Genomic DNA, 72,089 nt, shown 5'->3' with positions numbered 1-72,089 from the left:
TCTTTTCTGATTCCACACAAATCTTAATATAATTTTGCCCACCGTCTGAAGAGAGTCCATGGTATTGTGATAGGGATTGCATTAAATGTGTAAATTGCCCTGGGTAGCATTGACATTTTCACACTATTAATTCTTCCAACCCATAAGCAGGGAATATTTTTCCATCTCTTTGTGTCTTCCTCAATTTCTTTCAGAAGTGTTCTGTAGTTTTTAGGGTATAGATACTTTACAACCTTGGTTAGGTTTATTCCTAAGTATCTTATAGTTTTGGGTGCAATTGCAAATGGGATTGACTCCTTAATTTCTCTTTTTTCAGTCATGTTGTTAGTGTTTAGAAATGCCAATAATTTCTGGGCATTGATTTTGTATCCTGCCACATTGGTGAATTGCTGTATGATTTCTACCAATCTTGGGGTGGAGTCTCTTGGGTTTTCTACGTACATTATCATGTCATCTGCAAAGAGGAAGAGTTTGACTTTTTCTTTCCCAATTTGGGAGCCCTTTATTCTTTTTTTTTTTCTTTTTTTGGTCATCTGATTTCTGAGTCCAGGACTTCTACTACTATGTTGAATAACAATCTTGAAAATTGACACCACTCTCTTTTTTATCTAAGGAGAGAGGCTCTCAGTTTCTCCCCATTGGTATACTATTTGCTGTGGGCTTTTCATAGATGGCTTTTAGGATCCTGAGGAATGCTCACTCTAATCCTACACAGAAGACTTTCGATCACAAATCGATGCTGTACTTTCTCAACTCCTTTCTCTGCATCTATTGAGAAGGTCGTGTTTCTTGTTTTTTTCTTTTGTTGATATGATCTATCACATTGATTGTTTCATGAATGTTGAAACATCCTTGCACACGAGGATATTCCCACTTTGTCCTGGTGAATAATGGATGTACTGTTAGATTCCATTTGCTAAAATTTTGGGGAGAATTTTTGCATCCATGTTCATCAGGCATATCGGTCTATATATCTCCTTTTTGGGGGGTGGACTTTGTTTCATTTGGGGACACTGATAATGCTGGTCTCATAGAGTTTGGAAGTACTCACTCCCTTGCCATCCTTTCAATCAGATTTATTAGAAGAGGAAATGTGTTTTCTTTAAAAGTTTGGTAGAATTCACCATCTGGCCTTCCAATTTCTTTGGAATTTTTGTTAACTGTTTCAGTCTCCTAACTGGTTATTGGTTTGTTCAGGTATTCTATTTTTTTCCTCTTTCAGATTTGGGAATTCGTCTCAGAGAACCCCCCCCCCAGGCTTCATCAGGTCTCCCCCAGACTCCACCAGCTGCACCTCACCCTGGACACCTGGAGACACTAAACTTCCTGGTCAGGAAACTGTCCCATCCTGCTTTTCTCACTCACCCCCATGCATATTCTCCATGTCTACTCTACATGAATTTCATTTTAAGATAGCAACAAGGAAAACCCAGCTGAGCACAGACTCCGGTGAATTGTCTGTGTTCTGTTCTGATCCATGAATGGGGTCACCTGGGCATCCTGGGGCTGTGGCTTCTCTCCCAGCTGCAGGTTTGGGCTGGGCTGTCTTAATCATTTGATGTAGGGCCCTATTTGTATGTCCTCTGAGTTTTTAGTTTAAGCCTTAGGTTATGATCTTTACAGGTTATAAACTAGGATTGAATATCCTTTGCACACAGCTTGTGTAGATGACATTGTGACAACAAGAAGTGTTCTAACTTCTGAACAAAATTACCATTAAATTTTCTGTGGCTTTTTGTAATTCTTTCATCAATATACTGGAGTTTGATATACCTATTTTATTTCCTTGGGAAGTTTATTTTAAAGATTCTTTAAAAGATTTTATTTCATTTTTTCATGACAGACACACACAGAGAGAGAGAGAGAGAGAGAGAGAGGCAGAGACACAGGCAGAGGGAGAATCAGGCTCCACGCAGGGAGCCTGACATGGGATTCGATCCTGTGTCTCCAGGATCATACCCGAGGCCGAAGGCGGTGACAAACCGCTGGGCCATCAGGGCTGCCCATGTCCTTGAGAAGTTTAATCCTAAATATTTTATTTCTGCCCCAGTGGAAATGTAGTAATTTTTGTTAATTCCTTTTTACATCTGTTGCTATTTTGTTATATTTGAAATAGAGCTTTATTTCATCTGTTGATTTTCGTACTATAGTTTCTCTGAAATCATAGATTAGTTCTGTGACTATGCTGTGGAGATTGTAGTGTTTACTACATATGAGATCATGTCATATGGAAAAAAGAAGCTTTCTTCCTCTATGCTGAACTAAATAACTTTTGTTTCATTGTCGCAATTTCTAGATAAGTCTTCCAGTTATCAGGGCAGGAAGATTTACCTTCTATTTTTCTCAGGTATTTGGTCTAATAACTTCCTAGACATAAGGTAGATCTAAGGTAAATATATTTCATGTTGTATGTTGATGAGCTACCTAGAATACAACACCCAGACAATGACCAAATTAGACAGCCCTTGTGTGTCTCAGACCACAAAATATTGAGATTGTGGATATTAAGGCCAGGATTTGGTTTTGGGTCAGTGAATTACTGAGGAACTGACAAGGGTAGTTTGCACAGCCGTTTGGCCCCTACGTTCTCTATTCTGGTCCTGAAGATGGTTCCCTCCTCCTGGTCCAGGGAAGGGAACGTTCCCAAGGGAGACTTATTTCCTGCCAACAGGGGAACATAGATGGCTCAGCATATCTGTCTTCTGGCTGTTTCTCATGTAGCTTTAGTCTGTAATAACCCAGGTGACCCGCTGACATATTTGGGGTGTCACAGTTCATTCTCCTTCATGATACCACGTTGTATACTCATGGTGGGAATGAGCATCCTTGTGTGGCTCCAGACTTGACAGTAAGGCTTCAAATTTTCACTGCTGAATATGGGTTTGTGTGTGGACTTTGAATAAATTGCCATGATTACTTGGAGGTAATTTCTTTAAGTTCCTTGATTAATAAGAGTTTTGATAAAAACCATGTGTTGCATTTTCATTTTTAAAGATTTTATTTATTTATTTATTTATTTATTTATTTATTTATTTATTTATTCATGAGAAACAGATAGAGAGAGAGAGAGAGGTAGAGACTCAGGCAGAGGGAGAGGCAGGCCTCCAGAAAGGACCCGGATACCAGACTCAATCCAGGATCCTGGGATCGCTCCCTGAGCTGTAGGCAGATGCTCAACCACTGAGACACCCAGGCATCCCTGTGTCTAAATTTCTTAAATGATCTTAGGTATCAAAGGGAGGATCATATGGATCATTCCTACACTTTGTTAATACAGTGGGTGCCTTTTATGATCTGGGTATATTGAAGAATCCCTGCACCCCAGGACTGACTTCCTCTACATCATTCTGTGTGATCCTTTCCATGTGCCGTTGGATTCAGGATGCCAGGAGTTTTACATGTATGTGCATCTCAGAAATTGTCCTTGAGTCCCTTCTTGTGAGCTCCTTGCTGTGGGTTTGTTGTCAGAGTCATCCTGGCCTCCTTAAATGAATTTTGGCATATCCTATTCTCATTAGATTTTGGAAGAGACTGAGATGTTTGGGCCCCAATTCTTTTTAAAATATTTGATAAAATTCATAAATAAAGCCATCTGATCTTGGACACCTTTTTGCTTTGTTCTTTTTAAATTTTTCTTTGTGTTTTTAGATAATGGATTCAGCCTTTGTATTAGTTCTGTTTTCTTCATTTTTAATTTCTTTATGAGAACTGTTTTAGTGTATGGATTATTTTAGTAATTCTCTAATTTGCCTTGGTTATCAAATTTTTGCTCAACCATATATTGAGGAGATAGTATCCAAAATACAGAAGGGACACTTACTCCATAATGGAACATTTGATAAACACATAATATTTGTAAACAAATCCTCTGATTAAAAATTGGTGCAAGGGAACTCCGGGGTGGTATAGCAGTTTAGTGTCTGCCTTCAGCTCAGACCGGGATCATAGTCCAGGGATAGACTCCCCTAATGGGGTCCCAGTGAGGAGGCTGCTTTTCCCTCTGTTTATGTCTCTGTCTCTCTCTGTTTGTCTCTCATGGAGGAAAAAAATCTTTGTTTAAAAAATTGGGGCGGTACACCTGGGTACCTCAGTTGTTGAGTGTCTGCCTTTGGCTCAGGGCATGATATCTGAGTACTGGGGACAAGTCCAGAATCAGGCACACTCATGGAGTCTGCTTCTCCTCCCTCTGCCTATGTCTCTGTCTCTGTGTGTCGCTCAGGTATAAATAGATGCGTTCCTTAAAAAATTGGCCTAAGGATGATGCCCATGGGGAAACATCCAGTTAAACATTGATTCTTCATTTCTGCTGCGATGATGATGCAAGTTCCTGGGATCAAGCCCCTGGTCAGCTTTGTGCTCTTTAAAATATCTTCTTTGAATCCCTGGGCCCTGCCTTTGGCCCAGGGCGGGATCCTGGAGACCTGGGATCGAATCCCACGTCGGGCTCCCAGTGCATGGAGCCTGCTTCTCCCTCTGTCTATGTCTCTGCCTCTCTCTCTCTCTCTCTCTCTCTGTGACTATCATAAATAAAAGAAAATTTTTAAAAAAGAAGAATCTTCTTGAGATTTTGTATCTGTTACCCTCAAACTCTTTTGCACTTTGTCTGAAAATAAATAAATATAAATAATAAATAAATAAATAAATAAATAAATAAATAATATATTGGTGGCAAGATCATGGAGGAGTACAGCTCCTCAGCTCACCTTGTACCAGCAAGTAACCTAGATAACTTTTTTTCTAGATATTGGATATTAGCCCTTTATCTGATAGGTGATAGCTTTTAATCTTGATGAAGTCCCAATATCTCACAACCAATAGGAAGGAAATACAAATGATTTTAAAAACATATTAGGACCACTTATTTGCCAATAAATCAGGCAATCCAGAAGAAATATATGCTTTTCTGGAAAACCACAAATAAGCAAAACTAGAATGAGAAGAAATAGAAAACCCGAACAGGCAAATAACCAAGGAGGAAATTGAAGCAGTCATCAAAAACCTCCCAAGGCACAAAAGTCCAGGGCCAGATGGCTTCCCAGGGAAGTCTATCAAACATTTAAAGAAGAAGCCATACCTATTTACTAAAGCTGTTCTGAAAGATAGAAAGGGACAGAATACTTCCAAACTCTTTTTATGAGGCCAGAATCACCTTAAATCCAAAACGAGATAAAGACTCCACCAAAATGGAGAATTATAGCCCAATAACCCTGATGAACGCAGATGCAAAAATTCTCAACAAGGCACTGGCCAATAGGACACAACAGAATATTAACAAAATAATTCACCATGACCAATGGGATTTATACCTGGGATGCAAGCCTGGTTCAACACTCGTAAAGCAATCAATATGATAGATGATATCAACAAGAGAAAAAAGACAAGAACCATAGGATCTTCTCAATACAAACAGAGAAAGCATTTGACAAAATACAGCATCCATTCCTGATCAAAACTCTTCAGAGTGTAGGGATAGAGGGAACATTCCTCAGCATCTTAACAGTCATCTACGAAAAGCCCACAGCAAATATCATTCTCAATGGGGAAACACTGGGAGGCTTTCCCCTAAGATCAGGAACAAAACAGGGATGTCCACTCTCACCACTGCTATTCAACATAGTACTGGAAGTCCTGGCCTCAACAATAAGGCAACAAAAAGAAACAAAAGGCATTCATATTGGCAAACAAGAAGTCAAAACCAAAAAAGAAAAAAAAAAGAAGTCAAAACCTCTGTCTTCGCAGATGACATGACACTGTATCTAGAAAACTCAAAAGACTCCACCCCAAGGTTGATTGAACTCATACAGCAATTCAGCAGTGTGGCAGGATACAAAATAAATGCCCAGAAATCACTTCCATTACTGTACACTAGCAATGAGATTTACAAAGAAATGTTAAGGCATCAAAAAAAATCTTAAATTGCACCCAAAAGCATAAGATACCTAGGATTAACCCTAACCAAAGAGGTAAAGTTTCTATACCCTAAAAACTATGGAACACTTCTGAAAGAAATTGAGGAAGAAACAAAAATATTGATGAATATTCCATGCTCATGGATTGGAAGAATTAATTTTGTGAAAATGTCAAAGCTACCCAGGCCAATTTACACGTCCAATGCAATTCCTATCAAAATACCTCGGACTTTCTTCAGAGGGTTGGAACAAATCAACTTAAGGTTTGTGTGGAATCAGAAAAACCTCCAAATAGCCATGGTAATACTGAAAGGAAACCCAGAACTGGGGCATCAGAAGGCTGGATTCCAAGTTCTACTACAAAGCTGTGATCATCAAGACATTCTGGTAGTGGCACAAAAACAGACACATTGATCAATTGCACAGAATGGAGAACCAGAAGTGGACACTGAACTCTATGGTCAACTAATATTCGACAAAGCAGGGAAGACTATCCACTGGAAAAAACAAGAGTCTCTTCAATAAACGGTGCTGGGAAAATTGGACTGCCATGTACAGAAGAATGAAACTAGATCATTCTCTTACACAAAACACAAGATAAACTAAAAAATGGATGAAAGATCAAAATGTGAGACAAGATTCCATCAAAATACTAGAGAACACAGGCAACACCCTTTTTGAACTTGGCCACAGTAACTTCTTGCAAGATTCATCCATGAAGGCAAGAGAAACAAAAGCAAAAATGAACCATTGGGACTTCATCAAGATAAGAAGCTTTTGCACAGCAAAAGATACTGTCAACAAAACTCAAAGACAACCTAGAGAATGGGAGAAAATATTTGCAAATGACTAGATAATGGACTAGTATAGGACAAATAAGAGGTGAGACCCTGTTTAAGTGTTTCTGGGCGATGTCACCACATTCCCAGATTCAGTGCACTAAACAACAGATGCTCATTCTCACAGCTCTGGAGTCTGGAAGTCTAAGGTCCAGGTGCAGGCAGATGTGGTGTCTGGAGCGCCCACATCCTAGCATGTCCTTTCCCCCCCTTTCACATGGGGCCAGGGGCATGGAGCTTTCCATATACTGATGTATAAGGTTCCTCATCGCATCATGAGGCTCCATCTCCTGACCTAATTGCTCCCCTAAGGCCCCAACTCCTTCTTCCATCACATAGATGTGAGGTTCCAACCTGAGGATGGTAGAGGTGACACACAGTTAGCTATATCAGCACCCGAAGGATCCCTGAGTTATTCCCTGCAGGTGGAAGGTCCTCCTCCACTTTTGTTCCCTCATAATTGTTAAGTGGAATTTGTCATCACACAGTATTCATGAGTGTTACCTGCTCGCTCCTTGATCTCCAACACCCAATCTTCTCTTCCTGCCCCACCCATGGGAAATCCAGCAGGAACACTTGACTTGACATCAGGGAAATACAAATGAAAACCACACTAAGATCCCACTTATACAACTCAGAAAGGATAAAGTAACAAGGCCAGAAGCAATAAATATAAGCGAGGACATCGAGAAAGTGGAACTTTCTCTTCTTTAGGTGGGAATGCAGGCTTGTTCAGCCACTCCAGAAAACAGAATGGAATGTCCTGAAAAAGTGAGAATAGAGCCACCCTATCCTAGGACACAGCCATTGCACTACATGGTATTTACCCCTAAGTTGCAAATTTAATGTAATTAAGGGACGTCTGCACCCCAATGTTCACAGCAACAATGTCCAGAATAGCCAAACTGTGGGAGGGATCATGATGCCCTTCTACAGAAGAGTGATAAAGACGATGTGGAAGGAGCCTCGGTGTCCATCAAGAGATGAATGCATAGAGAAGATGTGGTTTATATATACAATGGGACATTACTCAGCCACTAGAAACAACAAATACCCACCATTTGCTTCAATGTGGATGGAACTGGAGGGTATTATGCTGAGTGAAGTAAGTGATTCAGAGAAGGACAAACATTATATGGTTTCACACATACAAAGTACATAAAAATAGTGCAAGGGTATAAAGGGGAAAGGAGATAGAATGAGTGGGAATTATCAGAGACAGTAACAGTACATGAGAAACTGCTACCTATGGGGGAAAAAAAGTAGTGGAAGGGGAGATGGTCAGGGGGTTGGGGTACCTGGATGACAGGAGCTGAGGGGGGCAATTGACGGAATGAGTACTGGCTGTTATATGTAGGCAAATCGAACTCTAATAAAAATATACAAAATATGTGGTTTATATATACAATGGGATATTACACAGCTGTCAGAAATGATGAATAACACGAAATAACATTTCCTTCAACATGGATGGAACTGGAGCTATTATAGCGAGAGAAATTAATCACAGAAATGCAATGATATGGTCTCACCCATATGTGGAGTATAGGAAATATTGAAAGAGACCATAAGGGAAGGAGTGAAACTTAGTGGGGTAATATTACAGAGGAAGACAAACCATGAGAGACACTCATCTCTGGGGGAAAAAAAACTGAGGGTCACTGGAAGAGAGGGGGTGGGGGATGGAAAACTGGGTGATGGGAGTTAAGGAGGGGACATGATCTGATGAGCACTGAGTGTGTAGTAAATATTGGTAAATTCAATTTAAACAAAGAAAAAATGGACTTTAGCCTGTCCACATCCCTGGAACATCATACATGGACTGGGAGGATCAAACAACAGACACTCATTCTCACAGATCTGGAATCTGGGACTTCTGAGGTCCAGGTGCAGGCAGATGTGGTCTCTGGAGAGCACCCACGTCCTACCCCGTCCTTTCCCCATCACCTCACATGGGGCCAGGGTGCAGGGAGCTTTCCCAGTCCTGGTTTATAAGGGCCCTGATCCCATCATGAGGCTGCACCTCCTTACCTAAGTGTTCCCCTAAGGCTCCACCTCCTTCCCCATCTCATGGACGTTAGGTTCCAACATGGGCATGGTAGAGGTCACACACAGTGATCTGACGTCAGCACCAGAAGGATCCATGAGTTATTCCCTGCAGGTGGAAGGTCCTCCAATCCACCTCCTCATACTGAGGTTCCTCGTTGATCCAGTAGAAGCTTCTGGTCTCTGAGCACATGGTGTATACATGACCTTCAGAACCAGATTGTGACCTTGGGGAGAGGACAGCTTCCATCTGAGACCTGGGTAGGATCTTGGCCTATTTGTATTATTATTTAAAGTTTCGTGCTGCTTCCATATATTATTCATCTCCTTTCCCATGATTCTGACATCTGTCTACTGAGAATGACCATGTTTCTCTTTTCTCCTTCCAGTTTGATGCTTCTTTAGTGAAATGATTACTCACACTATGTCCAGTCTTTACTGCCTGTTACCTCCCTGACATTCCTTGCTCATTCTTCTCCTCCACCCAAAGAATAAGTAATCAAATAACCCAGGGGTTCCCTCTTTTGATGCAGTTGGGACACTAACTCCACACAAGCCCCTCCTGGAGCAGGACGCCGTCCCCACCACTGACCCACAACACATACCCAGAGCCAGTGTCCTTCCCTGACACCATTCAGGCATTTATGACCTGATGAGAGGCCTGCCTGGCTCTTATCAGACTTGAAGGTGAAGGTGATGAATGGTTATACTCTCGTGATTGTGTGTGTGTGTGTGTGTGTGTGTGTGTGTGTGTGAATGACCTCTGAGTCCACATCCCTACCATGTCATGATGTCGTGTTGGGAATCTCTCTCACTCCCAGGCTGTTATTAACATTTTTGTGGAATGTCTCTTTTCTCTTGTGTTGATTGGGGATTCTGCTATACCGAGATGTGCAAGCCAGCATGTTAGCTTCGGGTCCTGTGGTCCACAGCGATCGCCACTAGGACTCATGAAAAGGTTCAGATGATGTGAATTGAGTTATTTGTAATTGATTAATATTTCGGTTCAGGAATATTTAAGTACAAGTAAGTGCAATTGCTATAGTTGAATTCTAGGTCTCTAAGAAAGAGAATGAAGAGGTAAACACATAATCAAGAGTTCAGAGGGGCTCCCGGGTGAAAACTGCTCCATGGAGAGGAAGCCCAGACCCCCACAGGAAACCTGCCCAGAACCTCCATCTGCACCTGCTCCTGGGCCTTCAAGACAGAAGTGGTGAGGAGTGTGCACCCCCTGGTGGTCCCGATCCCCTTCCACAGGGAGGTTTGTGTCTGGGCTCACACTGAGGTCCCCTCACTGTGTCCCTCGCACAGTAATACACGGCCGTGTCCTCGGCTCTCAGGCTGTTCATCTGCAGATACAGCGTGTTCTTGGCGTTGTCTCTGGAGATGGTGAATCGGCCCTTCACAGCGTCTGCGTAGCTTGTGCTACTTCCATCACTGTAAATCCGTGCGACCCACTGCAGCCCCTTCCCTGGAGCCTGGCGGACCCAGTCCATGTTGTAGCTACTGAAGGTGAATCCAGAGGCCACACAGGAGAGTCTCAGGGACCCCCCAGGCTTCACCAGGTCTCCCCCAGACTCCACCAGCTTCACCTCACCCTGGACACCTGCAGACACAAGACATCCTGGTCAGGAAACTGTCCCACATCCCCAGTTTCTCTCACTCACCTCCACTCACAGACTCAAGGTCCCTTGTTCTCCATGAATTACCTTTTAAAATAGCGACAAGGAAAACCCAGCCGAGCACAGACTCCATGGTGGTTTGTCTGTGTTGTGTCCTGATCCCTGAATCGGGTCACCTGGGGATTCTGGGGCTGGGCCTCCTCTCCCAGCTGCAGGGTCGGGACTGGGCTGGTTTAATCAGTGGAGGGAGGTCCCTATTTGCATGTCCTCTGACTATATAACCAGCTCCAGACTTACATTCGTGTATTTAAAGCCCCACAAGTGGGTCACCACAATCTATAGCAATTTGTGTAGATGGCCCTCTGACTATATGAAGTTCTAAGGACAGTTATTTTTTAATTTCTGGGTTCATTTCAAAAGACACATCAGTATATGTCATTTTCTGGAGATATTTCATCTTGTTAGTAAATTTTAATCCTATATATTTATTTTTGGTGCTAGTGGAAATCGGATTATTTTGTTAATTTTGCACATGTAATTTGTTGTTATTTTGTAGGAATATATCTTTATTTTATTTGCTGATTTTATATACTGATATTTTCGCTGAGCTCATGAGTTATTTCTTCCAGTTTTTATGTGAAGTTTTTACTCGTTGACTCTATTAAGACATTGTCATAGAAAACTAATTATTTTCTTTGCAGGTTACCACGTTTTCTTTTTTTTTATGTAGTTTTCTTGCTACATTTTCTGGTAGGTCCTTCAGGCTGGGGCAGAAGCATTTTCCTCTTGTCTTCAGGATGCATTGTCTGTTCTATTTTTTTTACGTGCATCCTATGTTTATTGCAGCATTTTTTAAATAATAATTTTATTTTTATTGGTGTTCAATTTGCCAACATACAGAATAACACCCAGTGCTCATCCCGTCAAGTGCCCCCCTCAGTGCCCATCACACATTCACCCCCACCCCCACCATCATCCCTTCCACCACCCCTAGTTCGTTTCCCAGAGTCAGGAGTCTTCCGTGTTCTGTCTCCCTTTCTGATATTTCCCACACATTTCTTCTCTCTTCCCTTCTATTCCCTTTCACTATTATTTATATTCCCCAAATGAATGAGAACATATATTCTTTGTCCTTCTCTGACTAACTTATTTCACTCAGCCATAATATGCTCCAGTTCCATCTTCGTTGAAGCAAATGGTGGTTATTTGTCATTTCTAATGGCTGAGGAATATTCCATTGTATACATAGACCACATCTTCTTTATCCATTCATCTTTCGATGGACACTGAGGTTCTTTCCACAGTTTGGCTACTGTGGACATTGCTGCTAGAAACTTTGGGGTGCAGGTGTCCCGGTGTTTCATTGCATGTGCATCTGTCGGATAAGCAGTTGATATAAGGTAGACCTAGAGGAGACAATAAATTTCATTTTGTATGTGGATGACCTACCTAATATAAAGTGACAGTCTACAACTCAAATCAGGACAAGGTGAATCATCATGTCCTCTGCCCATTTATGACTGTAGTTTTCACTTTGTGGTTGTTTAGTTTGGTAATTTATTTTTCGATTTTGGAAACCAGCCTTAATCTGGAGATAGATTTGCAAATCTCTTCTCCCCTTGTTTTTATTCTTTTGGAAGATGTTATTTATTTATTCATCAGAGACGGAGAGAGAGATTCAGAGATGGGTGGAGGGAGAAGTGGGCTCCCCACATGGAGCCTAATGCTGGTCTCATTCCTAGAGCTCTAGGACTCCCTGAGGCAAAGACAGATGCTCAAGCTACACAGGAATCTGTATCTTTTCCAATTTGTTAGGTTGCCTTTTAATTATGTTGAGTGTTTCCACAGCTGTACGACAGCTCCTTCCTTGGTGTAGTCCATAGAGTTCACTCTTCCTTTTGTTTCCCTTCCCTTTGGAGATTCGAGTACCAAGAACCTGTTGTGGCTGAGGTCACAAAATCTCCTTGATTTTGATGGTTTCTTGCCTCACATTTAGGTTTTTCATCTACTCTGAGTTTATCTTTGTGTGGAGTGTAAGAATGTGGCCCAGGTTCATTCTATTTGCAGTGTCCAATGTTCCCAACACCACTTGTTCAAGAGATTGTCCTTTTTCCAGTTGATAGTCTTTTGTACTTTGTGGAGGATAAGTTGGCCATTGAGCTTTGTTTCCCTTTATGGGTTCATTTTCTATTCCATTGACCATGTGCATGTTTTACTGTCACTATTATACTGATTATATATTTGATGATCACAACTTTGAAATCTGAAACTCTGATGGCTTTTGCTTTTTTAAAAAAGTTTTTATTTACTCATGAGAGACACAGAGAGACAGAGAGAATGGCAGAGACACAGGCAGAGGGAGCAGCAGGCACCATGTGGGAAGCCTGATATGGGACTCATTCCCAGGTCTGCAGGATCACGCCCTGGACAAAAAGGCAGTGCGAAAACGTTGGGCCACCCGGGATGCACTGATTTGTTTTTTGTTTCAAAATTCTTTTGCTTACTCAGAATCTTTCTGTTTATTTACAAATTGTAGGCTTTTTCCATTCCCTAGAAAAAGTTGGTGGTGTTTTGATAGGGTTCATATTGAATGTTAGATTGTTGTTGGTGGCTTATACAATATATGAATATTTATTTTTCCAATCCATTGCTGCTATAAACATCGGGGTGCAGGTGTCCTGCTGTTTCACTGCATCTGTATCTTTGGGGTAAATCCCCAGTATTGCAATTACTGTGTTGTAAGGTAGCTATATTTTTACCTATTTGGGAACCTGCACACAGTTTTCCAGAGTGGCTCCACCAGTTCAGATGCCTTTGAAACCTAATCCATTACAGAGACAGAATCACATCTGTAATTGGAGAGGAGGTAAAATCAGATCATTTGTCTTATTCATCATAGTCCAGGTTCTGAATTGATGAGGGCCCAGGAGTCCCTGGCCATTTCCCCAGAGGGTGAGGTTCTCAGAGACATTGACACCCAGAGGCAGATAAATATCCAGAGAGGTTCTAAGCGTGGATCTATTCCCAGCTTCAGAAACTCCAGAGCCCAACAGGAGAGACCTCTATTCCCAGACTCACTCTGTACCTGCCCCTGGGGCTGGGATCTGTGGTCAGAGGGTCCTGAGGGGCCCAAGGGACCACATTCCTCTTCCTCTTCCTCACCAGGGCTTGATGCTCCCCTACCTGGTGGTCCGGTGTCTCAGTTCCCAGGTTCCTGAGCATTGGGGTGTGCACAGATCTACTGTATCCAAAGTGGAGCACCAGGTGCATCTTCACCAATGGTGCAAGAGGGGTCAACTTTTCCACAGCCTTGCCAACATCCGCTTTTTCCTGCCTTGTTAATTTTAGCCATTCTGAGCAGTGCGAGGTGATATCGCCTTGTGGTTTTGAATTGAATTTTCCTGAACCTGATTGATGTGGTGCATTTTTCATGTTTGTTGGCCATTTATGTATCTCTTGGGAGAAATATATGTTTGTGTTTTCAGCTCATTTCTTGAGTGGAATTTTTAAACTTTGAGTGCTGTGTTTGCTAAGTTCTTTATAGATTTTGGATACTAGCCTTTTTCTGATGCGTCATTTGCAAATATCTTCTCCCATTCTGTAGGTTGTCTTTTAGTTTTGTTGACTGTATCCTTTGCTCTGCAAAAGCTTCTTATCTTTTTTTTAAAGTACTTTTTTTATTTACTTATGATAGTCACAGAGAGAGAGAGAGAGGCAGAGACACAGGCAGAGGGAGAAGCAGGCTCCATGCACCGGGAGCCCGACGTGGGATTCGATCCCGGGCCTCCAGGATCGCGCCCTGGGCGGAAGGCAGGTGCCAAACTGCTGTGCCACCCAAGGATCCCCAAAAAAGCTTCTTATCTTGATGAAGTCCCAATAGTTCATTATTGCTTTTGTTACTTTTGCCTTCGTGGATGTATCTTGCAAGAAGTTACTGTGGCTGAGTTCAAAAAGGGTGTTGCCTGTGTTCTCCTCTAGGATTTTGATGGAATCTTGTCTCACATTTAGGTCTTTCATCCATTTTGAGTTTATCTTGGTGTCTGGTGCAAGAGAGTGGTCTAGTTTCATTCTTCTGCATGTGGATGTCCAATATCCTAGCACCATTTATTGAAGAGACTGTCTTTCTCCAGTGGATAGTCTTTCCTCCTTTGTTGAATATCAGTTGACCATAAAGTTGAGGGTCCACTTCTGGGTTCTCTATTCTGTTCCATTGATCTATGTGTCTGTTTTTGTGCCAGTACCACACTGTCTTGATGACCACAGCTTTGTAGTACAACCTGAAATCTGGCCTTGTGATGCCCCCAGATATGGTTTTCTTTTTTAAAATTCCCCTGGCTATTCGGGGTCTTTTCTGATTCCACACAAATCTTAACATAATTTGTTCTAACACTCTGAAGAAAGTCCATGGTATTTTGATAGGGATTGCATTAAACGTGTAAATTGCCCTGGGGAACATTGACATTTTCACAATATTAATTCTGCCATTCCATGAGCATGGAATATTTTTCCATCTTTTTGTGTCTTCCTCAATTTCTTTCAGAAGTGAATGGTTTTTATTCATTTTAGGGGGGGATCTCTCTATTTCCTGGATCTGAATGCCTGTTTCCCTTCCCAGATTAGGAAAGTTTTCAGCTAGGATTTGTTGAAATACATATTCTGGACCTCTGTCCCTTTCGGCGCCCTCGGGAACCCAAATTGAATGTAAGTTTTTCTTCCTCAGGCTGTCGCTTATTTCCCTTAATCTATCCTTATGGTCTTTTTTAAAAAAAATTATTTATTTATGATAGTCACAGAAAGAGAGAGAGAGAGAGATGGGCAGAAACATAGGCAGAGGGAGAAGGAGGATCCATGCCCCGGGAGCCCGACGTGGGATTCGATCCCGGGTCTCCAGGATTGTGCCCTGGGCCAAAGGCAGGCGCCAAACCGCTGCGCCACCCAGGGATCCCCTATCCTCATGGTATTTTAATGTTTGTCTCTTTTTTCCTCAGTTTCCCTCTTTGCCATCAACTTGTCTTCTATGTCACTCACTCATTCTTCCACTTCGTTAACCATCGTCGTTAGGACATCTAGATTGGATTGCATCTCATTCAATTGATTTTTAATTTCTGTCTTATTAGATCTAAATTCTGCAGTCATGAAGTCTCTCAAGTCCTTTATGCTTTTTTCTAGAGTGACAAGTAGCTTTATAATAGTGCTTCTGAATTGTCTTTCTGACATTGAATTGTAATCCAGATTTTGTAACTCTGTGGGAGAGAGGACTATTTCTGATTCTTTCTTTTGAGGTGAGGTTTTCCTTCTAGTCATTTTGCTCAGTGCAGAGTGGCCAAAAACAAGTTGTATTGGGAAAAGGAGAAAAGAGAGGAGAGAAAGAAGGAAAGGAAAGAGAAATAGAAAAAAGAAAAAAGAAGAAAAAGAGAAAGAAAAAGAAAGTCAGGGGAAAAAAGGGTGGGGGAAGCAAACAGAAATCAAAAAGAAAAAAAAAACCACAGGGGAGTATATTCTGACTCTGTGTACTTTAAGTCCCTTGACTTCTCCTGGAACTGGTCCGTCCAGCTGGTCTTCTGGAGGAGGGGCCTGCTGTGCTGATTTTCAGGTGTTAGCACTTTGGGGAGCTGCTCAGCACCCCCGCCTGGTGGAGGGCTCAGTGGGGGTTGTTTACCCCGTGAGGCCCCAGGAGGAACAGCCACAGTGGCGGGGCCAGCTCTGCAGCCCTGGAGTCAGCTCCCGCAGTAACTACTGAGCTGTCTGTCTGCAGGGCGTGGAGGCTCCGGGCGGGGCCGCTGATCTGCTCAGCTCGGGGCAGGAGCGTCCTTGCTGTCCTGGGCCCTCCCGGCTCTGCCTGTCCCAGGGGGAGGCCAGATCTTGGGCTGTGTCCCCGGCGCAGTTGGGGACTCTACTCTTCCGCCCTCTTGCTCCCTCTTCCTGCCTCTCATAATGTTATGGTCACTATCATTTGACTTTCTTTTCCATATGAATATGGAATTTTCTATTATGTAAGAAAACAATTGGTATTTTTGTGAATTTAATCAAACAATTGGTATTTTGGTTAATTTAATCGACATTGAAATTCTTAGAAGAAAAATAGAATCTATACAAATAAAAATATTCCTGGAGATTTAAATAAGTATGAAAAATAAAAATGAAATTTAAAAGTCATAGGCACTCTAGGAAAATAGATAGGCCTTAAAAAATATAATCAGATTTCAAAGAGAAAAAATGACCAACACCAATGACTCTCGGTGTACATTGAAAGATGAATGGATAAAGAAGATGTTGTCTCTGTATACAGTGGAATATTCCTCAGCCATTAGAAACGACAAATATCCACCATTTGCTTCGATGTGGAGGGACCTGGAGGGTATCATGCTGAGTGAAAAACTTCAATCGTAAAAGGATAAACATTATATGGTCTTATTCATTTGGGGAATATAAAAATTAGTGAAATGGAACAAAGGGATAGGAGAGAGAATGAGTGAAAGTATCAGTGAGGGTGACAAAATATGAGAGACACCGAACTCTGGGAAGTGAACAAGGGGTAGTGGAAGGGAGTCAGGCAGAGGGTAGGGGTGATTGGGTGATGGGCACTGAGGAGGGCACTTGGCAGGAGAGCACTGGGTGCTACAGTATATGTTGGCAAATTGAACTCCAATAAAAAAGTAAAAACAAAACAAAATAAAAAGGAACATAAATAAAATGCAAAGATTCTAAAAGAGAAAGTATTGGAACATAGGCAAATTACAACATTCCTAGTATTATGAATACACTAAAATTGTTTCATGAGGAAATAAAAAATGAACAATACAGATCAAATACAAAGACTAAAATCATTATCTACAAACTTCTGCCTACAAAAGGACAATGAAAGATTTAAGAAGAATAAAGCAAAAAAAAAAAAGAGTCCAAAATCAGATGGCTTTATCTATGAATTTTACCAAGTATTTTAAGAATTAAGGTAAAACGGAGGAGGGGCAAGATGGCGGAGGAGTAGGGTCCCCAAATCACCTGTCCCCAACAAATTACCTAGATAACCTTCAAACCATCCTGAAAATCTACGAATTCGGCCTGAGATTTAAAGAGAGACCAGCTGGAATGCTACAGTGAGAGGAGTTCACGCTTCTATCAAGGTAGGAAGACGGGGAAAAGAAATAAAGAAACAAAAGGCCTCCGAGGGGGAGGGGCCCCGCGAGGAGCCGGGCTGAGGCCGGGGCGAGTGTCCCCAGGACAGGAGAGCCCCGTCCCGGAGGAGCAGGAGCTGCACCAACCTTCCCGGGCGGGCGGAAAGGGGCTCGCAGGGAGTTGGAGCAGGACCCAGGAGGGCGGGGATGCCCTCGGGCTCCCGGGGACACTAACAGACACCTGCAGCCCAGGAGAGTGCGCCGAGCTCCCTAAGGGCTGCAGCACGCACCGGAGCAGTTCGGAGGGGCTCGGGAGCGGCTCCAGGGAGGGAGCTGCGGGGCGGGAGCGCAAATCCAACAACACAGGCCCGGGAGCACAGGGCGCCGGGACACAGCCCAGGATCCGGCCTCCCCCGGGACAGGCAGAGGCCGGGAGGGCCCAGGACAGCAAGGACGCTCCTGCCCCGAGCTGAGCAGATCAGCGGCCCCGCCCCGGAGCCTCCAGGCCCTGCGGACGGAGAGCCGAGAGCCCCGAGCCCCATAGTTCCTGCGGAGGCTGAATCCAGGCTTCCAGAGTTGCCATAGCAACTGCCGCTGATCCTCCTGAGACCTCACGGGGTAAACAACCCCCGCTGAGCCCTGCAGCAGGCAGGGGCAGAGCAGCTCCCCCAAGTGCTAACACCTGAAAATCAGCGCAACAGGCCCCTCCCCCAGAAGACCAGCTGGACGGACCAGTTCCAGGGGAAGTCAAGGGACTTAAACTCTACAGAAATACTCCCCCGTGTTTTTTTTTTCTTTTCTTTTTTCTTTTCTTTTTGATTTCTGATTGCTTCCCCCACCCCCTTTTTTTTTCACCTTTCTTTCTTTTTCTTTCCCTTTTTCTTCTCTTCTTTCCTTTTTCTTTTCTTTTTCTTTTTTCTTTTTCTCTTTTCTTTCCTTCTCTCTCTTTCTCTCATTTTCCCAATACAACTTGTTTTTGGCCACTCCGCACTGAGCAAAATGACTAGAAGGAAAACCTCACCTCAAAAGAAAGAATCAGAAACAGCCCTCTCTCCCACAGAGCTACAAAATCTGGATTACAATTCAATGTCAGAAAGCCAATTCAGAAGCACTATTATACAGCTACTGGTGGCTCTAGAAAAAAGCATTAAGGACTCACGAGACTTCATGACTGCAGAATTTAGATCCAATCAGGCAGAAATTAAAAATCAACTGAATGAGATGCAATCCAAACTAGAAGTCCTAACGACGAGGGTTAACGAGGTGGAAGAACGAGTGAGTGACATAGAAGACAAGTTAATGGCAAAGAGGGAAACTGAGGAAAAAAGAGATAAACAATTAAAGAACCATGAAGACAGATTAAGGGAAATAAATGACACTCTAAGGAAGAAAAATCTACGTTTAATTGGGGTTCCCGAGGGCGCCGAAAGGGACAGAGGGCCAGAATATGTATTTGAACAAATCCTAGCTGAAAACTTTCCCAATCTGGGAAGGGAAACAGGCATTCAGATCCAGGAAATAGAGAGATCCCCCCCTAAAATCAATAAAAACCGTTCAACACCTCGACATCTAATAGTGAAGCTTGCAAATTCCAAAGATAAAGAGAAGATCCTTAAAGCAGCAAGAGACAAGAAGTCCCTGACTTTCATGGGGAGGAATATTAGGGTAACAGCAGACCTCTCCACAGAGACCTGGCAGGCCAGAAAGGGCTGGCAGGATATATTCAGGGTCCTAAATGAGAAGAACATGCAACCAAGAATACTTTATCCAGCAAGGCTCTCATTCAAAATGGAAGGAGAGATAAAGAGCTTCCAAGACAGGCAGGAACTGAAAGAATATGTGACCTCCAAACCAGCTCTGCAAGAAATTTTAAGGGGGACTCTTAAAATTCCCCTTTAAGAAGAAGTTCAGTGGAACAATCCACAAAAACAAGGACTAAATAGATATCATGATGACACTAAACTCATATCTGTCAATAGTAACTCTGAACGTGAACGGGCTTAATGACCCCATCAAAAGGCGCAGGGTTTCAGACTGGATAAAAAAGCAGGACCCATCTATTTGCTGTCTACAAGAGACTCATTTTAGACAGAAGGACACCTACAACCTGAAAATAAAAGGTTGGAGAACCATTTACCATTCAAATGGTTCTCAAAAGAAAGCAGGGGTAGCCATCCTTATATCAGATAAACTAAAATTCACTCCGAAGACAGTAGTGAGAGACGAAGAGGGACACTATATCATACTTAAAGGATCTATCCAACAAGAGGACTTAACAATCCTCAATATATATGCCCCGAATGTGGGAGCTGCCAAATACTTAAACGAATTATTAACCAAAGTAAAGAAATACTTAGATAATAATACACTTATACTTGGTGACTTCAATCTAGCTCTCTCTACCCTTGATAGGTCTTCTAAACACAACATCTCCAAAGAAACGAGAGCTTTAAATGATACACTGGACCAGATAGATTTCACAGATATCTACAGAACTTTACATCCAAACTCAACTGAATACACATTCTTCTCAAGTGCACATGGAACTTTTTCCAGAATAGACCACATACTGGGTCACAAATCGGGTCTGAACCGATACCAAAAGATTGGGATCGTCCCCTGCATATTCTCAGACCATAACGCCTTGAAATTAGAACTCAATCACAAGAAGAAGTTTGGAAGGACCTCAAACACGTGGAGGTTAAGGACCATCCTGCTAAAAGATAAAAGGGTCAACCAGGAAATTAAGGAAGAATTAAAAAGATTCATGGAAACTAATGAGAATGAAGATACAACTGTTCAAAATCTTTGGGATGCAGCAAAAGCAGTCCTGAGGGGGAAATACATCGCAATACAAGCATCCATTCAAAAACTGGAAAGAACTCAAATACAAAAGCTAACCTTACACATAAAGGAGCTAGAGAAGAAGCAGCAAATCGACCCGACGCCCAGCAGAAGAAGAGAGTTAATTAAAATTCGAGCAGAACTCAACGAAATTGAGACCAGAAGAACTGTGGAACAGATCAATAGAACCAGGAGTTGGTTCTTTGAAAGAATTAATAAGATAGATAAACCATTAGCCAACCTTATTAAAAAGAAGAGAGAGAAGACTCAAATTAATAAAATCATGAATGAGAAAGGAGAGATCACTACCAACACCAAGGAAATACAAACGATTTTAAAAACATATTATGAACAGCTCTACGCCAATAAATTAGGCAATCTAGAAGAAATGGACGCATTCCTGGAAAGCCACAAACTACCAAAACTGGAGCAGGAAGAAATAGAAAACCTGAACAGGCCAATAACCAGGGAGGAAATTGAAGCAGTCATCAAAAACCTCCCAAGACACAAGAGTCCAGGGCCAGATGGCTTCCCAGGGGAATTCTATCAAACGTTTAAAGAAGAAATCATACCTATTCTACTAAAGCTGTTTGGAAAGATAGAAAGAGATGGAGTACTTCCAAACTCATTCTATGAGGCCAGCATCACCTTAATTCCAAAACCAGACAAAGACCCCACCAAAAAGGAGAATTACAGACCAATATCCCTGATGAACATGGATGCAAAAATTCTCAACAAGATACTAGCCAATAGGATCCAACAACACATTAAGAAAATTATTCACCATGACCAAGTAGGATTTATCCCCGGGATGCAAGGCTGGTTCAACACTCGTAAAACAATCAATGTGATTCATCATATCAGCAAGAGAAAAACCAAGAACCATATGATCCTCTCATTAGATGCAGAGAAAGCATTTGACAAAATACAGCATCCATTCCTGATCAAAACTCTTCAGAGTGTAGGGATAGAGGGAACTTTCCTCGATATCTTAAAAGCCATCTACGAAAAGCCCACAGCAAATATCATTCTCAATGGGGAAGCACTGGGAGCCTTTCCCCTAAGATCAGGAACCAGACAGGGATGTCCACTCTCACCACTGCTATTCAACATAGTATTGGAAGTCCTAGCCTCAGCAATCAGACAACAAAAAGACATTAAAGGCATTCAAATTGGCAAAGAAGAAGTCAAACTCTCCCTCTTCGCCGATGACATGATACTCTACATAGAAAACCCAAAAGCCTCCACCCCAAGATTGCTAGAACTCATACAGCAATTTGGTAGCGTGGCAGGATACAAAATCAATGCCCAGAAATCAATGGCATTCCTATACACTAACAATGAGACTGAAGAAAGAGAAATTAAGGAGTCAATCCCATTTACAATTGCACCCAAAAGCATAAGATACCTAGGAATAAACCTAACCAAAGAGGTAAAGGATCTATACCCTAAAAACTATAGAACACTTCTGAAAGAAATTGAGGAAGACACAAAGAGATGGAAAAATATTCCATGCTCATGGATTGGCAGAATTAATATTGTGAAAATGTCAATGCTACCCAGGGCAATTTACACGTTCAATGCAATCCCTATCAAAATACCATGGACTTTTTTCAGAGACTTAGAACAAATTATTTTAAGATTTGTGTGGAATCAGAAAAGACCCCGAATAGCCAGGGGAATTTTAAAAAAGAAAACCATAGCTGGGGGCATCACAATGCCAGATTTCAGGTTGTACTACAAAGCTGTGGTCATCAAGACAGTGTGGTACTGGCACAAAAACAGACACATAGACCAATGGAACAGAATAGAGAATCCAGAAATGGACCCTGAACTTTATGGTCAACTAATATTCGACAAAGGAGGAAAGACGATCCACTGGAAGAAAGACAGTCTCTTCAATAAATGGTGCTGGGAAAATTGGTCATCCACATGCAGAAGAATGAAACTAGACCACTCTCTTGCACCATACACAAAGATAAACTCAAAATGGATGAAAGATTTAAATGTGAGACAAGACTCCATCAAAATCCTAGAGGAGAACACAGGCAACACCCTTTTTGAACTTGGCCACAGTAACTTCTTGCAAGATACATCCACGAAAACAAAAGAAACAAAAGCAAAAATGAACTATTGGGACTTCATCAAGATAAGAAGCTTTTGCACAGCAAAGGATACAGTCAACAAAACTCAAAGACAACCTACAGAATGGGAGAAGATATTTGCAAATAACATATCAGATAAAGGGCTAGTTTCCAAAATCTATAAAGAACTTATTAAACTCAACACCAAAGAAACAAACAATCCAATCATGAAATGGGCAAAAGACATGAAGAGAAATCTCACAGAGGAAGACATAGACATGGCCAACATGCACATGAGAAAATGCTCTGCATCACTTGCCATCAGGGAAATACAAATCAAAACCACAATGAGATACCACCTCACACCAGTGAGAATGGGGAAAATTAACAAGGCAGGAAACAACAAATGTTGGAGAGGATGCGGAGAAAAGGGAACCCTCTTACACTGTTGGTGGGAATGTGAACTGGTGCAGCCACTCTGGAAAACTGTGTGGAGGTTCCTCAAAGAATTAAAAATAGACCTGCCCTATGACCCAGCAATTGCACTGTTAGGGATTTACCCCGAAGATTCAGATGCAATGAAACGCCGGGGCACCTGCACCCCGATGTTTCTAGCAGCCATGTCCACAATAGCCAAACTGTGGAAGGAGCCTCGGTGCCCATCGAAAGATGAATGGATAAAGAAGATGTGGTTTATGTATACAATGGAATATTACTCAGCCATTAGAAACAACAAATACCCACCATTTGCTTCAACGTGGATGGAACTGGAGGGTATTATGCTGAGTGAAGTGAGTCAATCGGAGAAGGACAAACAGTGTATGTTCTCACTCATTTGGGGAATATGAATAATAGTGAAGGGGAATATAAGGGAAGGGAGAAGAAATGTGTGGGAGATATCAGAAAGGGACACAGAACATAAAGACTTCTAACTCTGGGAAATGAACTAGGGGTGGTGGAAGAGGAGGAGGGCGGGGGGTGGGGGTGAATGGGTGACGGGCACGGAGGGGGACACTTGACGGGATGAGCACTGGGTGTTATTCTGTATGTTGGTAATTTGAACACCAATAAAAATTAATTTATAAAAAAAAATAAAAAAAAAAAGAATTAAGGTAAAACTTTTCAATCTCTTCCAATACATAATGAGAATGGAAATTGCCCAAATTGATTTAAGGAGGGCAGAACGACTCTGATAGCAAACTCGTGCAATGGAAACCACAAGAAGGGACACATGGACAATATCTCAGATACACATAAATGCAAAAATGCTGGCATCCTGAATCCAAAAGGACATGGACGGATCGCACAGGACGACCTAGAGTAAATCATCCCTGGGATGCAAGGATTCTTGAACACGCCCAGATCATAAATGGGGCCCCTGTATTAACAGAGTGAAGGATTGGATGTACATGATTCTTTCCTATGATTCCTAAAACCACTTGAAAACGTCTAACACGCTTTGATCTTCAAAATATCTTAAGAGTCGAGCCACAAGAGCTTCCCTCCGTGAATTAGTCACATTTTATGAAAAACCCACAACCAACACTGCATTCAAAAGTGAAAACCTGAAGCCCTGCTGTCAAGTCAGGACCCACACAGGGGTCATTCCCACCATGAGTATTCAACATGTTATACTGAAGGAGAATAAACTGTGCCACCCCATATGTCAGCTGGTTCCCTGGATTATTGTGAATAAAATCACACGAGAATCATCCAGTGGACAGAGACTCTGAACCTCCTGTGTCACCCTAATGGAAGGAAATAAATCTCCTGTGGGAAAATCTCCCACTCCCTACTGGGTGGGATGAAACATTCTCTTCACTAGAACCATCTGTGGGACCCAGAAGGCTGTGGAATCCTCACTAATTCAATGACCCAAACCCAATTTCCTGGCCTTATATCTCAACAAACCTAACGTCCTGTTGTGTAAGAAGCACAAGGGCTGCCTACTTTGGTCATTGCGTTTTGTGTTCTAGGGAGCTCATGCACATGCAACAAGAAATACATCTCCGCTTAGGTCTGTCATACATCTACACCATAATTAGTCCAGACAAATAATCATATAGAAGAGAAGGAAACCCTTACTGGGGCAATGACTGGAATTCCAATCCAGGAAATGTAGGAAACATAGAAAAAACAGATAATTAAATCAATAGAATCAGAAAAAAAAACTTTGTATCCATATGATATGATCTATTGCAAGGTCAAACCCAACAAGCTACAAAACCAAATCCTTAAAGGACAATTTCAGGAAATCTATAGGATGCAAAATAAACATGCAAAATATATCTAGGTTTCCACACACTAACAAAAAATATTTATATTTTAAAGGTAACAAACTAGGGGTGGTGGAAGGGGAGGAGGGCGGGGGGTGGGGGTGAGTGGGTGATGGGCACTGAGGGGAACACTTGACGGGATGAGCACTGGGTGTTATTCTGTATGTTGGTAAATTGAACACCAATAAAAATTAATTTATTAAAAAATAAAGGTTTTATTTAACTATTAATGAAAGACACACAGACAGAGAGAGGCAGAGACACAGGCAGAGAGAGAAGCAAGATCCATGCAGGGAGTCCAATGTGGAACTGGATCTCTGGACTCCAGGATCCCTCCCACAGCAGAAGGCAGACCTCAACCGCTGAGCTACCCCAGCATCCCTAACAATAAAGTATTTAAAAGGTAATTAATAAACCTTATTACATTGACACCGGTGTTAAGAATATAATATGTAGGATTAAGTATTCTGATAAAGGTAAAATACTGTCCACTAAAAGAACCTACATTGATGAGAGATTTTTAAAAACTCAAAAAGAAATGCAAAGGTAATTTTTCATAGATTTGAACACTTCATAATGTCAGAAGTCATTACACACAGTGGTCTAGAGATGCAAAGCAATCCTTGTTAATAGTTGTGAAGAGTCAAATCTAGGTCTGGTGCTGGTTATATATCCAAAGGACGTGCAAATAGGACCGTCCCTTCACTGACTAAACCAGCGGAACACGACCCTGCAGCTGGGAGAGGAGCCCCACCCCAGGATCCACAGGTGACCCCTGGTCACGTGGTAGGTCATCCATCTTTAATTTCAGGAGGAACAGAACAATGATTTCCCAGGGCTTCTGTTTCATTTTTCATTCCTACTTGCAGGGTTGACGCCCAGGTGTCCTATATGCTCCACAGGGTGGTCTGGTCAGTGCTCCTTTCATACCTGAGCCCTTGTGATGAGTGTATAGGGCATCTCCTTGTGGTGGATGTGAATTTCCCTGACAGACCCTGGTGGGAGGTGCTCTCCCCTGTGCTTACTTCATGTGTCTGTACCCTCCTGCGTAACATGTCCACACAAGGCTCTGCCTGCTTTATAGATGAATGTTGGCTTATCCTGTCAAGTGCCCCCCGCAGTGCTTTTATATTTGGTTTTATATATACTAATAGTGAGTCTTTATTTCAATGGTCCTGTTTTCCTTTGAATATTCTTTTATTTTTTTAAATTTTCATTTGTTTTATTTTTTTCATGAGAGACATACACACAGAGAGAGGCAGAGACATTGGCAGAGGGAGAAGCAGGCTAAATGTAGGAAACCCGAGGTAGGACTTGACCCCTATAGTCTGGGATTATGCCCTGAGCCAAAGGCAGGCACACGACTAAGCCACCCAATTATCTCAGGATTCTTTTCCTTTTACTGATTTTATTTATTTATTCATGGGAGATGCAAAGACGCTGTGACAAAGAGCGAGAAGCAGGCTCCTTCCAGGAGTCTGATATGAGACACGATCACCAGATTGGGAACAGGACCCGAGTTGAAGGCACGCGCTCAACTGCTGAGCCACCCAGGCATCCCAGTACTTTTGTATTCTTAGAGTAAATGCCCAGTAGTGCAGTTGCTGGATCACAGGGTAGGTTTACTATTACCTATCTGATGTCACACCATATGTTTTCCAAGAGCAGCTGCTCCCTTGCCCACCCACATCTCCTGACCAGAGAATTCTGCAGGGCCTCAGTTCTAGTGGAGGTGGTATCAGGGCTCATTTAACAAGCAGAGCAAAGCACACCCAGTTAAAACTCACATTCTGGCCACGGATCACATACAGCCCCCTGAAGGCAAGGAGTGCCTGTGTGGACGCCTGGCCTGAAGGAAATAGCAGCCAAAACAGGACAGCACAGTGGCCGCAGCCCACACCACAGACACTCTGAAGACCCAGAACCAGCATCCTATGTGACGTCTTCGTCATAAAGCTGTTATTCTGGAGCAGAAGCTAGAACGGGCATTTGTACACACAGAGGAAGATACAGACCTAGAGAAAATGTCAAGGTTAAGGAATTCAGTTCCACTTTTCTGCTCCGATCCACCTCAAATTTGGTTTCTCGTGTCAGTCCCTTTGACCCTGCCGAATGAGACAGGACTTCTCTTCTGCCTCCAGATCCAGCAGCTTCCATCCCTGAGGGGATCACATGCATCAGGGGGACTTCCAGCTGCCCACACCATCCAACGTGCAACTACAGCAATGGCATGAAGACACAGAGTTGTGATAATAATATTCCCGCAATCCTTGTCCTTGTGGAGGATGCCCAACCTCCTGCCCGAAGCCCGTGTCACATGTTGAGAGGTGCTTTCCTCTCTACGTCACTCATTAGGGAGAATATGTGCATGGACCACATATGTCACCATTATTTACTGCAAAATAAAATAAAAATTGTACAACATACATTCAAACACAAAATGAATCCACAGGACTGAGGTAAGAGATGGGAGGGAAATAAATTTAGGTGATTTTGACATAAAATTCCAGAGTCCCCTCTTGATCTTCAGCATATAAAGCAGAGGGAATTCCACACACGGTCTTTGCTATAACAGCACTGGGAGGGAGGAGATCTTAACTCCTGGATCAGGAGTCTCTGAGCTTGTCTCGTTCCTGGAACATGAGAGATAGTTAGTGACTCATTGTGATCACCCATGAAATCACTCAGAGGTCTGAGAGAACAAAAACTGCAAGTCCACAGGTGGAAAATCAACCTCCTTTTGAATGTAGGAGGTGTGGATGTTGTCATGGGGAGATATAGCTGTGGCGATGAGGACAAGAAGGAGGCTGATCCAGAATATTCTGTAAAGTATGATGAGCAGCAGACAGGAAAATCTGAAATTTAGATGTCTGCTTCCATGGGGCATGTGCTGGCTTAAAGCTCCTCAGGTGGTAAAGAGGGAGGAATCCCAGGATACTAACGGTTCTCAAAACCCCAGCGTTGTAGGAAGAATGTGTGGCACCAACACGATGCACAGCTACTAAGCACAGGAGCGTGGAAGGTGGCTGAGGACAGTGAGTCCAGGTGTGGGTTTCCTACTCTGTTTTGTCATAACCGGAGTCTTTTCGTGGTACCAGGCTGTAAAGGACGAATCAGAGGAGAGACCCTGTTTTCGTGTGTCTGGGTGATGTCACCGCAATCCCAGGCTGGGTGGATTAAAAAGGCGACACTCGTTATCCCTGCTCTGGAGTCTGGGACGTCTGAGGTCCAGGTGCAGGCAGATGTGGTGTCTGGAGAGCGCCCCCGTCCTAGCCGGTACTTTCCCTTTCACCTCACATGGGGCCTGGAGGCAAAGAGCTTCCCAAGACCTGGTGTTTAAGTTTCGTGATCCCATCATGAGGATGGATCTCCTGACCTAAGTGCTGCCCTCAGGCCCACTCCCCCCCCCCCATCACACGGATGTTGTTTTTCAACATGGGGATGGTAGAGGTCACACACAGTGAGCTGATATCAGCATTGATGCAGGGGGGACACTGACTCCACACAAGCCCCTCCTCAAGCAGTATCCCATCTTCACCACAGACCCACAACACAAACCCTGAGCCCGTGTCCTTCCCTGGTTCCATCCAAGCATTTGTGACTTGCCAGGAGGCTGTGCTGCTCTCAACAGACACGATTGTGAAGGTGATGAAGTTTAATACTCTTGTCTGTGTATGTGTGTGTGTGTGTTTATGATCCTGAGACAGCACAAATACACAACATCCTGCTGGGCACCCCCGTTCCTTCTCAGGTTGTTACTAACGTCGCTGCAGGGAGGCTTGTTCAAGACAGTTACCGCAACAGGGATCTGTCTTCTCTTGCTTTAGATGGTTGATGCTTCTGTGGCCTCTTATCCTGCATGCACTTTATGCTGCTTCCACCAAGCTTGCTCCTTGAGGTGAGTGGACCCGCGATGCACAAATGCAGGTGTGGCTCCAGTAAATGCTTAGCTGATGTAACTGCAGAGATTGTCATTTTTTTTTTGCATGTAGGGATAGTAATAAACAAGTGCCAGCAACTTTGTCCTTTGTACATGTTATAAGTGTTTTTCATATAAAAATAATATTTCTAATTCAGAGACTCAATAGATAAGACCAGGATAATGTGTCCATATGACTCCTTGGGGAATACTGCTCCAAGGAGAGGAAGCCCAGACCCTGACAGGGACCAGCCCGTAAGCTCCATCTGCACCTGCTCCTGGGCCTTCAAGTGACAACTAGTCAGGAGTGTGCACCTCCTAGCGGTCCCCATCCCCTTCTACAGGGAGGTTTGTGTCTGGGCTCACACTGAGGTCCCCTCACTGTGTCCTCGCACAGTAATACACGGCCGTGTCCTCGGCTCTCAGGCTGTTCATCTGCAGATACAGCGTGTTCTTGGCGTTGTCTCTGGAGATGGTGAATCGGCCCTTCACAGCGTCTGCGTGGTATGTGCTGCTTCCATCCTTGTTAATTACTGAGACCCACTGCAGCCCCTTCCCTGGAGCCTGGCGGACCCAGCTTATCCAGTAACTACTGAAGGTGAATCCAGAAGCCACACAGGAGAGTCTCAGGGACCCCCAGGCTTCACCAGGTCTCCCCCAGACTCCACCAGCTGCACCTCACCCTGGACACCTGCAGACACAAGACATCCTGGTCAGGAAATGGTCCCACATCCCCTGTTTCTCTCACTCACCTCCACTCACAGACTCAAGGTCCCGTGTTCCCCATGAATTACCTTTTAAAATAGCAACAAGGAAAACCCAATGGAGCACAGACTCCATGGTGAGTTGTGTGTGTTCTGTCCTGATCCCTGAATGGGGTCCCCTGGGGATTCTGGGGTCTGGGCTCCTCTCCCAGCTGCACGTTCAGGGATGGGCTGGTTTAATCAGTGGAGGAGGGCCCTATTTGCATGTCCTCTGACTATATAGTCAGCTCCAGACTTAGATTAGATTCTTTATAAGTTTCATAAACATGATTGCATTACATTTGAGGTCAAATTTCTGTAATGTCATGTAACGATATGAAGTGTTTTAACATGTGAACAGAATTAGCTTTGCATCGCTCAATGTCTTATTAAAACCCAATCGCCAATTTAGGTAATTTTTAGTATATAGCATGTTACTGCCTATGGATATTTAATACTAATTGTTTTATTTTTTTGCCAGTGTGAAAGGAATATTTTGTTAATTTCTTTTTTTCTTTTTTATTATAAATTTATTTTTTATTGGTCTTCAATTTGCCAACTAGGGGTGGTGGAAGGGGAGGAGGGCGGGGGGTGGGGTTGAGTGGGTTGCGGACACTGAGGGGGGCACTTGACGGGATGCGCACTGGGTGTTATTCTGTATGTTGCTAAATTGAACACCAATAAAAAATTAATTTATTTTTAAAAAATAAAATAAAATAAAATGGGAGTCAGTGTGTTCAACTATATACTGAAAAGGGGTTAGTATCCAAAATACAAAAGGGACTCTTAACCACAATAGAAAATGTGTCATCAAAAACAATAAGAGTAAACACATTCAGATGGACTTCTATATTATTTATTAGGGGTATTTCTCTTTTCTTGGATAAATCTAGATAGAGGATTCTTTTTCTGTATACTTTTTAGTGGGGTTTGATTTACAAATATATAGTGTAACTCCCAGTGCTTATTCGGTCAAGTGTCCCCCTCAGTGCCCATCACCCAGTCACCCCCACCCCCTGCCCAACTCCCCTTCCACCACCTCCAGTTCATTTCCCAGAGTTAGGAGTATTTCATGTTCTGGCTCCCTTTCTGATATTTCCCACTATTTTTTTCTCCTTTCCCCTTTATTCCCTTTCAATATTTTTATATTCCCCAAATGAATGAGACCATATAATGTTTGTCCTTCTCCGATTGACTTATTTCACTCAGCATAATACCCTCCAGTTCCATCCACGTCAAAGCAAATGGCGGGTATTTGTCATTTCTAATGGCTGAGGAATATTCCATTGTATACATAGACCACATCTTCTTTATCCATTCATCTTTCGATGGCACCGAGGCTCCCTCCACAGTTTGGCTATTGTGGACATGGCTGCTAGAAACATCGGGATGCAGGTGCCCTGGCGTTTCACTGCATCTGTAACTTTGGGGTAAATCCCCAACAGTGCAATTGCTGGGTCGTAGGGCAGGTCTATTTAACTCTTGGAGGAACCTCCACACAGTTTTCCAGAGGTGCACATTCCCACCAACAGTGCAAGAGGGTTCCCCTTTATCCACATCTTCTCCAACATTTGTTGTTTCCTGCCTTGTTAATTTTCCCCATTCTCACTGGTGTGAAGTGGGATCTCATTGTGGTTTTGATTTGTATTTCCCTGATGGCAAGTGATGCAGAGCATTTTCTCATGTGCTTGTTGGCCATGTCTATGTCTTCCTCTGTGAGATTTCTCTTCATGTCTTTTGCCCATTTCATGATTGGATTGTTTGTTTCTTTGCTGTTGAGTTTAATAAGTTCTTCATAGATCTTGGAAACTAGCCCTTTATCTGATATGTTATTTGCAAATATCTTCTCCCATTCTGTAGGTTGTCTTTGAGTTTTGTTGACTGTATCCTTTGCTGTGCAAAAGCTTCTTATCTTGATGAAGTCCCAATAGTTCATTTTTGCTTTTGTTTCTTTTGCTTTCATGGATGTATCTTGCAAGAAGTTACTGTGGCCAAGTTCAAAAAGGGTGTTGCCTGTGTTCTCCTCTAGGATTTTGATGGAATCTTGTCTCACATTTAGATCTTTCATCCATTTTGAGTTTATCTTTGTGTCTGGTGCACGAAGTGGTCTATTTTCATTCTTCTGCATGTGCATGTCCAATTTTCCCAGCACCATTTATTGAAGAGACTGTCTTTCTTCCAGTGGATATTTTTTCCTCCTTTGTCAAATATTTGTTGACCATAAAGTTCAGGGTCCACTTCTGGGTTCTCTATTCTGTTCCATTGATCTATGTGTCTGTTTTTGTGCCAGGACCAAACTGTCTTGATGACCACAGCTTTGCAGTACAACCTGAAATCTGGCATTGTGATTCCCCCAGCTATGGTTTTCTTTTTTAAAATTCCCCTGGCTATTCGGGACTATGGCCATACCACCCTGAACGCGCCCAATGTCGTCTGTTCTAATGATTTTTAGTTAAGTTATTCAAAATATCAATCATTTTCTTACATAATAGAAAAACTCCATATTCATATAGAAAAAAAATCTTGATACTGACCATAAAATTATAAAAAATAAGAGTAGTCAGACATTACACATCCCTCTACAGAAATGTATTTTGTTTTATTATTTTTATTTTTTGAAAATATTTTATTTATTTTTTTTATTAATGAGAGACACGCAGAGAGGCAGAATCACAGGCAGAGGGAGAAGCAGTCTCCACGCAGGGAGCCCAATGTGGGACTCGATCCCGGGACCCCAGGATCAGGCTCTGGGCCGAAGGTGGTGCTAAACCGCTGAGCCACCCAGGCTGCCCCAGAAATGTATTTTAGTCCCCAAAGCATCATTTTATATTTTTGTATTCTTCCACGCATCATTCATATCATTTTCTAAGGATTTGGACTTTTTCTATGTAGAATGACATTTTCTCTGTTTGTTCTCCAACTTTTCATACTTCTTTAGTGGACTTATTCCTTAAAGCATACCTTTGAATTTATCTGCTAGATCCTTGATCTCCAAACCTCCCTCCTCTCTTCCTCGCCCAACGTGGGGATTCAAACAAGAACCCACAGGTTCACCCTCATTTGACGAAAGTGGGAGACTGACTCCACACCACCCGAACCCGGAGCAGGACCCTATCCCAACCACTGACTCTCAACACAGACTCTGAGCCAGTGTCCTTCCCTGGCTCTATATAAGCCTTGTGACTTGCTGAGAGGCCGGCCCTGCTCTCAACAGACAGGATGGTGAAGGTGATAAACCTTTGTACTCCCGTGTGTGTGTGTGTGTGTGTGTGTGTGTGTGACCTTTAAATGCACATACTTACCAGTCATGCCGGGAATCTCTCTGACACTACACATTTGCTACAATATTTTTGAACATTTTCTCAGATACTGATCCCAACTACGTGTCTTTTTTCTCTTGAATGGATTGTAGATTCCTCTGTACCGTCATGTGTAGCATTCACTTTACGGTGCTTCTACCAAGTCCTCATGTTAGCATGGGGTCCTTGGTGTACAGTGTGTGCTGCTGTGATTCAGGAAGATGTTCAGATGATGTGTATGGAAGTATTTGTAACTGATTTATATTCTGGGTCAGGAAAATTTAAGTTCAAATAAGTACAAGTAGTACAGTTATTTTCAAAAGTCAGTGCAGGTGCTAGAGTTGATTTCCTAAGTTTCTAAGACAGGACTGAATATGTTAACACAAAATCCTATGTCCAGAGAGACTCCCTGGGGGAAACTGCTCCTTGGAGAGGAAGCACAGACCCTGACAGGAAACCTGCCCAGAACCTCCCTCTGCACCTGCTCCTGGGCCTTCAAGACAGAAGTGGTGAGGAGTGTGCACCCCCTGGTGGTCCCGATCCCCTTCCACAGGGAGGTTTGTGTCTGGGCTCACACTGAGGTCCCCTCACTGTGTCCCTCGCACAGTAATACACGGCCGTGTCCTCGGCTCTCAGGCTGTTCATCTGCAGATACAGCGTGTTCTTGGCGTTGTCTCTGGAGATGGTGAATCGGCCCTTCACAGCGTCTGCGTAGTATGTGCTACTTCCATCATACCTAATGTATGCGACCCACTGCAGCCCCTTCCCTGGAGCCTGGCGGACCCAGTCCATGCTGTAGCTACTGAAGGTGAATCCAGAGGCCACACAGGAGAGTCTCAGGGACCCCCCAGGCTTCACCAGGTCTCCCCCAGACTCCACCAGCTGCACCTCACCCTGGACACCTGCAGACACAAGACATCCTGGTCAGGAAACGGTCCCACGTCCCCTGTTTCTCTCACTCACCTGCACTCACATACTCAAGGTCCCTTGTTCTCCATGAATTACCTTTTAAAATAGCGACAAGGAAAACCCAGCCGAGCACAGACTCCATGGTGGTTTGTCTGTGTTGTGTCCTGATCCCTGAATCGGGTCACCTTGGGATCCTGGGGCTGGGGCTCCTCTCCCAGCTGCAGGGTCGGGACTGGGCTGGTTTAATCAGCGGAGGGAGGGCCCTATTTGCATGTCCTCTGACTATATAACCAGCTCCAGACTTAAGTTCGCCTATTTAAAGCCACACAAGTGTTGCACCACAATTCTATAGCAATTTGTGTAGATGGCCCTCTGACTATATGAAGTTCTAAGCACAGTTATTTTTGAATTTCTGGGTGCATTTCAAAAGACACATCAGTATATGTCATTTTCTGGAGATATTTCATCTTGTTAGTAAATTTTAATCCTATATATTTATTTTTGGTGCTAGTGGAAATCGGATTATTTTGTTAATTTTGCACATGTAATTTGTTGTTATTTTGTAGGAATATATCTTTATTTATTTGCTGATTTTATATACTGATTTTTTTGCTGAGCTCATGATTTATTATTATTTTTTTATTTATTTACGATAGTCATACAGAGAGAGAGAGAGAGGCAGAGACACAGGCAGAGGGAGAAGCAGGCTCCATGCACCGGGAGCCCGATGTGGGATTCGATCCCGGGACTCCAGGATCGCGCCCTGGGCCAAAGGCAGGCGCCAAACCGCTGTGCCACCCAGGGATCCCGAGCTAATGTGTTATTTCTTCCAGTTTTTATGTGACGTTTTTACTCTTTGACTCTATTGATATTGTCATAGGAAAACTAATTATTTTCTTTCCAGGTTACCACGTTTTATTTTTTTTAATGTAGTTTTCTTGGTACGTTTACTGGTAGGTCCTCCAGTCTGGGGCAGAAAGCATTTTCCTCTTGTCTTCAGGATGCATTGTCTGTTCTATTTTTTTTTACGTGCATCCTATGTTTATTGCAGCATTTTTTAAATAATAATTTTATTTTTATTGGTGTTCAATTTGCCAACATACAGAATAACACCCAGTGCTCATCCCGTCAAGTGACCCCCTCAGTGCCCATCACACATTCACCCCCACCCACCGCCATCATCCCTTCCACCACCCCTAGTTCGTTTCCCAGAGTTAGGAGCCTTCCGTGTTCTGTCTCCCTTTCTGATATTTGCCACACATTTCTTCTCCCTTCCCTTCAATTTCCTTTCACTATTATTTATATTCCCCAAATGAATGAGAACATATAATGTTTGTCCTTCTCCGATTGACTTTTTTCACTCAGCCATAATATGCTCCAGTTCCATCTTCATTGAAGCGAATGGTGGTTATTTGTCATTTCTAATGGCGGAGGAATATTCCATTGTATACATAGACCACATCTTCTTTATCCATCATCTGTCAATGGGCACCAAGGCTCCTTCCACAGTTTGGCTATTGTGGACATTGCTGCTAGAAACTTCGGGGTGCAGGTGTCCCGGCATTTCATTGCATGTGTATCTTTCAGGTAAGCATTCGATATAAGGTAGACCTAGAGGAGATAATAAATTTCATTTTGTATGTGGATGACCTACCTAATATAAAGTGACATTCTACAACTCAAATCAGGACAAGGTGAATCATCATGTCCTCTGTCCATTTCTGATTGTAGTTTTCACTTTGTGGTTGTTTAGTTTGGTAATTTATTTTTCGATTTTGGAAACCTGCCGTAATCTGGAGATAGACTTGCAAATCTCTTCTCCCATTGCTTTTATTCTTTTGGAAGATGTTATTTATTTATTCTTCAGAGATGGAGAGAGAGATTCAGAGATGGGCGGAGGGAGAAGTGGGCTCCCCACAGGGAGCCTGATGCTGGTCTCAATCCTAGAGCTCTAGGACTCCCTGAGCCAAAGACAGATGCTCCAGCTACACAGGCGTCCGTATCTTTTCTAATTTGTTAGGTTGCCTTTTAATTATGTTGAGTGTTTCCACAGCTGTACGACAGCTCCTTCCTTGGTGTAGTCCATAGAGTTCACTCTCACTTTTGTTTCCCTTCCCTTTGGAGATTCGAGTACCAAGAACCTGTTGTGGCTGAGGTCACAAAATCTCCTTGATTTTGATGGTTTCTTGCCTCACATTTAGGTCTTTCTCTACTCTGAGTTTATCTTTGTGTGGAGTGTAAGAATGTGGCCCAGGTTCATTCTACTTGCAGCTGTCCAATGTTCCCAACACCACTTGTGGAAATGATTGTCCTTTGTCCAGTTGACAGTCTTTTGTACTTAGTCTAGGATAAGTTGGACATAGAGCTGTGTGTCCATTTATGGGTTCTTTTTCTATTCCATTGATCATGTGTGTGTTTTACTGCCACTATTAATCTGTTTTGATGATTACTGTTTTGATGATCACAACTTTGAAATCTGGAATTCTGATGGCTTTTGCATTTTTTTTTTAAGTTTTTATTTATTTAGTCATGAAAGACGCAGAGAGACTGAGAGAATGGCAGAGACACAGGCAGAGGGAGCAGGAGGCACCATGTAGCGAGCCTGATATAGGACTTGTTCCCAGGTCTGTAGGATCATGCCCTGGACAAAAAGGCAGTGGTAAAATGCTGAGCCACCCAGGCTGCCTTGATTTGTTTTTTGTTTCAACATTCTTTTGCTAACTCAGAATCTTTTCTGTTTATTTACAAATTTTAGTCTTGTTCCATTCCCTAGAAAAATGTTGGTGGTGTTTTGGATAGGGTTCATATTGAGTGCATAAATTGCTGTTGGTGGCATACACATTATATGAATATTTATTTTTCCATTCCATGAGAATAGACTGTTTTCCGTATATTTCTGTCTTCTTTAATGTCTTTCATACGTATTTTAGAAGTCTTAGACTATAGGTCCTTTCCTCTTTGGTTAGGATTATTCCTCATCATCTGAAGTTTCATTTGTTTTTTAATTTTATTTCTTAATTATTTTTTATTGGAGTTCGCTTTGCCAACATATAGTATAACTCCCAGTGCTCATCCCATCATGTGACGCCTCATTGCCCGTCACCCAGTCACCCCTACCCCCGTGGACCTCCCTTACAACTACCCCTTCCCAGAGTTCCTTCCCAGAGTTAGGAGTCTCTCATGTTCTGTCGACCTCTCTGATATTTCCCACTCATTTTATCTCCTTTCCCCTTTATTCCCTTTCACTACTTTTTATACTCCCTGAATGAATGAGACCATATGTTTGTTCTTTTGCGACCGACTTACTTCACTCAGCATAATACCCTCCAGTTCTAATCACGTCGAAGCAAATGGTGGGTGTTCTTCATTTCTAATGTCTCAGTAATATTCCATTGTATATATAGACCACATCTTCTTTATCCATTCATCTTTCGATGGACACCGAGGGTCCTTCCACAGTTTGGCTACTCTGGACATTGCTGCTATAAACTTCGGGGTGTAGGTGTCCTGGTCTTTCACTGTATCTTTATCTTTGTAGTAAATCCCAGTAGTACAATTGTTGGGTCATAGGAAAGCTCCAGGGGAAGTTGAGAGATTCATAGTATATAGAACTAGACATTATATTAAAAATATTGAATTAGAAAAAGGAATCCACTTTTTGTGTCAGGTGTTGAAAGTCCGGGGAACAGCACAGGGTAAACATGAATCGTCGAGCTCCGACCTATTCCTGTCGAGGAATAGTAGCTTCAGATGAATGCCAGTAGACACTTGTTCATGCTTTCTGAGAATCCAGCTGCACCCCGTATTAACAGGCCTTTCCCATTAGTGCAGGAAGTCCACAAACAGGGATGCCATGAGATGATGGGTGTCTGGAGAGGCTGAAAGTGAGGTGCAGGCATGGTTGAATTAGGAACGGCAGCTGTAGTTTCAATTTCAACCCATGTGTTACCACAGTGGAGTCATGATGGTTTTGGTTAATTAATATGTGCTCCCAGTTGGGGATAAAATGTGTAAATCAAACATATTCAATCTCATTACCCCATATCCCAATGTTTATTAACTTTTGAGGTATAATTTCTCTTTCTAACAAAATTAGATGAAAATAGCAAAATCATAGAGACATTTTTAAAATGATTTAACATTATTATGGTAGATTTTCTGTCAGTTCTTGACAATGTCCATTCTTCTGTTGATGTGATGAGCACTGGGTTTATTCTGTATGTTGGCGAATTGAACACCAATACAAAATAAATTAATAATAAAAAAAGAAAAGGAAAGAAAAAAAAGAAAAGAAATAAAAATATATTTAAAAATAGTGTCAAGGAAAACCCAGCTGAGCATAGACTCCATGGTGAGTTGTGTTTTGTCCTGATCACTGAATGGGTCACCTATTGTTCCTGGGACTGGGGCTCCTCTCTCAGATGCAGGATCAGGTCTGGGATGTTTTATTCAATAGAGAGAGGCCCCTATATACATGTCCTCTCAGTATATACTCAGCTTGGGATTATTTCTGTGAAACTGTTGTGACCAGAGATGTGACTGCCTTTGTATGTTCATATTTACTTCTTTGAAAAACTATGGTTTTTTATTATGTAATATTCCATTAATTTTATTTGTTTATTTTTTAGTTATTTATCATAGTCACACACAGAGAGAGAGAGAGAGAGAGAGAGAGAGAGAGAGAGAGAGGGCAGAGACACAGGCAGAGGGAGAAGCAGGCTCCATGCACCGGGAGCCCAACGTGGGATTTGATCCGGGTCTCCAGGATCGCACCCTGGGCCAAAGGCAGGCGGCAAACCGCTGCACCACCCAGGGATCCCATTATGTAATATTCCATACTTCAGACTTTGTGTCCACGTGGTACTTTGTAATTGTATTTGCATATAACTCTTGGTTTGGAGGTGTCATGTTTCTCCATACAGTGAAGTGAACTTGCCCCTTAAACTGTAGAGGGTTTCTAATATGTCCTTGTGCACATTTCAAGTGAGTCTAACCCCATATTCTTGGCCTGTGCTCCTCTACACAGGATTTACTGCCCTTCTGAAACCCCTGAAGGACAGAGTGGCTGGGTTCCTTAGAATAGTGGATCCCGCATGTATTGGGGATCGCATGATTTTGCTAAATTTAGAATTTAGCTGAATTTCAGAGGGTTTCAGGTAATGCAGTTCTATTTGTAAGTCCCTAAAAACTCAGTCACTGTGTTCCACTGCAGTTAAATCTGTGATCTTCTGTAATCGCTTTGATGAGCTTACCTGATGCAGAATGAGCTCACTCAGGTAGAGTTTGGGATACAATAAACTGGTGTCAGAATGAACATTTTCCATTGTATAGCCTATATTTGTATTTTTCTTATCCTTCCTGAACTAACAGTGTAGTGCTGCCTTTCCACTGTAAGTTTTCATGACTTCCTTTTACATTCAAATACTATATTTCATCTAAGAGAAGAAAAACATCTACCATGAACCTCTTCTATGGATTTATCAGGTATTTTTGATAACAAATGCGGCAGGAAATTTCAGTTTCAATTTAATTTCAATGTGTACCTCTGATCAACCGTTATTTTGCTTTTCCTAGACCAGTCCCCCTGACCCTGTGGGCTGCATACAGGACTTCTGTTCTATCTCCAAATCTAGCCCATTCCACCTTTGTTTTTTAATATTTTATTTATTTATTCTTGAGAGACACACACAGGGAGAGAGTTGCAGAGACTGAGGCAGAGGAGAAGCAGGCTCGATGCAGGGAGCTTGATGTGGGACTTGATCCCTGATCTCTAGGATCAGGTGCTGGGAGGAATGCGATGCTGAACTGCTGATCCTCCTGAGTACCCCCCTTTCCATCCTTGAATGGATAATATGCATCAAGAAGACTGCAAGCAGAGCCCACCACCCAATTGGCACCTGTGTCACCTGCAGAGAGACACAGAGTCCTGCCAATACTATTCCTGTAATTCTAGTCCTTTGGGAGCATCTGTGCCTTCCTGGAAGCCCCAAAGTGACAGCTAGGAGGTGCATTGCTCCTTTTTGTCACTTGTTGAATGACCTTATGTGTATGGACCACATATGTCTGTAATTACTCCCTGAAACTTAATATAATATATTAGTACAATACTCAATAGGTTTTTACAAACACAAATGAGTCCATAGGATCCAGAATCAGAATAGGGGCAAAAGTAAGTTTACAATATTCTGAAACAAAACCCCAGGGTTCAAGGTTAACCTCCAACATATAAATCAGAGAGAATTCTCCACACTGTCTTTAGTATAAGTAAATATGGGAGGGAGAAGTTAGCATATCAGAAGATTAGGGGGACTCAGGGCTTGTCACGTCCCTGGAATCATTTCAAACATCCATGAAATAGATCAGAGTTGGAAAAACATCAACAGAAAGTTCCTAATAGAATAATGAGCAGGTATTGGAGTGTTGGAGCTGTGTGCTGTTGACATTGGGGAGATACAACTGTAGGGATGACAGCAGGAGGGAGGTTGCTTGCAGAAGCTATTGTCAAGGATTTTAAGGACAAGAGAGGAATATATGAACTCACAGAATTCCACTCCTGCAGGGGACGAACCTGGCATGATGGTACTCAAATGGAAATGATACTGTTGTATCATTGTAATCCTTCTCTGAGTCCCCTGTGACTTTTTGACAGATACCTATGGTTTGCAACAGGTTAGTCCTAGTTCCAGGTGAGAAATGCACACTTCACTGGATGAGGGCAGTTACCTGATACTTCTCACAACAAATACAGCAGGGCCATGCCAGAGCATCAATGTGTCCCTAATATCTCTGTGTGTGCCATAAAAATCTTAGGATTATATGTTCATACATTGTGAAAAATGTCCAGGATGCTTTCACAAGGATTGCTTTGAATATGTAGAAGGTTCTGGGCAGCATAGAGATTTTCACAGTATTTATTTTTGTTTTTGTTTTAAAGATTAATTTATTTATTCAGGAGAGTCACAGAGACAGAGGCAGAGACATAGGCAGAGGGAGAAGCAGGCTCCCCTTCGAAAGCCTGATGCAGGACACCATCCCAGGACCCCAGGATCACAACCTGAGCCAATTGCAGACACTCAACCTTTGAGCAACACAGGTGCCCTGACAATATTCATTGTTCTAATCCATAAGCATGGAATGTTTTTCATCTCTTTGTGTCTTCTTCCATTTCTTTCCTAAGTCGCCAAACAGGTAGAAACATTTTGGGAAAAAAACAAACAGAAACAAAACTACAGCTCAAGGGCATCACAATGTTTGCAGACAAGCTCTATTATAAAGTCTTTATCATCAAGATAGCCTGGTACTGGCAAAAACAACACTATAGGTCAATGGAACAGAGCAGAGAACACAGAAATGGACCCTCAGCTCTATGGACAACTACTCCTCAAGAAGCAAGAAAAAAATATCTAATGAAGAAAGTCTCATCAATAAATGGTTCTGAAAAAACTGGACATCCACCTGTATAAGGATGAAAGTGGAGCATTCAGCTACACCAAACACAAAGATAATCTCAAAATGGATGAGATACCAAAATCTGAGACAGTAATTCATCCAAATCCTAGAGACGAATTCAGGTAGCAAATTTTTGTCCTCAGTTTTAGGGATGGCTACCAAGGCACCTCTCAAAAGACACAGGAAACAAAGCGAAAAATAAACTATCAGGACTTCATCAACATAGAATCTGCACAACAATGCAGCAGGCCACAAAATGAAAGGCAACCTACAGAATAGGACAAGATATTTCCTTAACAAAGTCAGCACCCAACAGTACAACCAATCCAGTGAAGAAATGGAGTGAAGGCACAAACAGCCAATTCTCCAAAGAAGACCTACACATGGCCAACAGGCAGATAAGAAAAATGATCCACATGACTTGTCATCAGGGAAATACAAATGAAAACCACAATAAGATCCCATGTATACAACTCAGAATGGATAAAGTAACAAGGCCGGAAACAATAAATATAAGGGAGGATATTGAGAAAGTGGAACTTTCTCTTTCATTTTTGGTGCAAAGGCAGGCTTGTTCAGCCACTCCAGAAAACAGAAAGGAATGTCCTGAAAAAGGGAGAATAGAGCCATGCTTGGATGCAGACATTGCCCTACAGGGTATTTACCCCAAACACACAAATTTAATGAAATGAAATGACCCCTGTACACCAATGTTCACTGCAGCAATGTCCACAATGGCCAAACTCTGGGAGGAATCAGGATGCCCTTCTACAGAAGAGTGATAAAGAAGATGTGGAAAGAACCTCTGTGTCCATTGACAGATGAATGGATAGATGTGATCTATATATAAAGTGGGGTATTACAGCCAACAGATATTACATGCTCTCATTCAGATGGGGAATATAAAAATGGTGAAAAGGAATAAAGCGGAAAGGAGAGAAAATGAGTGGGGAATATCAGAGACAATGACAGAACATGAGAGACTCCTAACTCTGGAAAAAAACAAGGGGTAGTGGAAGGGTGGGCAGGGGGTGGGGGTGACTGGGTGATGGGCACTGACTGGGGCACATGGTGGGATGAGCACTGGGTGTTATGCTATATGTTGCCAAATGGAACTCAAATAAAAAATACAAAAAAGGATGTGGTTTATCCATATTTTGGGATATTACACGTATGTCAGAAATGATGAATATCACAAAATAACATTTCCTTCAAAATGAATGGAACTGGAGGTATTATATTGAGAGAAATAAATCAATCACACAAAGGCAATGATATGGCCGCACTCATATGTGGAATATAGGAAATATTGAAAGAGACCATAAGGGAAGGAGGGAAACTTAGTGGAGTGATACTACAGAGGAAGACAAATCATTAAAGGCACTGAACTCAGGGGAAAAAACCTGAGTGTTGCTGGAAGGGAGGGAGTGGGGATGGGGCAACTGGGTGATGGGTGTTAAGGGGGGCACATGATGTGATAGGCCCTGAGTGTGTAGTAAATATTGGTAAATTCAATTTAAACAAAGAAAAAAATGACTTATCCTGTCCCCACTCCTGGAACATCGTACATGGACTGGGTGGATCAAACAACAGACACTCATTCTCACACATCTGGAATCTGGGACATCTGAGGTCCAGGTTCAGCCTGATGTGTCTGGAGAGGACACAAGTCCTACCCCGTCCTTTCCCCATCACCTCACATGGGGCCAGTGTGCAGGGAGGTTTCCCAGTCCTGGTGTATAAGGGTCCTGATCCCATCATGAGGCTGCACCTCCTGACCTAAGTGCTCCCCTAGTGCCCCACCTCCTCCCCAAATCCCATAGAGCAAGACCCTGTCCCCACCAATGACCCATAATGCACACCCTGAGCCCGTGTCTTTCCTTGGCACCACCCAGGGATTTATGATGTGATGAGAGGCCTGCCTTGTTCTCATCAGACATGAAGGTGAAGGTGATGAATGGTTATACTCTCGTGATTGTGTGTGTGTGTGTGTGTGTGTGTGTGTGTGTGTGTGAGTTACCTCTGAGTCCACCCCCCTACCATGTCATACTGGGAATGACACTCCCCGGACATTATTAACATTTTTGTATAATGTCTCTTTTCTATTGTGTTGATTGGAGATTCCTCTGTACCGTGATGTACAAGACAGCATGTTAGCTTGGGGTCCTGTGACCTACAGGGAGTGTCACTGGGACTCATGAAAATGTTCAGATGATGTCAATGGAGTTATTTGTCATTGATTAGTATTTCAGGTCAGGAAAAGTTAAGTACAAGTAAGTGCAAGTGCTATATTAAATTTCTAAGTCTCTAAGAAAGAGACTGAAGAGGTAAACACATAATCAAGTGTTCAGAGGGGCTCCCTGGGGAAACTGCTCCTTGGAGAGGAAGCCCGATCCCTGACAGGAAACCTGCCCAGAACCTCCATCTGCACCTGCTCCTGGGCCTTCAAGACAGAAGTGGTGAGGAGTGTGCACCCCCTGGTGGTCCCGATCCCCTTCCACAGGGAGGTTTGTGTCTGGGCTCACACTGAGGTCCCCTCACTGTGTCTCGCACAGTAATACACGGCCGTGTCCTCGGCTCTCAGGCTGTTCATCTGCAGATACAGCGTGTTCTTGGCGTTGTCTCTGGAGATGGTGAATCGGCCCTTCACAGCGTCTGCGTAGCTTGTGCTACTTCCACACTGTTAATCCCTGCGACCCACTGCAGCCCCTTCCCTGGAGCCTGGCGGACCCAGCTCATGCTATAGCTACTGAAGGTGAATCCAGAGGCCACACAGGAGAGTCTCAGGGACCCCCCAGGCTTCACCAGGTCTCCCCCAGACTCCACCAGCTGCACCTCACCCTGGACACCTGCAGACACAAGACATCCTGGTCAGGAAACTGTCCCACATCCCCTGTTTCTGTCACTCATCTCCACTCACATACTCGAGGTCTCTTGTTCTCCATGAATTACCTTTTAAAATAGCGACAAGGAAAACCCAGCTGAGCACAGACTCCATGGTGGTTTGTCTGTGTTCTGTCCTGATCCCTGAAGGTGGTCACCTGGGGATGCTGGGGCTGGGCCTCCTCTCCCAGCTGCAGGGTCGGGGTGGGCTGGTTTAATCTCTAGAGGGTGGGCCCTATTTGCATGTCCCCTGACTATATAGTTTGCTCCAGCTTAGATAAATTCTTTACAAGTTATATACAAGCATTACTTCACAACTGTAGATCACGTTCTTTTGGTGTCACTGTGGATTTATGATGTTCTAATCCATCAACTATTTATCTGTGCTTTTCTCTGTGCCTTTTAAAAGTTTTTCATAAATATATTCATTTCAAGAGTATTTTCTATCCTAATGAATTTTAATGATAACTATTTATTTTTGATAGCAGTATAAAAGTGATTGTTTTGTAAATTTATACAGAAAATTTGTTGTTAGTGTGTAGGATTTAACTTGATTGTCTCTGTTGATTTGAAATCCTGAATTTTCCCTGAAATTGTTACTTATTTCTAAGTGTTTTTTGCAATGGTTTTCCTCATTGACTAGGTATATGCAAACAAAATATTTCCTTCTAGACTGATTTTAATATGTTTTATTTTGTTATTGCCTAATATCTGTGGTAATCTTCGACTCTGGGTCATAGCCCTTTCCCCTGTTTTCTGTCTAATTCTTTGTTCTAATATTTTGTTTGATATATAGCAGAACTAGGAGGTAAAATGAATTTTGTTTTACATATGGATGAGCTCCCTAATATACGGTGTGATGTGGGATCTCAGGACAGGACAGGGAGTCTATTCACAACTTCTGCCAAATTCTGATGGGAGATTATATATATATATATATATATATATATATATATGATATATATATCTTTGGTGAGTGTTGAGACTGATAAGTTTATTTTAGATTTGAATTCGAGCCTTTAATCTGATAAGACATTTCCAGGTATCCTCTCCCATTCTGTTGGTTTCTTTTCAATTACTTTGAGTGTTTCCTTTGCTGTAAAAATGCTCTTTCCTGGATGTTGTCCCCATACTTCATTTTCCTTTTCTTTCCCTTGCCTCTGGAGACACGTCCAGAAGTGGTTCCAGCTGAGGTAGAAAAGGTCCTGCCTGAGTTCTCCTGAGGATTCTGATGGTTTCCTGACTCACATTTAGGTCCTTCATCAACTTTGAGTCCATTGTTGTGAATGATGTAAGAAAAGTGTCCCCTTTGGTTCTTCTGCATGTGGGTCTCCAGTATTCCCAACACCATTTGTTGAAGAGACTTTCATCTTTCCCATTGGATATTCTTTCCTGCTTTGTCAAGATTTTTTGACCTTAAAGTTCAGGGTCCATTTCTGGGTTTTCCATCTTTTGTATATATCTATACGTCTGTATTGGTGTCAGTGCCATACTGTCCTGATGATATCAGCATTTTAATTTACCTTGACAACCAGAATCAGGATACTCCAGCTTTGCTTTACTTTTTCAGGATTGCTTTCACTATGTGGGATCCTTGTGATTCCCAAGAAATTCTCTGATCATTTGCTCTGGCTCTGTGAAAAATTCTGGTGATATTTTTATGCGTGTGCGCTTTGAATGTGTCACTTGCTCTTGGTAGCATAGATATGTTATCAATGTTTATTCTTCTAATCTATGAGAGTAAATATTTTCTATCCATTTGTGTCTTCCATACTGCCTTTCATAAGTGTTCTGGAATGTTTAGACTCTACATCCACCCCTCTTTGGTTAGGATTTTTCCTCATTACCTGATGATTTCTGGTGCAATTATAAATTGCATCCAGGCCTTGATTTTCATCCAGTCTCTTTCATTTGTGCTAAAGAGAAAAGACACTGACTACCTTGTATGGATTCTACATGCTCCAATTTTGCTGAATTCTAGAATCAATTCTAGCAATTTTTTCAAAGCAATCTTTGGGATTAGAACTTAAAGTATCTTGCGGTGTGTGAAGAGTGAAAGTTTGACTTTTTTGCTGAGTTGGATGATATTTCCTTCTCTTTGTTGTCTGATTGTGGAGGCTAGGACCTCTAGCACTATGGTGAAGAACAGTGGTGATGGTGGGCATCCCTGTCCTGTTCCTGATCTTTGGGGAAAAGCTCTGAACCCTTCCCTGTTGAGGATGACATTCTCCATGTGTCTGCTGTAGATGGATTTTATGATTTTGAATGTGTCCCCCTATCTCTACACAGCAAGAGGTTTTTGTCAAGAAAGTATAATCGCTTTTGCCAAAAGCTTTTTGGGCATCAGTTGAGAGGATTAGATGGTCCTTATCCTTTCTTTTATTAATGACTCACATCCCACTGTTTGATTTGCAGTTGCTGAACTACCCTTGCAGACCAGAAATTAATCCCATTTGTTCATGATGAATTATCCTATGAACGTACAGTTGGATCCTGTTGGTTAGGATCTTGGTGAGAAATTTACATCCATATCCACCAAGTGTATTAGTATATAGTTCTCCTTTTAAGTTGGATCTTTGCTTTTGAGGTCCAGGTAATGCTGCCCTCAGAGAATGAGTTTGGAAGTTTCCTTTAATTTCTAATTTTGGGAACATTTTCCGGAGAGCATTAATTCTTTTTAAATACGTGTTGCATTCCCTTGAACAGCCCTCTGTCCCCGGACTTTTGATTGTTAGAAGACTTTTAAATATGTTTGACTTTCATTTCCCGGTTTTGGGTCTGTACCGCTTATCTCTTCATTCCTGTTTCAGATTTGGTTGTTTCTACATTAATAGGAAGGCACCCATTTCTCTGAGATTGCTGAATTTGTTGGCATGTTATTGCATAATGTCATCTCTCTTTAATAATGTGTCTTTCATTTATTTATTCAATATTTTATGTAAGTTCCATTTGCCAACATATATTAACACCAAGTGCTCATCTCGCCACGTTCCCTCCTTAGTGCCCGTCACCAAGGAACTATGTCCCACCACATACTTCCCCTTCTGCAACCCTTTGTTCGAGTCCCGGAGATTGGAGTCTCTCATGGTTTGTCTTCCTCTCTGATTTATCCCAACTCAGTTGTATTTCTTCCTTTATGATTCCTTTCACTATTTCTCATATTCCACATGTGACTGAAACCCTGGTGATTGTTCTTCTATTGACTTATTCCATTGGCATAATATTCTGTTGTTCCATACACATTGATGGAAATGGTACCTATTAATCCTTTCTGATGATTGAGAAATATCCCTTTGTATATATAAATCGTAGCATGTTTATCAATTCATCTGTCAAAGTTCATCGTGGCTTCTCCCAGAATGTGACAATGTGGACATTGCTGGTATAAACATTGGGGTGCAGGTGTCTCAGCCTTTCACTACATCTGTAGTTTGCAGATAAATCCCCAGGAGTATAATTGCTGGGTCAGAGGGTAGCCTTATTTTTAAGTCTTTGAGAAAAAAACCTCCACAGTTTTCCAGAGTGGCTGCACCACTTCACATTCCCACCAACATTCCCAGTGCACTCCCAGTGCAAGGGGGTTTCCTTTTATCTACATCCTCTCCTATATTTGATCTTTTCTTTCTCATTAATTTTTGCTATTCTCTGTTTTTTAAAGTGGGAACTGATTGTGGTTCGGTTGTGTTTTTTCCTGATAGCTAATGATGTGGAGCATGTTTTTCATCGACTTGTTGGCAATATGAAGGTTTTATTCAGAGAAATTTCTGTTCATGTTTTCTCACCATTTCTTGCCTGGATTACGTGTTCTTGGATGTTGAGTTTGATAAGTTCTTTATAGTTGTTGGATACAAGCCCTTTGTCTGATATGTCATTTGCTAATATCACCTTCCCTTCTGTATGTTGTGTTTTAGTTTTGTTGACAGTTTCCTTTGCTCTGCAGAACAATTTTTTTTCTTGATGGAGCTCCCAAAATGCATTTATTCTTTCGTTTCTCTCACCATTATAGACATGACATGCAAGTAACTGCTGTGGCTATGTTCCAAACACTTGTTCCCTGTCTTCTCCTCATGGAGTTTTTGATGGATTCTTGTCTCACATTTAGATCTCTTAACCATTTTGACTTCATTTTTTATCTGGTATAAGAGATTGTTACACTTTAATTCTTCTACAGGGGCTGTTCAATCCTGCCCATGCTAATGCTTTTTGAGAATGTTTTATTTTCCCAGGAGATATTCTTTCCTATTTTGTCGAAGATTATTGACCGTACATTTGAGGGTCCATTTCTGGGTTCTCTATGCTGTTCCATTCATCTATGTGTCTGTTTTTGTGCCAGAACTGCACCGTCTTAATAATCATAGGCTTGTAGAACAGCTTGAAAGCAGGCATTCTGATGCTCCCAGCTTTGGCTTTCTTTCTCAACCTTACTCTGTCTATTGGAGCTCTTTTCTGATTTTATGGAAATCTGAGGATTATTTATTCCATCACTGGGAAGAAAGCTTGTGGTATTTTGATAGGAATTGCTTTCAATGCCTAGATTGCCCTGGGTAGCATTTTCAGAATGTTTATTCTTCTGATCCATGAGCATGGAATGCTTCTCCATTTCTTTGTGTCTTCAATTATTTCGTTAAAAATTTTTTTCTAGATTTAAAGGACAGATCCTTTACCTCATGGGTTATGTTTCTTCCTAGGAATCTTATGGTTGGCACCATTGTAAATGAGTTAAATTCCCTAATTGCTCTTTTATCACTCTCACTGTTTTTGTGTACAAATTCAGCTGCCCTCTAGGCCTTGGTTTTGTCTCCTACCATGTTGCTACTTTGCTATGTCATTTCTAGAAAATTTAGGTGGTGTCTCTTGGGATTTAGATACAAATATCATGTCCTCTGCAAAGGGGGATTTTGAATTCCTCTTTGCCATTTTTTTTATAAAGTTATTTTTTATGGGTGTTCAATTTGCCAACATATAGAATAACACCCAATGCTCATCCCGTCAAGTGCCCACCTCAGTGCCCGTCACCCAGTCACCCCAATCCCCCGCCCACCTCCCCTTCCACCACCCCTAGTTCATTTCCCAGATTTTGGAGTCTTTCATGTTCTGTCTCCCTTCCTGATATTTCCCACTCATTTTTTTCTCCTTTCCCCTTTTTTCCCTTTCACTATTTTTTATATTCCCCAAATGAATGAGATGATATAATGTTTGTCCTTCTCCAATTGACTTATTTCTTTGCCATTTTGAAAGGTTTGGACGGTGGCTGAGGACAGTGAGTCCAGGTGTGGGTTTCTTGCTCTATTTTGTCATAACCTGAGTGTTTTCCTGGGACCAGATTGTAAAGGACAAATAAGAGGTGAGACCCTGTTTGTGTTTCTGGGTGATGTCACCGCATTCCCAGACTCTGTGGATTAAACAACAGACACTCATTCTCACAGCTCTGGAGTATGGGATGTCTGAGGTCCAGGCGCAGGCAGATGTGGTATCTGGAGAGCGCCCACGTCCTTGCCCGTCCTTTTCCTGTCACCTCATATGGGGCCCAGAGGCAGGGAGCTTTCCTAGTCCTGGTGTATAAGGTCCCTGATCCCATCATGAGGCTGCACCTCCTGACCTAAGTGCTCCCCTAAGGCCCCACCACATCCTCCCATCACATGGATGTTAGGTTCCAAAACAGGGATGTAGAGGTCACACACAGTGAGCTGATATCAGCACCTGAAGGATCCATGAGTTATTCCCTGCAGGTGGAAAGACCTCCCCCACCTTTGTTCTCTCAGTTTTCATAATAGTTTAGTTTAATTGGTCATCACACCGTATCTTTGAGTGTCACCTGCTGACACCTTTGATCACCAGTCCTCCCCACCGCACCCATGGGAAATGCAGCAGGAACCATTGAATTCCCTCCTTTGATGCAGGTGGGACACTGACTCCACACAAGCCCCTCCTGGGGGAGGACCGCATTCCGTACCACTGTCTCACAACACACACCAAGAGCCAGTGTCCTTCCAAAATCCAAGCAATTATGACGTGCTGAGAGGCCTGCCCTGCTCTCAACAGACACGATGATGAAGGTGATAAAGGTTTGTACTCTCATGTCTGTGTGTATGTGGGAGGCTCTTCAGACTACACATCCTCACAATGTACTTCTGGGGTCCCTTGCTTTCCCAGATTCACACTGATATTGATTCTGTGAGAGTGGTTCAAGACTGAAGTCACACCTACACTCCGTCTTCTCTCCATTTGATTTTTGAGCCATTTGTAGTGTCATGACCAGCATGAACTTTATATTGTTTCTAAAATCCTTGCTTATTAGAAACGAGGAATCCCCACCCTTTGCAACAACATGCATGGAACTGGAGGGTATTATGCTGAGTGAAGTAAGTCAATGGGAAAATGACAAACATATGGTCGCATTTATTCAGGGAATGTAAAAAATCGAGAAAGGGAAAAAAGGAGAAAGGAAGGAAAATGAGCGGGAAATGTCAGGGAAGGATACAGAACATGAAAGAATCCCTACTCTGGGAAATGAACAAGGGGTAGTGGAAGGGGAGGTCAGCGGAGGGTTGGGTGACTGGGTGACAGGCAGTGAGGGGGGCAATTGGTGGGATAAGCACTGGGTGTTATGGTATATGTTGGCAAATTGAAATCCAATAAAAATATGCAAAATAAAATAAAATAAATGCACAGTGTGCTGGGTGGTTGTTTCATATTCCATGTATACAGCTGGGACTCTTCTAAAGGAGAAGTTGTGGTAAATGATATATGGGTAATAAACTGGTATTAACAGAGAGTACAGAGGGATATTTCTCAATCATCAGAAAGGATTAATAGGTACCATTTCCATCAACGTGTATGGAACAACAGAATATTATGCCAATATTATGCCAATCAGAAGGAATAAGCAAAGCAAGAGGCACTGTCATTTTTGGACGTTGGAATATTTCTCTTTCTATGACAACAAGGTGTGTAAGTTAGAGACTGAATACATAAGCACAGAATCCTGAGCCCAGAGAGACTCCCTGGGGAAACTGCTCCATGGAGAGGAAGCCCAGACCCCGACAGGAAACCTGCCCAGAACCTCCATCTGCACCTGCTCCTGGGCCTTCAAGACAGAAGTGGTGAGGAGTGTGCACCCCCTGGTGGTCCCGATCCCCTTCTACAGGGAGGTTTGTGTCTGGGCTCACACTGAGGTCGCCTCACTGTGTCCCTCACACAGTAATACACGGCCGTGTCCTCGGCTCTCAGGCTGTTCATCTGCAGATACAGCGTGTTCTTGGCGTTGTCTCTGGAGATGGTGAATCGGCCCTTCACAGCGTCTGCATACCTTGTGCTACTTCCACTACCGCTAATATCTGCGACCCACTGCAGCCCCTTCCCTGGAGCCTGACGGACCCAGTTCATGTAGTTGCTACTGAAGGTGAATCCAGAGGCCACACAGGAGAGTCTCAGGGACCCCCCAGGCTTCACCAGGTCTCCCCCAGACTCCACCAGCTGCACCTCACCCTGGACACCTGCAGACATAAGACATCCTGGTCAGGAAACGGTCCCACATCCTGTTTCTCTCACTCACCTCCACTCACAGACTCAGGGTATGTGTTTCTCCATGAATTACCTTTTAAAATAGCGACAAGGAAAACCCAGCAGAGCACAGACTCCATGGTGGTTTGTCTGTGTTGTGTCCTGAGCACTGAATGGGGTCACCTGGGGACCCTGGGCCTGGAGCTCCTCTCCCAGCTGCAGGGTCGGGGCTGGGCTGGTTTAATCAGCGGAGGGAGGGCCCTATTTGCATGTCCCCTGACTATATAGTCACCTACCAACTTAGATTCAATTCTTAATACGTTATATACAAAGATTGCTTCACAACCCCAGATCAGTTTCTTTTGGGTTCACAGGGGATTTACGATGTTCTAATCCATCAACGTATTTATCTTTGCATTTATGTTCCTTTTTAAAAGTCTTTCATTAGAAAAGGTCATTTTTAAACAGTATTTTCTGTACTTAATGATGTTTAATGATAAATATTTATTTTTGGTACCAGTGTAAAGGTGATTTTTTGTAAATTTGATGCAGAAAATTTGTTGTTAGTGTGTAGGATAACTTTATTCTCTATATTGATTTTATATCCTGAGTTTTCTTTGAGCTCGTTAGTTACTTGTAATTGGTTTTTGAAATAATTTTCCTCGTTGACTATGTATATGCAAACAAATTATTTAACTTCCTGTTGACTGATTTTAATATCTTTTAGTTTATTATTGCATAAATTCAAGGGTAATCTTAGATTTAGGTGCATAGATATTTTCCCTTTATTTGTCAGATTCTTTAATATTTTGTCTGATATATAGCAGATCTAGGAGAGCAAATGAATTTCTTTTTGCACGTGGATCAGCTCCCTAGTATATGGTGTGGTGCGGGACCTCACGAAGGACAGGAAGTCTGTTCACAACTTCTGCCCAATTCTGATTGGAGATTTATCTCTTTGGTGTGTGTTGAGATTGATAAGCTCATTTTAGATTTGAATTCGAGCCTTTAATCTGATAAGACATTTCCAAATATCTTCTCGCATTCTCTAGGTGGCTTTTAGTTACTTTGAGTGATTCCTTTGCTGTGAAAATGCTCTTTCCTTGATGAAGTCGCCATAGTTCATTGTCCTTTGTTTTCCCTTGCCTCTGGAGACACGTCTAGAAGTGGTTGCAGCTGAGGTAGAAAAGGTGCTGCCTGTGTTCTCCTGAGGATTCTGATGGTTTCCTGACTCACATTTAGGTCTTTCATCAACTTTGAGTCCATTGTTGTGAATGATGTAAAACAAGTGTCCACTTTCATCTTCCGCATGTGGCTCTCCAATATTGCCAACGGCATTTATTGAAGAGATTTTTTGTTTCCATTGGTTAGTCTTTCCTGCTTTGTCAAGATTTTTTGACCATACTATTCTGGGTCCATTTATGGCTTCTTAAAGTTTTCTATTTATCTATATGTCTGTATTTTTTCCAGCGCCATACTGTCCTGGTGATCACAACGTCGTAATTTACCTTGCAACCAGAATCAGGATGTCTCCAGCTTTGCTTTACTTTTTCAGGATTGCTTTGGCTAGTGGAGGTCTTTGTGGTTCCCTAAAGGTTTTTAGATCGTTTGCTCAAGCTCTTATTTTTTACTTTATCCTTCTTAATTAGATCTATGGCAGTGTGTATTACCTCTGGTTCTTTCCTTTGCTGTGAGTGACATATGCTCCAGGAATTGTATTACTGAGTATTTACTCCAAGCACACAGATGTAGTGATGCAAAGGGCACCTGAACCCCAGTGTTCATAGCAGCAAAGTACACAATAGCCAAACTGTGGAGGGAGACATGATGTCCACCACAGAAGAAAGGATAAATATCATGTGGAATATATACAATGGGATATTACTCTGCCGTCAGAAATATCAAATACCTACCATTTACAGTGACATTGATGGAACTGGAGGGCATTTTGCTAAGTCAAATAAATCAATCAGAAGACAATTATCATATCATTTCTGTCTAACGTGGAATATACGTAACCTTTCAAAGTAACATTGGCTAATGCTGGGAAGCCTGGGAATCATTAGAGAGGGGGACAGAACATGAGAAACGATTAACTATAGGAAACAGAATGAGGTATAATCCTGGGGAAGTTAGTGGGTCTATTGGGTCATTGTGTGATGTGCATTAAAGAGGTAAATGATGTCATCAATACTGGGTGTTATAAGCACCTGATGCATTATTGAACATCAGAAAAGAAGTATGTAGTATAAGTTGGCTAATTCAATGTAACAAAAAACAAAACCGTTTTATTTAAAAATATTATTGTAGCAAGGGGTAGGTATTTGTCATTTTTAATGGCTGAGTAACATTCCATTGTACACATAGACCACATCTTCTTTATCCATTCATCTTTCGATGGACATCGAGTCTCCTTCCAGAGTTTGGCTATTGTGGACATTGCTGCTAGAAATCAACATGGATGGAACTGGAGGGTATTATGCTGAGTGAAGTAAGTCAATCGGAGAAGGACAAACATTATATGTTCTCATTCATTTGGGGAGTATAAATAATAGTGAAAGGGAATATAAGGGAAGGCAGAAGAAATGTGTGGGAAATATCAGAAAGGGAGACAGAACATGAAGACTCCTAACTCTGGGAAATGAACTAGGGGTGGTGGAAGGGGAGGAGGGTGGGGGGTGGGGGTGAATGGGTGATGGGCAGTGAGGTGGGCATTCCACGGGATGAGCACTGGGTGTTATTCTGTATGTTGGCAAATTGAACACCAATAAAAATAAATTTATTATAAAAAATAAATAAAATAAATAAAAATATTATTGTATCAAAGAAGATGTGATCTATGTATACAATGGAATATTACTCAGCCATTAGAAACGACAAATACCCACCTTTTGCTTTGACATGGATGGACCTGGAGGGTGTGATGCTGATTAAGAAAGTCAATCGGAAATGGATAAACATTATATGGTCTCATTCATTTGGGGAATATAAAAATTAGTGAAAGGGAATAAAAGGAAAGGAGAGAAGATGAGTGAAAATTTCTGTGAGGGTGACACAACATGAGAGACACCTAACTCTGGGAAATGAACAAGGGGTAATGGAAGGGGAGGTGGGCGGAGTGTTGGGGTGACTGGGTGATGGGCACGGAGGGGAGCACTTGGCAGGATGAGCACTGGCTGTTTCTGTATGTTGGCAAATTGAGCATCAATAAAAACAAATTTATTATTAAAAAAATGATGTATTTTGATGAAAGGTATTTTTGATAACAAATGTGGCAGGAAAATTCAGTTTCAATTCTTTCAATCTATGCCTTTAATCAACCTTAATTTTGAATTTCTCGGATGATTCCCCCTGACCCTATGGGCTATGTACAGGACTTGTCTTCTGTCTCCAAATCTAACACATTGCAACTTTGAATGGATCACATGCATCAGGAAGACTGCCAGCAGAGTCCACCGACCAAAAGACGCCTGTGTCCACTTCACAAAGACACAGAGTCTTGCCTATAATATTCCTGCAATTCTAAATTTAGAATTTAGCTGAATTTCAGAGGGTTTCAGGTAATGCAGTTCTATTTGTAAGTCTCTAACAACTCAGTCACTGTGTTCCACTGCAGTTAACTCTGTGATCTTCTGTAATCGCTTTGATGAGCTTACCTGATGCAGAATGAGCTCATTCAAGCAGAGATTGGGATATAATAAACTCGTGTCAGAATGAACATTTTCCATTGTATACCCTATATTTCTATTTTTCTTATCCCTCCTAAACTAACAGTATGGTGCTGCTTTGCAACTGTAAGTTTTTCATGAATTCTTTTTACATTCAGATACTATATTCCATCTAAGAGAAGAAAACTATCTACCATGAACCTCTTCTACGGATTTATCAGGTATTTTTGATAACAAATGCAGCAGGAAATTTCAGTTTCAAACCAATTTCAATTTGTGCCTCTGGTCAACCGTAATTTTGGTTTTCTTCGATCAGTCCCCCTGACCCTGCGGGCTGCATACAGGACTTCTGTTCTGTTTCCAAATCTAGCCAATTCCATCTTTGTCTTTTTAATGTTTTATTTATTCATCAGAGACACAGAGAAAGAGAGAGAGATGCAGAGACACAGGCAGAGGGAGAAGCAGGCTCCATGCATGGAGCCTGATGTGGGACTCGATCCCTGATCTCCAGGATCAGGCCCTGGGCTGAAGGCAGCACTAAACTGCTGAGCACCCGGGTACCCCCCTTTCCATCTTTGAATGGATCAGATGATCAGGAAGACTGCAAGCAGAGCCCACCACCCAAATGGCCTGTGTCCACCTGCACAGAGACATGGAGTCCTGCCAATAATATTCCTGCAATTCTGGTCCTTTGGGAGCATCTCTGCCCTCCTTGAAGCCCCAGTCCCACTGCCAGGTGGTGCATTGCTCCTTATGTCACTTGTTGGATGACCTTATGTGCATGCACCACATATGTGTATAATTACTTCTTGAAACATAATATAATATTAGTACAATACTCAGTAGGCTTGTACAAACAAAAATGAGTCCTTAGGATCCAGAATCAGAGTAGGGGTGAAAATAAGTTTACGATACTCTGAAACAAAACACCAGGGTCCAAAGTTCACCTCCAACATATAAATCAGAAAAAATTCACCACACCATCTTTAGTATAAGAAAACATGGGAGAGAGAAGTTAACATGTCAGAAGATTTAGGGGACTCGGGGCTTGTCACAACCCTGAAACAGCTGGATAGTTATTGAATCATTTCGAACATCCATGAAATCGATCAGAGTTGAAAAAAACAACAGGAAGACTCCTAATAGAATACTGAGCAGGTTTTGGAGTTTGGAGCTGTGCGGTGTTGACATTGGGGAGATACAACCATGAGGAGGACAGCAGGAGGGAGGTTGCTTGCAGACGCTACTGTCAAGGATTTTAAGGACAAGAGAGGAACGTATGAACTTGTACAATTCTACTCCTGCGGGGGACGGACCTGGCATGATGGTGCTCAAATGGAAAAATAGGGATATTTCCTGGATCTAAGGACAGGAGAAAGTGCCAAGAAGAAAAAGTAGCACAATGTGATGCATGTTGAAGAAGGACTGGAACCTATAGACGTGTGAACATTGGTCTGAGTGCAGGCGTTGTGCTTTGTTTCCATAAACTGAACGCTGTGTGGTCCTGTGACCTCTATTCTGAAACCAGCAGGCAGAAACTAGACCCTCTCTCGTGACAAGCCCTCAGAGGACGAGCCCAGGTCCACACTACAGAGCCTTTCATATTGTCGTTTAGAGATCCATTCATGTGCCTGAGATACACCAGCCCAGACACAGGTATGGTGAACACATGATTCAGATGTCAACTGAGGACAGAAAGGGCTTTATGCCTCTCCTATGAGGGCTCCCTGAAGACTCCGGGGTGCAAACATTCAATCCCAGGCTAGAGATAGGAGGCCATGTTCATAACGGCTCTCCAATGCAGCCAGGAAGAGTCACAATACCCCAAGACAGGTTTCAGCATGGTGGGGTGTGAGCATCTACAGAGGAAACAACACAAACAGCAAATGATAACAATCCATTGCCAATTGCACTGTGCATTTAGACATCCATGTAAGCCCAGCTCAGGTCCAGGGCTGCACACTGCAAGAGGAACTGTGTGCTCCATCCCTTGCTCTATCATCTCACATCTATTTTCTGAATGTTCATGTCTGGGGACAGCTGCTATTTGTATAAATGTTGATGAAATCATCACAGCCAACCAATGCCCTGCTTCTGAGCATTCAGAGCTGCTCCCCTGCCTTGCTGACCATGAGTGGACTTACCTTCCCTGAAATAGCTTCACTGTCATGTAAGTTCACATGTAGACTATGGAATAGGATGGTAGAGCTGTTAGATATTGACATAACCGGGTCATGTTACCTGGTTGTTGCAAATTCCATGACAGAAATGATTGCATTTAAATAATATGATAAAGGCCAAATAAGTCCTGTAGGACCCATGAGGGGTTCCATTGAGGAAATCCTAAAGGGAAACTGATCTCATGTCCGGAGGCAGAGTCACAGATGCAGGTGGGTTTAAATGAGGACACGGGGCACCAAATGTTCATCCAGTGACAAGGGACACACCTAACAGCCATCAGTACAACACAACCCTGTAAGGTGATGGTGAGACACAAATCCCACTGGGTCATCACATCCTCATCTTCTGGAAATGTTATAACAGAACATCCTTAAACTGGAGTTCCAAAGTGTCTGAGTATATCTGACTCTCTTGTATCATTGTTCTCCTGTTCAGTGTGTCCACTGTGACTTTTTGACAGATACCGATGGTTTGCAACAGATTAGTCCTAGTTCCAGGTGAGAAATGCACCCTTCACTGGATGAGGGTGGTTACGTGATACTACTCACAACAAATACAGCAGGGCCATGCCAGTGCATCCATGTGTCCCTAATGTCTCTGTGTGTGCCATAAAAATCTTAGGATTATATGTTCATACTCTGTGAAAAATGTCCAGGATGCTTTCACAAGGATTGCTTTGAATATGTAGAAGGAAAAAAAAAAGAATATGTAGAAGGTTCTGGGCAATGTAGAGATTTTCACAGGATTTATTTTTGTTTTTTTTTTAAAGATTTTATTTATTCATTTATGAGAGAGAGAGAGAGAGAGAGAGAGAGAGAGAGAGAGAGAGGCAGAGACACAGCCTGACTGAGAAGCAGGTCTATGCTGGGAGCCCAACGTTGGACACAATTCCGGGACTCCAGGATCACATCCTGGGCCAAAGGGAGGCACCAAACTGCTGAGCCAGCCAGGGATCCCCAATATTTTTTATTTGTTTTAAAGATTTATTTATTCAGGAAAGTCACAGAGGCAGAGGGAGAAACAGGCTCCCTTCCAAAAGCCTGATGCAGGACACCATCCCAGGACCTCAGGATCACAACCCCAGCGAATTGCAGACACTCAACCTCTGAGCAAAACAGGTGCCCTGACAATATCCGTTGTTCTAATCTGTAAGCACAGAATGTTTTCCATCTCTTTGTGTCTTCTTCAATTTCTTTCCTAAGTTGCCAAACAGGTAGAATCATTTTGGAAAAAAAAAAACCAACAGAAACAAAACTACAGCTGGAGGGCATAACAATGTCTGCAGGAAAGCTCTATGATAAAGCCTTTATCATCAAGATAGTCTGGTACCTGCAAAAACAACACATAGACAAATTGAACAGAGCAGAGAGCGCAGAAAGGGACCCTGAGCTCTGTGGGCAACTACTCCTCAAAAAGCAAGAAAAAAATATCTAATGAAGGAAAGACACATCAACAAAGGACCTGAAAAAAATTGTACATCCACCTGCATAAGAATGAAAGTGGACAATTCTGCTGCACCAAGCACAAAGATAATCACAAAATAATGAAACACTGAAATCTGAGGCTGCAATTCATCCAAATCCTAGAGGGGAATTCAGGTAGCATCTTTTTGTCCTCAGTTTCAGGGACTGCTACCAAGGCACCTCTCAAAAGGCACAGGAAACAAAGGGAAAAATAAACTGTTAGGGCTTCATCAAGATGGAATCTGCACAACAATGCAACAGGTGACAAATCTAAAGGCAGCCTACAGAATAGGACAAGATATTCCCTTAACAAAGTCAGCACCCAACAAAACAATCAATCCAGTCAAGAAATGGGGAGAATACTTGAACAGGCTTTTCTCCAAAGAAGACTGACAAATGGCCAACAGGCAGAGGACAAAAATGATCCACATGACTTGTCATCTGAGAAATACAAATGAAAACCACACTAAGATCCCATTTATACAACTCAGAATGGATAAAGTAAAAAGGCCAGAAACAATAAATATAAGGGAGGATATTGAGAAAGTGGAAGCCTCTTTCATTCCTGGAGGGAATTAGGCTTGTTGAGCCTCTACAGAAAACAGAATGGAATGTCCTGAAAACGTGAGAATAGAGACAGCCCAGGAGCCAGCCATTGCACTACAGGCTATTTACCCCAAAGGCACAGATTTAGTGAAACGAAGGGACACTTGTACCTCAATGTTCACAGCAGCAAAGTCCACAACAGCCAAACAGTGGAAGGAGCCTCAGTGTCTATTGACAGATGAACGGATAAAGAAGCTCTGGTCTATGTATACGATGGGATGTTACTCAGCCATTAGAAACGACGAATACCCACCAATTGCTTCGACGTGGATGGAACTGGAGGGTATTATGCTGAGTGAAGTAAGTCAATTGGAGAAGGACAAACATTATATGGTCTCATTCTTGGGGAATATAAAAAACAGTAAAAGGGATTATAGGATAATGGAAAGAAAATGAGTGGAAATATCAGAGAGGGTGACAGAAGTTGAGAGACTCCTAACTCTGGGAAAAGAATCAGGGGTAGTGGTTGGGGAGGTGGGCGGGGGATGGGGGTGACTGGGTGACAGGCCCTGAGGGAGCCCTTGATGGGATGAGCACTGGGTGTTATGCTATGTGTTGGCAAATCGCACTCCCATAAAAAATATACAAAAAAAAGATGTGCTTTATATATACAATGGGATATTACATACCCGTCAGACATAATGGATAACATGAAATAATGTTTCCGTCAACATGGATGGAACTGGAGTCATTATATTGAGAGAAATAAATCCATTGCAGAAAGGCAATGATATGGTCTCATTGATATTGAAAGAGACCATAAGGGAAGGAGTGAAACTTAGTGGGGTAAGACTAGAGTGGAAGACAAATCATGGAGACACTTAACTCTGGGGAAAAAAATGAGGGTCACTGGAAGGGAGGAGGTGGGGAATGGGGTAACTGGGTGATGGGAGTTAAGGAGTTTACCTGATGTGATGAACACTGAGGGTAGAGTGAATGTTGGATAATTCAATTTAAATAAAGAAAAAAATTACTTAAGCCTGCGCCCCTGTTGGAACATCATACATGAGCTGGGCAGATCAAACAACAGACACTCATTCTCACAGATCTGGTGTCTGGGTCATCTGAGGTCCAAGTGCAGGGAGCTGTGTTGTCTGGAGAGCGCCCATATCCTACCTCATCCTTTCCCAGTCACCTCACATGGAGCCGTGGTGCAGGGAGCTTTCCCAGTCCTGGTGTATTAATGCCCTGATCCCATCATGAGGCTGTACCTCCTAACCTAAGTGGTCCCTAAGGCTCCACCTCCTCCCCCATCACATGGGCATTAGGTGTCACCACAGGGATGGTAAAGGTCACAACCAGTGAACTGACGTAAGCACCTGAAGGATCCATGAGTTTTGCCTGCAGGTCGAAGGTCCTTCAATCCAGCTCCTCTCCCTGAGGATCCTCATGGTCCAGTAGAAGCCTCTGGTCTCTGAGCACACCAAGTACACATGACCTTCAGGACCAGATGGTTCCTTGGGAAGAGGACAGCTTCCATCTGAGAGCTGGGTAGGATCTTGGCCTATTTGTATTATTATTTAAAGTTTTGTGCCGCTTCCATATATTATTCATCTCCTTTCCATATGACTCAGACACTTGTCTACTGAGAATGACCATGTTTCTCATTTTTCCTTCCAGTTTTACTCTGGTTTAGTGAAATTCCTCACACCATATCCAGTCTTTATTAACAGGTATCTCCCTGATATTCCTTCCTCATTCTTCTCCTCCACCCAAAGGAAAAGAAATCAAACAATAACCCAGGAGTTCCCTCTTTTGATGCAGTTGGGACACTAACTCCACACAAGCCCTTCCTGGAGCTGGATTCCGTACCCACCACTGGCCCACAACACACACCCAGAGCCAGTGTCATTCCCTGGCACCATACAGGCATTTGTGACATGATGAGAGGCCGGCCTGGCTCTCATCAGACATGAAGGTGAAGGTGATGAAAGGTTATACTCTCATTATTGTGTGTGTGTGTGTGTGTGTGTGTGTGTGTGTGTGTGAATGACCTCTGAGTCCACTTCCCTACCATGTCATGCTGGGAATCACTCTCACCCCAGGCTGTTATTAAAATTTTTGTATGATGTCTCTTTTCTCTTGTGTTGATTGGGGATTCCTCTATACCAAGATGTGCAAGACAGCATGTTAGCTTGGGGTCCTGTGATCCACAGTGAGTGCCGCTAGGACTCATGAAAAGGTTCAGATGATGTCAATGGAGTTATTTGTAATTGATTAAAATTTCGGGTCAGGAAAAGTTAAGTACAAGTAAGTGCAAGTGGTATAGTTCAATTCTAGGTCTCTAAGAAGAGACTGAAGAGGTAAACACACAATCAAGTGTTCAGAGAGACTCCTTGGGGGAAACTGCTCCTTGGAGAGGAAGCCCAGACACTGACAGGAAACCTGCCCAGAACCTCCCTCTGCACCTGCTCCTGGGCCTTCAAGACAGAAGTGGTGAGGAGTGTGCACCCCCTGGTGGTTCCGATCCCCTTCCACAGGGAGGTTTGTGTCTGGGCTCACACTGAGGTCCCTTCACTGTGTCCTTCACACAGTAATACACGGCCGTGTCCTCGGCTCTCAGGCTGTTCATCTGCAGATACAGCGTGTTCTTGGCGTTGTCTCTGGAGATGGTGAATCGGCCCTTCACAGCGTCTGCGTAGCTTGTGCTACTTCCACCACTGTTAATGTGTGCGACCCACTGCAGCCCCTTCCCTGGAGCCTGGTGGACCCAGCTCATGCCGTAGCTACTGAAGGTGAATCCGGAGGCCACACAGGAGAGTCTCAGGGACCCCCCAGGCTTCACCAGGTCTCCCCCAGACTCCACCAGCTGCACCTCACCCTGGACACCTGCAGACACAAGACATCCTGGTCAGGAAACTGTCCCACATCCCCATTTTCTCTCACTCATCTCTACTCACAGACTCCATGTGTCTTGTTCTCCATGAATTACCTTTTAAAATAGCGACAAGGAAAACCCAGCCGAGCACAGACTCCATGGTGGTTTGTCTGTGTTGTGTCCTCAGCACTGAATAGGGTCACCTGGGGATCCTGGGGCTGGGACTGCTCTCCCGGCCACAGGGTCAGGCCTGGCCTCGTTTAATCAGTGGAGGGTGGTCCCTATTTGCATGTCCTCTGACTATATAACCAGCTCCAGACTTACATTCATGTATTTAAAAGCCAGCACAAGTGTTGCACCACAATTCTATAGCAATTTGTGTAGATGGTCCTCTGACTCTATGAAGTTCTCAGCTCAGTTCTTTTTGAGTTTCTGCGTGTATTTCCAAAGACACGCATCAATATAGGTCATTTTCTGGAGAAATTTCAATTTATTAGTAAAATTTAATCCTAAATATTTATTTTTCGTGCCAGTGTAAATCGGATTATTTTGTTATTTTGAATATGTAAATTGTTATTTTGTAGGAATATATCTTTATTTGCTGATTTTATATCCTGATTTTTCTTCTGAGCTCATGAGGTATTTCTTCCAGTTTTTATGTAAGGTTTTTACTCATAGACTATTAAGATATTGTCATAGGAAAACTAATTATTTTCTTTCCAGGTTACCGAGTTTTCTTTTTTTTAAAGTGGTTTTCTTGCTACGTTTTTTGGCAGGTCCTCCAGTCTGGGGCAGAAAGTATTTTCCTCTTGTCTTCAGGATGCATTGTCTGTTCCAATCATGCAGTTGATATAAGGCAGACCTAGAGGAGACAATAAATTCCATTTGGCATGTGGATGACCTACCTAATATACAGTGAGAGTTGACAACTCAAATCAGGACCGGTGTCTCTTCATGTCTCCCACCCATTTCTGATTGTAGTTTTCACTTTGTGGTTGTTTAGTTGAGTAATTTATTTTTCAATTTTGGAAACCTGCCATAATCTGGAGATAGATTTGCAAATCTCTTCTCCCATTGTTTTTATTCTTTTGGAAGATGTTATTTGTTCATTCATGAGAGACAGAGAGAGAGATGCAGAGACAGGCAGAGGGAGTATTGGGCTCCCCACAGGGAGCCTGATGCTGGTCTCAATCCTAGAGCTCTAGGACTCCCTGAGCCAAAGACAGATGCTCAAGCTACACAGGTGTCCGTATCTTTTCCAGTTGTTAGGTTGCCTTTTAATTATGTTGAGTGTTTCCACAGCTGTACGACAGCTCCTTCCTTGGTGTAGTCCATAGAGTTCATTTTTACTTTTGTTTCCCTTCCCTTTGGAGATTCGAGTACCAAGAACCTGTTTGTGGCCGAGGTCACAAAATCTCCTTGATTTTGATGGTTTCTTGCCTCACATTTAGGTCTTTCATCTACTCTGAGTTTATGTTTGTGTGGAGTGTAAGAATGTGGCCCAGGTTCATTCTTCTACTTGCAGCTGTCCAATGTTCCCAACACCACTTGTGGAAGAGATTGTCCTTTTTCTAGTCGATAGTCTTTTGTACTTTGTCGAGGATAAGTTGACCACAGAGCTGTGTGTCCATTTCTGGGTTCTCTATTCTATTCCATTGACCTATGTGCATGTTCTATTGCTACTATTATGCTCTCTTGATGACCACAACTTTGAAATCCAGAATTGTGATGGCTTTTGTTTTGATTTTTTTTAAGTTTTTTTTTATTTACTCATGAGAGACACAGAGAGACAGAGAGAATGGCAGAGACACAGGCAGAGGGAGCAGCAGGCGCCATGCAGGGAGCCTAATATGGGACTCGTTTCCAGGTCTCAAGGATCACGCCCTGGACATAAAGGCAGTGCTAAAATGCTGAGCCACCCGGGCTGCCCTGATTTGTTTTTTGTTTCAACATTCTTTTGCCTACTCAGAATCTTTTCTGTTTAGTTACAAATTTTAGGCTTCTTCCGTTTCCTAGAAAAATGTTGGTGGTGTTTTGATAGGGTTCATATGGAATGCATAGATTGCTGTTGGTGGCATAGATATTATATGAATATTTATTTTTCCAATACAAGAGAATAGACTTGTTTTCCATATATTTCTGTCTTCTTTAATGTATTTAATATGTATTTTAGAATTTTCAGACTATAGGTCCTTTCCTATTTGGTTAGTATTATTCCTCATCTGAAGTTTTTTTTTGTTTTTAATTTTATTTCTTTTTTTTAATAAATTAATTTTTATTGGTGTTCAATTTATCAACATACAGAGTAACACCCAGTGCTCATCCCGTCAAGTGTCCCCCTCAGTGCCCGTCACCCATTCACCCCCACCCCCCGCCCTCCTCCCCTTCCACCACCTCTAGTTCGTTTCCCAGAGTTGGGAGTCTTTATGTTCTGTCTCCCTTCAATTTTATTTCTGAATTATTTTTCATTGCAGTGCGCTTTGCCAACATATAGTATAACACTCAGTGCTCATCAGGTCAAGTGACGCCTCACTGCCCGTCACCCAGTCACCCCTACCCCTGCCAACCTCCCATACCACTACCCCTTCCCAGAGTTCCTTCCCAGAGTTCCTTTCCCAGAGTTAGGAGTCTCTCATGTACTGTCGACCTCTCTGATATTTCCCACTTATTTTATCTCCTTTCCCCTTTACTCTTTTTCACTACTTTTTATATTCCCTAAATGAATGAGGCCATATATTCGTTCTTCTGTGACTGACTTACTTTACTCAACATAATACCCTCCAGTTCCATTCATGTCAAAGCAAATGGTGGGTGTTCTTTATTTCTAATGAAGTAATATTCCATTGCATATATACACCACATCTTCTTTATCCATTATTCTTTCGATGGACACTGAGGCTCCTTCCACAGTTTCGCTACTATGGACCTTGCTGCTATAAACATTGGGGTGTGGGTTTCGTGGTCTTTCACTGCATCTCTATCTTTGTAGTAAATCCCAGTAGTGCAATTGTTGGGTCTAGGAAATCTCCAGGGGAAGTCAAGAGATTCATAGTATCTAGAACTAGACATTGCATTAAAACTATTGAATTAGAAACAGACATCCATTATTCGTGTCAGGTGGTGAAAGTCAGGGGAACAGCACAAGGTAAACATGAATCACCGAGCTCTGACATATTCCCTATAGAGGAATAGTAGCTTCTGATGAATGCCAGTAGACACTTGTTCATGCTTTCTGAGTATCCAATAGCACCTAGTATTAACAAGCCTTTTCCATTAGTGCAGGAAGTCCCCAAACAGGGATGTCATGAGATGATGGGTGTCTAGACAGGCTGAAAGTGAGGTGTGGGCATGGTTGAATTAGGAAAGACAGCTGTGGTGAGGAGTGTGCACCCCCTGGTGGTCCTGATCCCCTTCCACAGGGAGGTTTGTGTCTGGGCTCACACTGAGGTTCCCTCACTGTGTCCTTCGCACAGTAATACATGGCCGTGTCCTCGGCTCTCAGGCTGTTCATCTGCAGATACAGCGTGTTCTTGGCGTTGTCTCTGGAGATGGTGAATCGGCCCTTCACAGCGTCTGCGTAGCTTGTGCTACTTCCACTATTGCTAATACTGGAGATCCACTGCAGCCCCTTCCCTGGAGCCTGACGGACCCAGTACATCCAGTAGCTACTGAAGGTGAATCCCGAGGCCACACAGGAGAGTCTCAGGGACCCCCCAGGCTTCACCAGGTCTCCCCCAGACTCCACCAGCTGCACCTCACCCTGGACACCTGCAGACACAAGACATCCTGGTCAGGAAACGGTCCCACATCCCCTCTTTCGCTCACTCACCTCCACTCACAGACTCAAGGTCTCTTGTTCTCCATGAATTACCTTTTAAAATAGTGACAAGGAAAACCCAGCCGAGCACAGACTCCATGGTGAGTTGTCTGTGTTGTGCCCTGAGCACTGAATGGTGTCACCTGGGGCTCCTCTCCACGTTTATGGTCGGGACTCAGCTGGTTTAATCAGTGTAGGGAGCACCCGATTTGCATGTCCCCTGACTATATAGTCAGCTCCAGTCTTAGATTCAATTCTTTACAAGTTATATACACGCATTACTTCACAACGGTAGATCACTTTCTTTTGGTGGCACAGTGGATTTATGATGTTCTAAACCATCAACGTATTTATCTTCACATTTCTGTGCCTTTTTGAAAGTCTCTCATTAATATAGTTCATTTTTAAAGAGCATTTTCTCTCCTTAAAGAAGTGTAGTTTTAAATATTTATTTTTGATTCCAGTGTAAAGGGGACAGTTTTGTTTATTTTATACAGAAAATTGGTTGTTAGTGCGTAGAAATTAACTTTATGGTCTATTTTGATTTGATATCCTGAATTTTCCCTGAGTTCATTACATACTTTGAAGTGGTTTTTTTTTTTTTTTTTGGAATGATTTTCCTCGTTGATTATGTTTATGTAAAGAAATTATTTTATTTCTGTTGAATGATTTTAAAATCTCTTATTTTATTATTGCCTAATTTCTACAGTAATCTTCGACTTAGGGGCATTGATGTTTTCTTTCTTTTCTGTCAGACACTTTCTTCTAATATTTTGTTTGATATATGGCAAATCTACGAGAGCGAATGAATTTCTTTTTACATGAGGATGAGCTCCCTAATATATGGTGTGATGTGGGATCTCAGGACAGGACAGGAAGTCTGTTCGCAAATTCTGCCCAATTCTCATTGGAGATACTGGTGGCTGTTGAGCTTGATACGTTCATTTTGCATATGAATTCGAGCCTTTAATCTGGTGACATTACCAAATATCTTCTCCCATTCTGTAGGTCGCCTTTTAATTACACTGAGTGATGCCTTTGTTGTGAAAATGCTCTTTCCTTGATGAAGTCCCCATACTTCATTTTCCTTTTCTTTCCCTTGCCTTTGGAGACACGTCTAGAAGTGGTTATAGCTGAGGTAGAAAAGGAGCTGCCTGTGTTTATCTGAGGATTCTGATGGTTTCCCGACTCATTTAGATCCTTCATCAACTTTGAGTCCATTGTTGTGATGATGTAAGAAAAGTGTCCCCTTTCATACTTCTGCATGTGGGTCTCCAATATTCCCAACGCCATTTGTTGAAGAGACTTTCCTTTTTTCCATTGGATATGCTTTCCTGCTTTGTCAGGATTTATGACCACAGACTTCAGGTTCCATTTCTGGGATCTCAGACTTTTCTATTTATCTATACGTCTGTATTTGTGCCAGTGCCATAGGGTCCTGATTATCACAACGTTGTAATTTACCTCAACAACCGGAATCAGGATGTCTACAGCCTTGCTTTAATTTTTCAGTGTTGCTTTGGCTATTTGAACTCTTTGTGGTTCCCTAAAAATTTTCTGATTGTTTTCTCTAGCTCTTTGAAAAATTCTGGTGATATTTTAATATGGATGTTTTGAATGTGTTACTTGCTCTTGGTAGCATAGATATTTTATCAATATTCATTCTTCTAATCTATGAGAATAAATATGTTCTATCTACTTGTATATTCCTTACTGTAGTTCACAAGTTTTCTGGAATGTTTAGACCATACATCCATCGCTCTTGGTTAGGATTTTTCCTCATTACCTGATGATTTCTGGTGCAATTATAAATTGCATCCAGCCCTTGATTTTCTTTTTTCTGCAGAGCAGATTACTTTTATAGAAATCATAGGTTTCTTATTTTTTTCTATAGTCTGACTGACCCTTCTGGGAGCCTACTCAGATTCTTTTGTTTTTGCTGTTGAGTTTAATAAGTTCTTTATAGATCTTGGATACTACCCCTTAATCTGTTAGATCATTGCCAAATACCTGATCCCATTCTGTAGGTTGTCTTTTCATTTTGCTGACTGTTTCTTTTGATGTGAAGAAGCATTTTATCTTGATGGATTCCCAATAATTCAATTTTGCTTTTGTTTCTCTTGCCTTCATAGATGAATATTGCAAGAAGTTGCTGTAGCCAAGTTAGAAAAGGGTGTGAAAAATAAAAATATATACTATTTTTTAATTCATAAAATATTTTTAATTGATTGATTAATGTATAATTTTTATTCGAGTTCGATTTGCCATCAATCTTCATCAATATCCTGCCTCATGTGATAGGACGTAGGATCCAGCAGCATGGGGATTGAATCTGTGTAGGAGGAACAGTGAGCCTTTTTGTGGGACCTCATGTCCATGGTCTAGAGATATGTGCACGATGTTTACATCCTGTTAACAATTGTCCATGGATATTTTGATGTGCATGGTCAGATTTGAGACACAGGTGTCCACATGTCTACCCATCCATCTTCACCAGCCCATGACTGAGGACGGGGCCTGTGCAGGTGGAGAGGGGGGAAACATGGGGAGAAGCAGCCTGGCAATATGTTTTACCCTCATCTTCACTCTGCTAATGCACTGGATATGCTCCCACTTCAATCAGGTCCTGGAGAAGACCTGTATTGCTCCGTCATTCCCTTTGTGGATGGCTTTTGATGTGTCCAAAGCTTTACAAGGAAACAAGGTGTTTGAGAGACATACTGGATTGTATGATTGTGACTTAATGTTCATTGATTGAAATCTTGCTTAAATTCTTTAATTTCTTCATTGACTCATTCCTTCTTCAATAAGATGTCCTTTTATGTGCATTTATTTAATTGTTATATATTTTTTATTGAAGGTTGATTTCCAACATATAGCATAGAACCCCAGGCTCATCTGCTCAAGTGTTCCCCTCAGTTCCCGTCACCCAGTCACCCCATGCCCCCATCCACTTCTCCTCCCACTACCTCTTGTTCATTTCCCAGATTTAGAAGTCTCTCATGTTTTGTCACCATCTCTAATTTTTTCCACTTATTTTCCCTCATTTCCTCTATAATTCTTTACACCATTTTTTTATATTACTTGAATGAATGAAACCATATAATGTTTGTCCTCCAATTGACCTACTTCACTCAGCATAATACCCTCCAGTTCCACTCATTTTGAAGCAATTGGTGGGTATTCTTCCACTCTGGTGTCTTAGGAATATTCCATTGTAAATATAGAATACATGTTCTTTATCCATTCATCTTTCGATGGACACCAGGGCTCCTTCCACAGTTTGGCAATTATGAACATTGCTGCTATAAACAAGGGGGCAAAGGTGTCCCGGATTTCACTGCATCTGTATCTTTGAGGTAAATCCCCAGCTTGCAATTGCTGGGTCATAGGACAGTTCTATTTTTAACTCTTTGAGGAACCTCCACACAGTTTTGCAAAGTGACTGTACCAAGTCACATTCCCACCAAAAATGCAAAGGGTTCCCTTTCTCCACATCCACTTCAACATTTGTTGTTTCATGTCTTCTTAATTTTCCTCATTCTCACTGCTGTGAGATGGCATCACATTGTCATTTAGGGGCCTTCCATGTTTTTATTGGGTTTGACTTCTTGTTTCATAGCATATTGGTCTGAATATGAATGGAGTGAATTCAACCATTCTGTACCACTTGACACATGACTTGTGACCATGTCTATGATCAATTCTGGAGTGTTTTCCACGTGCAATAAAGAAGAACGTGTATTCTGCTTTGGGAAAAATGCTCCGATATATTTGTGAAGTATGTCTGATCCAGGATGTCTCTCAAACCCCTTGCTTCTTGCAGAGCTTCTGCTTAGATGATTCTCACTGATGTCAGGGGACATTGAATGTCCTCGCTATAAAGGTAATAGTAGCCAGGAGTGTCATTAAATTTAGGGTTAATAGGTTTGAGCACTTGTCTTCTCCAAAGTTAGCGGTGTGAATGTTTTGAAAATGTAGATATTCTGTTGGATAAATAATTTTTATGATATAGTATCCTTCTTGAACCTTTATAATATACTTTGTTTTAAATTCTAGATCAGCTCCTATAAGTATTGCTCCTCTTCCTTCCTCTTCTCGTTCATTGACATGATTAGTGGGAATTTACACCCTCACTTTCAATCTGGATGTGTCTTTTTATTGAAAAAGAGAGTCTGCTGCAACTCCTGGGTGGCTCAGCTGTTCAGCACATGCCTTTGACCCAGGGAACGATCATGGAAACACGGGATCAAGTTCCACATTGGGCTACCTGCATGGAGCCTGCTTCTCTCTCTGCCTAATTTTTGCCTCTCTCTCTCTCTATGTCTCTCATGAATACATAAATCTTTCAAAAAAAAGAAAGAAAAGGAGTCTTTGCTATGATTTTCTCAAATATCTGTTCTGTCCGTCTCTCTCTTCCTTCCCTTCATGAACCCCAAATATTTTAATTTAGTTTGAACTTATGGCACTAGTGATTTTTCAAGCCTTTCATGGTCCGTTACTTGTGTTTCTCTACTTTCCTTACCTTCTTTTTTTCTATCATCTTGTCTTTTAGGTCACCTATGCTCCCTTCGACCTCATTTACCATGGCTGTTAGAGCATCTAGTTTAGATTGTATCTCAAATTGATCATTTTTAATTTACAACTGAATTGGTTCATTTCTACACTATGTTATAATGTAGTGTGTTTTAGCTTTCCTGAAATGCAACTAGTAACTTTAAAATCAATATCTTGTATTTGAGCTCTGATTTTTTACTTTATCCCTCTCAATTAGATCTATGGCAGAGAATATTAACTCTGGTTCTTTCCTTTGTTGTGTGTTCCCTATGCCCCAGGAATTGTATTACTGAGTATTTACCCCAAGCATGCAGATGCAGTGATGCAAAGGGCACCTGAACCCCGGTATTCATAGCAGCAAAGTACACAATAGCCAAACTGTGGAGGGAGGCATGATATCCACAACAGAAGAAAGGATAAATAGTATGTGGAAATTATACAATGGGAGACTACTCTGCCATCAGAAATATCAAAAAACTACCATTTACAGTGACATTGATGGAACTGGAGGGTATTTGCTTGAGTAAAATAGGTCAATCAGAAGACAATTATCATGTCATTTCTTTTTTTCAATTTTATTTATCTATTCATAGACACACTGAGAGAGAGAGGGAGAGGCAGAGACACAGGCAGAGGGAGAAGCAGGCTCCATGCAGGGAGCCTGATGTGGGACTCGATCCTGGGTCTCCAAGATCACACCCCAGGCTGCAGACGGCGCCAAACAGCTGTGCCACCGGGGCTGCCCTATCATGTCATTTCTGTCTAATGTTGAATATATGTAACACTTCAAAGTAACATAGGCTAAAGTTGGGAACACTAGGAATCATTAGAGAGAGAGACAAAACACGAGATACCATTGACTATAGGAAACAGAATGAGGTATAATGCTGGGGAGGTTAGTGGGTGTATTGGGTCATTGTGTGATGCATATTAAAGAGGGTAAATGATGTCATCAATACTGGGTGTTATAAGCACCTGATGGATTATTGAACATTAGAAAAGAAGTATTTAGCATAAGCTGTCTAATTCAATGTAACAAAAACAAAACTATTTTATTTAAAAATAGCATTGAATCGAAGAAGATGTGGTATATCAGGACAATGGACTATTACTCAGCCATTAGAAACGACAAACACCCACCTTTTGCTTCGACGTGGATGGACATGGAGGGTATTATGCTGAGTGAAATAAGTCAATTGGAAAAGGACAAACATTATATGGTCTCATTCATTTGGGGAATATAAAAATTAGTGAAGGGGAATAAAGGGAAAGGAGAGAAGATGAGTGAAAATATCAGTGAGGGGGACACAACATGAGAGACACCTACCTCTGGGAAATGAACAAGGAGTAGTGGAAGGGGAGGTGGGCGGGGGTGGGAGTCACTGGGTGACTGGAACTGAGGGGAACTCTTGGCGGGATGAACACTGGGTGTTACGCTATATGTTGGGAACTGGAACTCAAATTTAAAAAATACAAAAAAGTTGTGTTTTTTTAAGTAATAAATTTATTTTTATTGGTGTTCAATTTGCCAACATACAG

General features: G+C 42.2%; 1 pseudogene and 6 gene segments (V, D, J or C); all 7 read right to left on the bottom strand.

Moving 5' to 3' along the window:
• Nucleotides 1–9,809: 9,809 nt before the first annotated feature.
• LOC129514839 (immunoglobulin heavy variable 3-74-like) lies at nt 9,810–10,614 on the bottom strand. The segment is given in 2 exon segments: nt 9,810–10,400; nt 10,504–10,614. Coding segments are annotated over 2 exon segments (453 nt in total).
• An 18,430-nt stretch (nt 10,615–29,044) lies between these two features.
• Nucleotides 29,045–29,546, bottom strand: LOC129514842 (immunoglobulin heavy variable 3-74-like; annotated as a pseudogene).
• Nucleotides 29,547–33,251: 3,705 nt separating this feature from the next.
• Nucleotides 33,252–33,804, bottom strand: LOC129514841 (immunoglobulin heavy variable 3-23-like; the record flags this gene model as incomplete). The annotated part of the segment is given in 2 exon segments: nt 33,252–33,598; nt 33,702–33,804. Coding segments are annotated over 2 exon segments (393 nt in total), but the record flags the coding sequence as incomplete, so codon positions are not given.
• Nucleotides 33,805–43,599: 9,795 nt separating this feature from the next.
• On the bottom strand, nt 43,600–44,109 carry LOC129514838 (immunoglobulin heavy variable 3-74-like; the record flags this gene model as incomplete). The annotated part of the segment is given in 2 exon segments: nt 43,600–43,903; nt 44,007–44,109. Coding segments are annotated over 2 exon segments (350 nt in total), but the record flags the coding sequence as incomplete, so codon positions are not given.
• A 6,974-nt stretch (nt 44,110–51,083) lies between these two features.
• On the bottom strand, nt 51,084–51,643 carry LOC129514837 (immunoglobulin heavy variable 3-48-like; the record flags this gene model as incomplete). The annotated part of the segment is given in 2 exon segments: nt 51,084–51,433; nt 51,535–51,643. Coding segments are annotated over 2 exon segments (396 nt in total), but the record flags the coding sequence as incomplete, so codon positions are not given.
• A 6,900-nt stretch (nt 51,644–58,543) lies between these two features.
• Nucleotides 58,544–62,399, bottom strand: LOC129514855 (immunoglobulin heavy variable 3-74-like). The segment is given in 3 exon segments: nt 58,544–58,618; nt 61,877–62,187; nt 62,291–62,399. Coding segments are annotated over 3 exon segments (432 nt in total).
• Nucleotides 62,400–62,991: 592 nt separating this feature from the next.
• On the bottom strand, nt 62,992–66,130 carry LOC129514834 (immunoglobulin heavy variable 3-74-like). The segment is given in 3 exon segments: nt 62,992–63,038; nt 65,618–65,944; nt 66,048–66,130. Coding segments are annotated over 3 exon segments (420 nt in total).
• Nucleotides 66,131–72,089: the final 5,959 nt, after the last annotated feature.

Source organism: Nyctereutes procyonoides, unplaced genomic scaffold, assembly GCF_905146905.1.
Source record: "Nyctereutes procyonoides isolate TBG_1078 unplaced genomic scaffold, NYPRO_anot_genome, whole genome shotgun sequence".
In the NCBI taxonomy this organism is placed as follows: Eukaryota; Metazoa; Chordata; class Mammalia; order Carnivora; family Canidae; genus Nyctereutes; species Nyctereutes procyonoides.
The sequence above is the reverse complement of the archived record's forward strand: the minus strand, read 5'-3'. Positions and strand labels throughout refer to the sequence as shown.